Source organism: Solanum lycopersicum, chromosome 7 (genome assembly GCF_036512215.1).
Source record: "Solanum lycopersicum chromosome 7, SLM_r2.1".
NCBI lineage: Eukaryota > Viridiplantae > Streptophyta > Magnoliopsida > Solanales > Solanaceae > Solanum > Solanum lycopersicum.
Genome location: NC_090806.1, coordinates 28,671,582 through 28,743,670, shown reverse-complemented (window position 1 = coordinate 28,743,670; position 72,089 = coordinate 28,671,582). Strand labels below are relative to the sequence as shown.

General features: G+C 36.2%; 1 protein-coding gene and 1 long non-coding RNA gene across 7 annotated transcripts; both read left to right on the top strand.

Annotated features, from left to right (window-relative positions):
• The first annotated feature begins 37,457 nt into the window (after positions 1–37,457).
• On the top strand, positions 37,458–69,668 carry LOC101260447 (exocyst complex component SEC3A-like). Of its 6 annotated transcripts, none has more exons than XR_003247436.2 (25): positions 37,458–37,942; positions 38,045–38,115; positions 38,241–38,321; positions 38,392–38,459; positions 38,524–38,626; positions 40,578–40,726; positions 43,311–43,428; positions 50,035–50,139; positions 58,670–58,771; positions 58,857–58,994; positions 59,558–59,686; positions 59,774–59,854; positions 59,935–60,009; positions 64,178–64,351; positions 64,461–64,602; positions 64,679–64,743; positions 65,557–65,727; positions 65,812–65,891; positions 66,728–66,809; positions 67,158–67,255; positions 67,338–67,446; positions 67,566–67,634; positions 68,063–68,210; positions 69,005–69,070; positions 69,145–69,228. XR_003247436.2 is itself a non-coding variant. In XM_004242910.5 (25 exons), the coding sequence occupies exons 1-25, from the start codon at positions 37,765–37,767 to the stop codon at positions 69,427–69,429; spliced, it is 2,655 nt and encodes an 884-aa protein (XP_004242958.1). In that variant the 5' UTR covers positions 37,458–37,764; the 3' UTR covers positions 69,430–69,668. The 6 variants fall into 6 exon arrangements, 4 of the variants coding, with proteins under 4 accessions (XP_004242958.1, XP_010323449.1, XP_019070423.1 ...); XR_011210651.1 differs by having other exon boundaries at positions 69,142–69,228; XM_004242910.5 differs by lacking the exon at positions 68,063–68,210 and adding an exon at positions 69,319–69,668 and having other exon boundaries at positions 69,145–69,234.
• LOC138337167 (uncharacterized) lies at positions 52,921–57,901 on the top strand. The gene is made up of 2 exons (XR_011210652.1): positions 52,921–57,630; positions 57,740–57,901. It is a non-coding gene; the product is annotated as an uncharacterized lncRNA (long non-coding RNA).
• Positions 69,669–72,089: the final 2,421 nt, after the last annotated feature.

Here is a 72,089-nt window from a genome sequence, read left to right as displayed (position 1 = left end):
AGACATTACTTGCAGTGACAGGGTATACCGAGACCTATATTTATTGATTTGGAGCCTGCTATTGTAGATGAAGTGATGATAGGACATTCATGCAACTTTTCCATCTATGCAGAATACTTCCCTAAATAAGGAACCTATTTCTTAGGGATTGTTTAAAAGATATTCATTTTAGTAGCATAATTGTATTTCATCTTATCGGCATAAGTTGGCAAATACAATGTAGTATCATTTGTATAAGAATGTTTTTTTATACTGTGATAAGTTTACTTTTTCATCTAACTATGAAAATTTATATGGATAATGTTTGTTTTTATGTGAGTATTTGAACAGATTATTAATGTTATCTAGTCGTTAAAGTTAGAAAACAATTGCAGAAGGTAATTTGGTTTCTATATGCACTTATAATGAATGAATTTGTTGTTGTAACCAAAGTCTAGTAATGACTGGATTTTCAATTAGCAAAGGAAAATTTTGGTCTATAAAAAGAGCTACTACTAGAATTTTGGATGTAGTTAAAGTGTTTTTATCACGCCCCGAGTCTACGCCTTGGACGTGGTCGTCACCCAATGACCATTGCTTGTCTTGAGCAAACCCTTGACCTGACTTACTTATATCATCGGAAGATTTAACTCAATTATGAAATAAGAACATTCTTTATATAAATAACTAAACATGATAGTGTGGCCAAAATGATACTTACAATCTAATAGCAAAACATCTGCAATTCAAAGAAGAGACTCAAACTTACTATTTGACTGTCCATGAAGACTCTTAACATACTATGATGAATATTGGGATATACCCCACAACATTCTGAAATTTAAAGACTTGAAAGCATAAAAGGGATCCTTCAGAATGCAAGAAGTCCACCAGTGACTCTGTGTACTCAAACTTTATCAACGATGCGCTGGATGTTGATCCTGGTTACCTACATCTGCATCTTAAGACAATGCAGGACAACTGGCATCTATACATTGAACGTACGAGTATGCGATAGCAAACTCAACTTTACTTATATATGAAAATAATATAGTTATGTGGAGTTTCTCCAGCCAACAACCACCACTATGAGCCTAAGTGGCGGTACAACGTCTCGCCCACGTTGTCTGAACTATCCTATACTTTGTCGTCGCATAGGACATCCTTAAATTAGTAGATCCACTAGATTAACTTATGGGATCATCTAAAAAGTATGACCCGTTAATAATACCCATTATGGATACATAGTTTACGTGGAGACCTGAGTTAATATCAACTCTCATCCCCACATCGGTGCTCAATACTACTCCAAAATATACTTTAGCTCATGCTTTTAAAATGATCCTTTTCCTTTGGGTTACGATAGTTTTCTCAACCCTTTTTAGCTTTTAAAATCCCTCTTGGAATCAATGTCCCATTTTGTTGTTCAAAACTTTGTTGGGAAATCTTAGTTTTCTGTTAACCTAAATGTTAAAACATTTATAAAATTTATAGGGAATACGTAGTTCCCTTTATCATTTGAGAAATTAACTTAACATCTTTACTTTTTACTTGACTTGAAACTTTTGATCTTAATCAACTCTTTAAGGAATACCTAGTTCCCTTATATCTTTTGAAGAAAGACTTCAACTTTTACTCTTTCTTTAACTCGAAACTTGAGCCTTAAAACGAAGGTAAAACATTCAAATAAAACTCTTGGAAGCTTTAATAAACATTACTTTATCTTACTTCATCGCTTTAGACTTGATTTCTTAACTTCTTTGACTTTGATCCTAACATTCATTGAATTGAATTATGGATTAAATGATCATGATCTCATGTTTATGGATGATTTCATGATGTTTAGATGTACCTTAGAGTGTTGGAATCAACTAAGAAACATAGGTACATCACTTAGGAACTAGTAGGAAAAGATGGGGAAGAATTGGATCTCCAGGTGGCCCTGGTGATTCGAGAGGATCAGGGCACTAGAGCCAGACGGAAAGAGACCGTCCTGATAGGCTCTGGATGGAGCGGCACCCCAGGGCTTGTCAGACGGAACTTCCAAGTTTTGTTCTCTATTTTTCATCTTTAAACCTACTAAACTTCCATGGGTCTCAATCCAATAACTTAGAATCACTAATAACCTCAATAACTAATATATTAGACCCGAAAACAAGCTAGAAACACGAATCCAATAAACTAGAACATGCTACAACCCAACCAAAAAGAATTAGATAATTATTCATCAAGAAATTCAAAGTTCAACAATCATTCTACACTAAAATTGTTAAATTATATCAAATTGGTGTGTGGTTGGAAGACCCCAACACAGAAATATCTTACGTACCTTATAAGGATCACCCTCGACGAATTCCACTCAACGATCTTGGCATTCTTAAAGAGTTCTTGATCTTCCTCTTCTCTTATCTTTACTCCCGATCCCTAAGTGTATTCCACTTTTCTAAAGCTGAATAAAGTCTTGGTTTTACCCCTAATAAAACCTTAAAACAAATTAAGAAATAGTAGAATGAAAAGACTACTTTACCCTTACTAAAATCCATATTAGACTTTTCTCAGTCCAACAAACCAACATCCAAAAGGAATATCTCCCTCATACAACATAGAAAATGATAAAAATTGTAATTTTTGTAAACATCTTTCCAAGGGTTATCCATCCATATAAAGAACTGCCTTTAAATCGTCATCAGCTAGAAGTTATGGTCATTTGAAAATGACCATAACTCGCCTTTTAAACTAAGGAAATTTCTAGATTTTTACCTTTATTTTCGAAAGTGATTATTTTTGGTATCTTGGCTTATTCCAATCTATTTCGAGCTATGTGATGTTACATTTTTAACGACCAAATATTCCGGTTGTTAAAATTTAACAACTGGACTATTCGGTCATTAACTTTTAACAATGAAGCTTTTAACGACTGCAGCGACCAAAATTTTTTTTGCTATTATTGACTTATTATGCCTGGAATTGATCTTTTAGCGACCAGATTTTCTCTCATTAAAGGCTTTTTTCTTGTGGTGTATCAAATAAGAGAAAAGGATCAAATAGAACATATAAAGGATTTCTAAAACTTATGTTCAATTTATGCATTCATCACTTCCCTTAAAACAAATGTGCACACTCCCTATGCCATGTCTGCATTTATGATGTATTAATTCCATTTTAAATTATTTTATGAGGGTAACATAACCCTAGTAAAATTTTGGAGTATCTCTCATATTTTGGTCATAGTCTAGGGGGACATTTTTGCCTTATCCCAACTGATTGATAAAAATTAGATTAATTTTGAATTTTAATACATAGATTGTAGAATATATTTTCTTATTAATAACATATTACAATTATTTCAAAAATTATTGTTGCACGAAGTGCGAGTCCTTTTCTCTCCCTTATCCTCTCTTCCAAATTCATTTTGAGAATTGTCTAGGTGGAGGAATCTCTTTGTGCTTGCTAGTCCTTGTTCAAGATCAGACAGATCCCTTTAAAAATCCTTGTACTAACCCCCATATTCTTAAGTATGGGAATTGTGTCAGACCAATGCTACGAGCTTCCAAAATCCAATGGAATCTTCGTAAAGTCGATCATTACAAATGTTACGATTCATTCGATTGGCAGATCCAATCAATTCATAGCCTCTCGAGCACAACCCATATTCATGCAAGGATTGGTGATTGAGGTAGAAGTAGCATCCTCAGTAGTGGTTGCATATGCAGATGAAGAAGACTTGCATAAAGGCACGTATTAGTAGCAGAATGGAAAATTGACTTTTTAGATAAGGTTTCAAAAAGCAGTTTTTCCACTTGTGTGAATCACAGTTCAGTTCTCATATTAGCACACTAGGAATTGAAGATTGAGGATGATTTCCGACAAGTGCATATTTGTAAGCTATTAGCAGGATTTGGCGAGAAAGATATTAAATAAGTTTAAAGAGCATTTATTTAAGCTAAGCCCATTTAATCCTATTATCTTCAAGAGCTAAGTCATAAAGTATAATAGTACGTCGTCCTTTCATGAAATGGAACTTTCATGCATGAGCAAGAACTAGCATCAAAGTAGATCTGTACGACCAGCGCGATTGTTTCTATTTCATTTTCATTTCCAAACCCTTCTTAGAATGCACTCAGTGAGTAACTTATGGAATCTCAAATCTCTCTCGGCGCCAAGAATTCTTTATGTGTCAAGGTCAATTAGAGGTTAGGATTCCTTCTCCCTCACCTTTTAGCCTTCTAGACCCCTAAAAAAAAGAAAACTGAAATTAAAAAGAAAGAAATCTAGGAATGCACTAGTAAATTATTGTGAAATCACTGGAAATGAGAGAGATATGAGTGTCAATTATTTTGTCAGCATGCTTAAAGAGTGCTTTTAAAAAGATGTAGAAGGAGAGAATGCAGTTACAAACTCTCTTTCATATTCACCTTCCAAGGCATGACATAGATAGTAGACAGTCAGTTCTCTTACAGCCAGTTAGTGCGATTAATTAGGGAGAGAGTGCTAGTCTAACTGCCAATACGGGTATGCTAATAAATAAAGGATGTTCCAGTCGTATAATAAGAAAGTAGTTTGTCTATCGTACTAGTTGTTTCATTGAATGTGTTGATCTGCATTCTATATAAGGAGTTGATTTGCATCCTTATCTGGTAGTTAGCTAAGTGAGAAGCTGTGATCGAGAAAGCCACGCCCACTAGTGCCTTTACTCTACTAGTCCTAGTATTAGATACTAGATAGACAGGCCGGTCACCAGTGGCATAAGATCATTTTATGCTTGTCTAACTCAAGCTATATATAAGAAATCGCTTAAAATAGTCATGGAACACATGCAAGTCTAGATTGAAAGATAACGAAGACAATTTAAAGCAGAAAGAAAGTATGTGTTGACTTCGTGAAACCTTAGTAGGATGGTTCACTGGAGATGCACTTTGATCCGCTTTTCCATTTTTTCATTGTCTTTGCATCCAATAGTAGACTGCGCTATAGCTAAACCTACCATTTGTCTAAAGACGTGATGGCACGAGATATTCAATTTGAGAGTACCTTCTCATTGGGGCATGCACGGAACCTTGAGACTGAGAACTATCTGGTGCGGGAGTAATCCATCTAGATGAATGCTTGGTTGAGCATTCTATCGTGCCTAGTAATATAGGAATCCCTATTTCTTTGTTTTCAAATCTTATCGAATTGAAATTTTCAGATTTTCAATGCAATTGTTATCCGAATTTGGACCTCGTTTTCCCTCTTCAATCTTCCCTATTTCTCTCAATTTATATTGTCCTTCCTTTAATATTTTTGGGGATTTTTTTGGACACTAATTTATTACCCAAAATATTGAGCATTTTCATAAAAAGATATTACCTACACAAATATATATTAAGAGCTCAAAAAGGCTTAGGTTTTTTTCGTTGAAATTAATTGGAGCTCGACGGGATTGGGTGAAGTTTAGCTTGTGGTGTAGTCATTGCTCTTCTCTCTTAGTTTCAGTCTCGCCGTTCATAAAAGGTAAATGATTCTTATCTACATTACTTATTTATTCTCTTAGTGATGTAAATGCTTAAAATAATATATTTCCCATTGTTTTCTTTAGATTTCCTATTTTATCTATTATCGTGCTTGGATATTGATATAAGTTCCACCTCACATGCTACATCCCGAGGCATACCCTAGAAGATATGGTACTCTGGGAGTTCAACCGGCATACTTGACCTCTCAGAGGTCTCATACAAGCCCTTTTTTATCATTCATCGCATATACATAAACGAAAAGTAGTGCAGAATTAAATCTTTTCACAACGTGTGAATAGTCTTTGAAACCTGTTTCATATAAAAACCATTGTAAATACTAAGTCTCATGTCATCAAATATTATAATCAAAAATATACTTTTGACACGTCCCATACAATCGAAATATAGTACTAGTAAGTCTATTACAGTGCTTTAATAAAGAAACTCTAAAGACATCACGCCCTCGAGTCAAATGAGAACATACTTCAAACTTTCTTGAAAGATCCTATAATACAAGCTACGCTTCCAATAGCACCTTCACCTATGAATAACTTTAGAGATAGAGAAAAATCATGGAATTAGTATAAACACATGTACTAAGTATGGCTTAATGCATAAAAATCATGATAACGGACATTTCATTGAAATATGCTCTTTGTGATTAAAACATTATAATATATGCATAAGAACAACATTTAACACCTTAGAAACACATAAAATAACACATAAGCATTTTATTACATTTTAAGAAACCTTATAGTGAATTGTGTCAGTGTTACGGTGAATTTTTTTAACATTACAGTGAACTCCCTTGAGCATCCAACCTTCTCACTGAAAGTTATCCTAAGACTCACTTGAGTAAGACAAAGAGAGACCATCCATACACCCTCTATAAGTACACCTAAATGATCCTTGGGACTACCTATAATGAGATACATAAACATACAATATACCAAAATACATAACATATAATATGACATTCTCCTCACTAAGGTTATCAAAAGACTTAAGTAATTCTAGAAGAGAACACCTATACACCCTCTTCAAGATTACCTAAATAATACTTAAGACTTCCTAAGATTAGGTCATGTCTAAGGTATCAAACAACCTCCCTAAGTAGAGTTACTCTCAAGATTTCCCTAGATAAGATATGAAGATATCATCCTTTATGAACCCTCCACACTTTAACTAGAAAATCATTAGAGTTACTCTAGATTAGGTTTTCATTCATTAATATGCTTCCTAACATAAGTCCTTACTTCATTATTTCTTAAGATACATTCATCACATAAGAACATTCAAGTAATGGTCTTGGAGAAGACCTAGGGGCTCACTCACTAACATTTTCAAAGCCTATTGTGCAATATCTAGGTAGCGTATCATACCACCACCTAAACTTCATAGAACTTTTCAAACACTAGTAGGTATCCCATATGATGAGAATAGAAAATAACCGACATAGACCATGGTAGCAAAGCATGGAATCCGGAGTCGTTACCTACTCCAATGTAGGGTGTTCAACATGCCAATGGTAGAACTTGGACGCATCCCAGTATGCACATGGTTAAGGAATATGAAGGGTTTCTTTGAAGTCTAGCCTCATTCTTAAATAGAGCTACTTCCCTTACCATACTCACTCGGTGCTAGAGTTTTTTCTCATAGAGTAATTCACATAAAGGATCAGATCATATGTAGGGGTTCCATATCTAGTTCATAATCCAATCACATTCACCCTACCAAGGAGGTCCCCAAGCTTCCTTTCAATGGCGAAGAGGATAGCTTAATTACTTTCCTAAGGATGATTTCATGTCGTTCCATCCAACCAACCTTAAGTCCATCATTCACACAAGAAGGATACCATTACGGCTTTCATCTTCAAGGATATCATAACCACTCAACTAGGTTGAGGGCTTCATATAAGTTGACCTTCTCTCTATGTTCAAGGTCACGTATCATTCATACATAAAATACTAAGAGGCTTAAACATCCTAAGTTAATACATCTCATACATACATTTCATAGTATCAACTAAGGGACACAGGTCTACCAAACAAGACAAATTCATACTTCAACTTTTCTCATATAGCACATCACATAAGAAGCACGTAGGCATAACCAACATCATCTATAGGTAACCCTATATACTATCATAGACTCATATAGTCAAGTAGGAAGAATCATGCATTAACTCTAAGGCTACACACATAAGAACATAGCCATAGTCTAACATGATCACCTAACAACACCAATAGAAGAACACATACTTTTATTTCATCACAAGTAGATAGATATGATCATACTTCCTCCAATTAAACTACATCAATGATCATAATATATCAATTAGTGCCGACAAGGCCATGATCATCAGAATACATAAAGTAACGCTGACAAGGCCACATCATTCACAATAACACATACCACCACAACCATAAGTGAACCATACAAATCACATCATAATTCAAGATCTACATTACTTAAAATAAAGAGAATTAGGACAGCGTACCACCAATTCTTTCTCATCACTTTAATCCATAGCTAAATCATCCAATTCAATACCAAAAGACCCCTACCCATGGCAATGATTATCAATTAGATACATAAATCACAATACTCAATGAATCAAAGTCAATTTAATATAGATTTATCAATCTAAGACAATCTATCCGTCAATCCATTACAATTCTTACATCATTCATGTAATACTCCGAAAGTCTAAGACATGTTTTAGAGCCTAACATGAGTTTCAAAAGGTTTAGACACTGTTTTAAGATCATAAATAGTGTATATAAGTCATTTAGGAAGTTTAGAAATAAAAATATCAAGGAACGTCCATGACGTTCGGAAACTAGTTAAGTGAGGTGCTAGAATGCCTTAGCCTATTTTACTATGTTTTAGGAGTCGAAAATGATGAACTTTAGTGTAAAGGTGTCTAACATGTATTAGAGTTATTTCATAGTCTAAACGTCTACGTAAGACTCCCTAAGGACCAACCAAGGGCCTTTGAGGAAGACCTTTGTGCCTGGGGTCGAAGGCTGCCTAAGGCCGTGATCGCAGATGCTTGCCACAAATGGTTTGTGGTCCAATCAACGGGGCATCAATTTCCTCCTTCGATGGACACTTAGAATATTTTTCCAAGGGTGATATTTTACAAATCTCTGAACTAAGTGATAGACCAACAAGAAAGTTGGTCCCTTGGTTCGTCGATGGACAAAAAGGGCGTGGACTTCTACTGTCAATGGACACTTTTACAAATATTTGGAGGCCTGTTTTGACAAGCCTCAGACCAAAACGACGTATCAACATGACGGTTGATCCCTTAGTCGTCGCTTGTAAAATAGACCGTTTGTCGTGGTCTCGTCTGTGAGGGTCTGTGTTGGCGGCTCAATTTAAAGTGAGTTAATTAAATGGTTAGTTAATTATCAGGGGTTAAAGGAGGTCTAATTCAGTTGATTAACACCCTATATAAACAACCTAACCCAATTAGACTAACCTAACTATCATAATTCCCAAACCCAAATTCTCTTCCTTCTCTCTTCTTTCTCAATCCCAAGTTGAAGAACACCATAGAAGGCCAAATTCAAGGGGGTTCTAGGGATGAAATCATCAAAGTTTATCCATATTCTGCACAAAATACTAAGGTATGATATTCCTTTCACCTTTGGGACTTATTTCCCCAAAGGTTCCTTCAAAGTTATTTCCAAAGATGAGTTTGCATGTGGGTTTATTCAAATCTCAAAATCATCTTTCAATTGGATTTGTTTACGGGTTTTTTTATGTAATTGATTAGATTATGATTAATTATGACTATATTACACTACTTATTGATGGATTGGTCTAGTTTGTACTAGATGACCTTTTCCCCTTAACCCTAGGTAGTGATCTTGAGTTAAATTTTATACTATGGTTGCAAGTGGTTGGTTAGTGTGTGATTACTATCTTGTGTTGTTAGATTCTAATCATAAGTCTATTTTGATATATTTTAATCCTATCATGCTATTTCTTAAGTAACTGATCTAGGTTGTGAAGTAGACTATGAACTTGATCAAAGTCTCTAATTCTAGATTATAAACTAGTGATCAGTTGTTGTATAATGATTCAGTTGGCCTTGTTATCATATTGGTTACTATTATATAAAGATATTTCACCCATTTTTGGGTTGATTTTGAGGTTTGATGGTAAGACCTTGATGTTGTTTTATTAAGGAGACTTGGTAAGTCTTGTGATCACTATTCTCTATTTCAATTGTGGTTACTTGTGATTAAGTGATGATGTTGTATTGAATTATATCCTATATTAAGACTGATGGGGTTGGTATGATGTTGAATTGAAATGTCTTGACTATGGTTTGTCAGGTGTTGACTAAGATGTAAATGTTATAAGGATGGTGATAACTTACCAATGTGCCTTATCATGAATGAGTATGTAAATGTACTAACCTTGCTTATATGAATTGTAATGAATGGACAATAATGCAATTCTTATTGAGATATGTTGATGATGATTATATAAGGGATAGATCCTATGACCTAAACTAATCTATGATTGTTAGCAAAGGCTTAAAGTCATTCCAAAAGAGGACTCAAGCTTAGCACCAAGAGAACTTGACATTGGGAGGTGTTGACTTTCAATAGAGGAAGATTCACCCTATAGTTCCACATGAGGTGTTGACTCCGCTATTAGGTGTACTCACCTTATGGATTGTCATGAGAGGAGGCTCCAATTGCCAAGTGGCATGTAGAGAGTAAATAGCAATCTCTTAGTTCCTTAAACTACGTTGCCCTCACAGGAAGACTAGCTAGTGGATCCACCTAGAAAGCTAAGTTTATGTTTGGTTCTACTTTGTCCGGTATACCACCTTCTATCGTTGTAAGGTTTTACAACACTGGATTCAACACTTAGCTCTTGTGGTCTATGTCGATGAAGGCAAGTGTTCCATAAACTACAATGTAGTAATAAAAAACAAACAACCTAGGGTGACTGAAGTGGTTTGACTTAGTATAGGTAAGGGTATGGGACTCTACCTATACCTTGCATTAGTATACCTTGAAGGAAGCCTTCGGAGGTTTTTTTGTTGTATGTATATTCTTATAAATCTAAATGATGAAAATATGATGATCTTACATTTAAATGACACTATGTGATGTTGGTTACTCTTATGACATGTATTTGTTCTCTATTGCTAAAGCAGCATGATATCATGTACTCTTAGTGATATGTTATGTGGAGTTGGACATTGGTTATGGTTCTTGCTAGGTTGACTTGATTAAGTATGGTTTTGTGGATTTGCTTAGTAATTGCACAAGTGGACTTGATGAGGATCATGAGTAATAGTCTTGCTTTGTTATAATGTGATGAACTCTTATTCATGCTTGTGATGTTATGACTTGATGATAGAGTTATATTTTGTTATGGGTTCAAGTATGTTGATATGAATGTGACTTGATTAGACTTAGGGTGTTTTGGTCTTGTATAGTACATGGTATTGACTTTATGAATATATATCAATGACTTGTATTGGTTCTTGAATGTTCATAAGACTTTCCAAATATTAAAATAGCTTGTTTTAATGAAATGTCCCTTTTAGCATGATTTGATATTATACGTGTAGATGGTCTCACACTTAGTACATGTGATGACCTAACCCCATTTTCTCCATTTTCCCAAACATTTTAGCTTCCGGTCGTTGAATGGTTTTTGAGACAACTTTGAAGAAGACTTGCAATTTCTCAATCATCCAAGTTGGGTTGGTCCTCACTTTCCGAGGCCAATGCCAATATCAAGCTTATGAAGTTGTTTAAGTTTTAAGACTTCTATGCTCTTTCCTTTTCATTTGAGTACTAAAGATTGTGTAGCCTATATGTCGCTTTAAATTGATTTATGGGATATGCCCAATTGACATACTCTTGTTTTAGATTATGAGATGAGACACTCTTTTAAGATTATGTTATATCTTATATATCTATGTGTAATAAAAGTAGAAGAATCTTACTATACTAAGTGTCTATGTATACTCCATATGAATAATATATGTATGTAAAGGTCTATGTAAACCTCAATGTAGTAGTAATTAAAAGTTTCAAATTTTTCTACATTTTTAACCTATGAATGTAATGATGTAAGCTAAGAGGCTAGTCTTATCCTCAAAGAGGACGACGACGTCGGTTACGTCAAGAGGGTACTTCCGGGATGTGACAAACTTGGTATCAGAGCATGAGGTTGAATATATTTATAATCGAGGTCCCGCTCAACCACGATTATGTATATTCTCACTCATAATTGTGAAGCGTGCCACACTTATGAATAGGAAACTATATGATGCTTAAGAAACTTTCACTTTCTTGGAAATGAATACTCGAAGGAACGCCATGCGGCAGTTCCTCTATATTCCTTTATAATCTAATTCTTTCATTGTGATTATAGGAATGAATACTCGAAGGAACGCGACAGGAAGACTTGATAGAGAGATTGCCAATGCGGGAGTTCCTCCCCGTGATGATCAAGTCCCTCCTCTTGAAGAAGTTGCTAATGATGACCAAACTCTGGTAAATCCTCCACCTTTGACGGATGGTGACATAAGGGCTGACTTGCTCCAAATGGCCATCACTATTTAAACCCAAGCCATTACGGCACAATCTAATCGGGAGGTGGTACCCCTAGCTACCCTACATGTTGTCACCATGGCCACCCGTTTGAGGAATTTCACTAGGATGAATCCTCCTACTTTCTATGGATCTTAAGTTGAGGAAGACCCCCAATAGTTCATTGATTAAGTCTACAAGTTTCTTTATGCTATGGGGTTGACTACAAGTGAGAAAGCCGAGTTAGCCACGTATCAACTCAAAGATGTGGCCCAAACTTGATACGTTCAATGGAGAGACAATAGGACTTTAAGGAGTAGATCGGTGACTTGGGAGATCTTCAAGAAGGATTTTCTTGATAAGTTCTTTCCTAGGAAGAAGAGGGAAGCCAAGGTGGTGGAATTAATCAACCTTTGTCAAGGAGGTATGAGCGTACTTGAATACTCTTTGAAATTCACTAAATTGTCAAAGTATGCTCCTTTTTTGGTTTCCAATCCTAGGGATGAAATGAGCCTCTTTGTGATGGGGTTGTCGGATGACTTGAAGGAAGAATGTCATTCGGCTATGATACATGACAATATGAACATTTCTCGTCGCATTGTCCATGCTCAACAAGTGGAAGAAGGGCTAAGAGAAAGAGTAGGGATGCCCAAAGGGTAAGGTCTTTTGATGGTGGTTCTTCAAGGGGTAGGCTTGACATCCAAGACAAGCCTAGGTTCAAGAAGAGGTTCTCCAATCAAGTCCGTTCTAATTTCCCTAAATCTCGTGATAATAAGGTGTCTAAACCTAGGTCCCAAAGGGTTAATAGTGGAAACTCATCGAATGAGAAGCCTACTTGTGCCAAGTGCGGAAAGGGTCATTTTGGTGAATGCTTAGTTTGAACGGGAAATTGTTTTAGTTGTGGTAAAACTGGACACAAAGTTCGTGATTGCCCAAATTTGAAGGGGTAAGACAAGGCTAGTGATCAATATCAAGAAAGTGGTTCTAATGTTGATGCTCCAAAAAAGAACTGCTCTCATGCTCTTTGCTCTAGAGGTGAGCAAGAGACTTGTCCTGATGTGGTGATCGGTATGTTAAAAGTATTATCTATTGATGTATATGCTTTACTTAATCCCAGGCTACCTTGTCATTTGTTTCTCCTCTAGTAGCTAAAAAGTTTGAAATTTTGCCTTTCATGGTGTCTACCCCGATTGGTGAGTTGGTGATTGCAAAGAGGGTGTATAGAAATTTTACTATAATGTTTCCCTATTGAGTTACTTATGTTGAACTAGTAGAACTTGAAATGTATGATTTTGACGTCATTTTGGGTATGGATCGGTTGCATGCTTTCTTTGCCTCCATTGATTGTAGAACGAGGGTGGTGAAGTTTAACTTTCCAAATGAGCCTCTATTAGAGTGGAAGGGGGAAATTCTATTCCTAGAGGTCGTATCATCTCTGGTTTAAAAGCATGCAAAATAATCTCTAAAGGGTGTTTATACCATATAGTAAGAGTCAGAGATTTAGACTCAAAAATTCCTCCCATTGAGTCGTTCCTCGTAGAGAGGTATTTTTCAGAGGTCTTTCCTAATGATCTTCCCAGTATACCTCCCCAATGGGAAATTAATTTTGGTATCAATTTTCTATCGGATGGCTCTGGATGAATTGAATGAGTTGAAGGCTCAACTCAAAGACTTACTAGACAAAGGCTTCATTAGACCTAGTATTTCTCCATGGGGTGCTCTGGTATTGTTTGTGAAGAAGAAGGATGGGTCCCTTAGAATGTGTATCGATTACCATCAACTCAACAAAGTCACAATCAAGAACAAGTATTCTCTCCCTCGGATTGACGACTTCTTTGATCAACTCCAAGGGGCAAGTTACTTTTCTAAGATTGACTTGAGATCGGGATATTACCAACTTAGGGTGAGAGGTGAGGATATTCCCAAGATGACATTTTGAATAAGATATGGTCAGTATGAGTTCTTAGTAATGTCATTTGGTATCACTAATGCTCTGGCGTTAATGGACCTAATGAATAGGGTGTTTCGAAGTTACCTAGATTCATTTGTCATTGTCTTCATTGACGACATCTAGGTATATTTGAAGAAAAAGGGTGAACACGTGAATCATTTGAGAGTGGTGTTGCAAGTACTTAAAGAACACCAATTGTTTTCTAAGTATAGCAAATGTGAACTTTTGTTGAGTTCGGTAGCATTTCTTAGTCATATCATCTCTAGTGAAAGTGTAGAGGTTGATCGAAGGAAGACCGAAGCGGTGAAAAATTGGCCTACGCCTTTGGCTTCACGGATATTAGGAGTTTATTTGGTCTAGACGGTTATTATAGAAGGTTTTTCGACAGATTTGTGTCTCTTACTTCTCCCTTGACAACCCTGACCCAAAATAATGTGAAATTTGAGTGGTCGGAGGCATGCATAAAGAGATTCCAAATGTTGAAGGATAGACTTAGTACCAATGTAGTATTGACCCTATCGGAGGGTAATAAGAGCTTTGTGGGTTATTGTGATGCATCCCAAGTCGGTTTGGGGTGTGTTCTTATGAAACATGGAAAAGTTATAGTCTATGCTTCTAGGCAACTCAAAGTTCATGAGAAGAATTATCCGACTCATGACCTTGAGTTAGAGACTGTGCTATTTGCCTTGAAAATATGGAGGCATTATCTCTATGGGGTTTATGTTGATGTGTATACGGACCATAGAAGTCTTCAATATGTATTCACTCAAAAGGATTTGAATCTCCAGCAACGGATATGGTTAGAATTGTTGAAAGACTATGACATGAGTGTTCTCTATCACCCCGGCAAGGCTAATGTGGTAGTGGATGTTCTAAGTCGGTTGTCCATGGGAAGTGTGTCCCATGTGGAAGAATCCAAGAGAAACCTAGTGAAAGATGTTCATCGGTTGGATCGTTTAGGGATTCACATTGAAAGTTCTCCAAATTGTGTTGTGGTGGTACATCATTACTCCGAGTCATCTTAGTTGTTTGAGGTGAAGTATAAGCAACACCTTGATCTATTGTTGATGGAGTTGAAAGATTTGGTTCCTGGTAAGATGAATGAGTCATTCTCCCAAGCAAGGATGGTGTTCTTATGTACCAAGGAAGATTGTGTGTGCCGAATGTGGATGATATGAGGAGTAGGATCCTTGAGGAAGTTCATGGAGCCTATTACTCTATTCATCCAAGTTCTAAAAAGATGTACCATGAACTTAGGGAAGTGTTTTGGTGGGATGGCCTAAAAAGAGATATTGCGGAATTTGTTACAAAGTGTCCCAATTGTCAACAAGTGAAGGCCGAGCACCAAAAGCCGAGTGGTTTGTCACATCCGGGGAGCATCTCCTAAAAGTAACATAGCGTACTTGACCTGTAGAGGTCTTGTACAAGCCCATAGTTATCATTCATCGCATTAACATAATAAATTTAGCAGAAAATTTAAAACTTTTCATAGCACATCATATGCTAGAAAATTAACTTCATATAAATATAAAATATCATATTACATACTTAGACTTTAAGTCTTTTTGCCATATTAGACTCAACAACATTAGAGTACATCAGGGACACGACCCTTAAAACATAAGATATAACTATACAACATTTAATAAACTTTACAGTAAGACATGAGTAGGGAATCCTTGGATATTAAGGACCCCTTTCCTTGAGCTTGGAAATCACATATCAAGATCCTCAATCATAGACATCCTTTAAGTATCCATAACCTACACTTTGTGTAAAAAAGTAGAGAATAATGGAATTAGTACAAGAACGCACTAAGTATGGCAACCATGCAAAAACATGCATTTAAAAGGGACATTTTCTTGAAATCATACTTCATTCATTTTTGAGTAAATCTTCATAAAACCTTTAGACAATAGCATTTATATCATTCACATACTTAATATAAACATATTCAAAGGCCAAACATTACATAAGATCACATATAGAATTTATGACATTTTCAAGTCACATTACAGTGAGCTAATTTCCCGATTCCCAATAAGAGGTGTAGGTCTCCTATTGGGTGGTTTGATGTTTGTGAGTCTTCGCTTCTTGGTCCCAATTTTATTTATAAGACTTTGGAGAAAGTTCGTATCAAAAGGTACTGGTTGCAAACAGCCTATAGTCGGCAAAAGTCTTATATCGGTCGTAGGACAAGAGATCTAGAGTTTGAAAAAGGTGATAAAGTGTACTTAAAAATTTCGCCTATAAAATGGGTGGTTAGATTTGGCAAGAAAGGGAAGTTTCGTATGAGATCTTGCAAAGGGTTTGTAAGGTTGCTTATGAATTAAAACTCCCTAGTGAACTATCTTGGCTTCATCCGATTTTCCATTTTCTATGCTTAAGAAGTGTATCGGTGATCCCGAGTCTATTCTTCCTATTGAGTGTATTGGTGTGAAGGATAACCTCTCCTATGAGAAGGTTTTGATTGAAATCTTGATCGTCAAGTGAAAAGGTTGAGGAACAAAGAGGTGGCCTCCGTAAAAGTGTTATGGAGAAATCACCTAGTTGAGGGAGCAACATGGGAGGCCGAGACCGATATAAAGTCTCGTTATCCTAATATCTTTCCTAATGAAGGTTAGCTATTTTTACATATAATGAAAATAATGACTAAATTTGAAGTTGCTTTGATTTTTTGTGAAGTTTTGCAAAAACGTACATTTTTTGTGTCATTACATCATTAACATTACAATGAAATGTGCCTATTTAACTTGAAATTTGTCAATTTTGCTCTTTGGCTTATGTTGAGTTATGTTGTGCATTCTTATAGGGTAAGTCTTTAGGAAATGATGTTGAGCATGTTGGTAAGTTGAGTTTTGTCATAATTGACTCATATATGGTGTCTTGAGCTCATGTTGTTGTGAGAAGGAAATTCCTCATAATATGATTTTGAACCTAATGTGTGGTAATTGATGTTTTGAATTGCTATGTGTAAATTCCATGATTGATGTTGTAACTCGTGTTGTTATGTATTGTTTTTGCTTGGGGTTCTAGTCTTGAGTCTATTCCTTCCTTTCAAAATATTTTAGTGTCATTCGGGGACGAATGTTCCTAAGGTGGGATACTGTAACACTCTGAAAGTCTAAGAAATGTTCTAAAGCCTAAAATGAGTGTCAAAAGGTTTAGAAAATGTTTTAAGGTCATAAATAGTGTGCATAAGTCATTTAGAAAGTTTAGGGATCAAAACGTCAAAGAACGTCCATGACGTCCGGAAACTAGTTCAATGAGGTCCTAGCATGCCTTAGCCTATTTGACTAAGTTTTCGGAGTTGAAATTGATGAAGTTTGGTGGAAGGATGTATAACATGTATTATAGTTAGTTCATTGTTGAAACGTCCAGTACAATTCCCCAAGGACCAACCAAGGTCCCTTGAGGAGGACCCTTGTGCTTGGGCTCGAAGGTTTCCTAAGACCGTGTTTATAGATGGTTGCCACAAATAGTTCAGGGTCTAATTGACGGCTCATCGATTGCCTCCATCAATGGACAATTATAATATTTGGCCAAGGGTGATATTTGACAAATCCCTAAACTAAACGACGAACCAACAGGACGGTTGGTCCCTTGGTCCGTCGATGGACAACTGGGTTGTGGACTGCTTCTGTAGATGGACACTTAACCAAATCTTCGGAGGCCTGTTTTTATAAGCCTCATACCAAAACGACGGACTAACAGGACGGTTGGTCCCTATGGCCGTCATTTGACAAAAGGACTGTTTGTCATGGTCTCGTCTGTGAGGTTCTGTGTTGGCTAGTCGGTTAAGTGAGTTAAACTAATAAATGAAATGATAATTAAATTATTCAGGGGTTAAAGGAAGTCTAATTAATTTAATTTACACCCTATATAAATACCCTAACCCAATTAGACTAATCTAACTCTCATAATTCCCAAACCCAAATTTTCTTCCTTCTCTCTTCTTTCTCTGTCTCAACTTGAAGAACACTATGGAAGGCCAAATTCAAGGGGGTTAAACGACTTAAATCGTCAATGTTTTTCCATCAATCTTCATAAAATTCTAAGGCATGTGATTCCTTTCACCTTTGGGACTTCTTTCACCAAAGGGTTCCTTCAAAGTGATTTCCAAAAATGAGTTTTCATGTGGGTTTCTTCCCAATCTCAAAATTGATCTTTCAATTGGATTTGTGTACGATTTCTTTCGATGTTACAGATTATACTATGATGAATTATTACTATATTACACTACTTATTGATGGATTGGTCTAGTTTGTAGCAGATGACCTTTTCCTATTAAACCTAGGTTGTGATCATGAATTGAACTGTAGACTATTGTTGCAAGTGGTTGGGTTAGTGTGTGAATTACTATCCTATGTTGTTAGTATGCTAATCATGAGTATATTGTGATATATCGTAATCCTATCATGCTAGTTCTTGAGTAATTAATCTAGGTTGTGAAGTAGACTATGAACCTGATCTAAGTCTCTAATTCTAGACTATGAACTAGTGATAAGTTGTTGTATAATGATTCAATTGGCCTTGTCATCATATTGGTTACTATTGTATGAGGATATTACACCCATTGTTGGGTTAAGTTTGAGGGTTAATGGTAAAACCTTGATGTTGGCTTATGAAGGAGACTTGGTAAGTCTTGTGATCCCTATTCTCTATTTCAATTGTGGTTACTTGTGATTAAGTGATGATGTTGTATTTAATTATACCTTATATTAACATTGATAGGCTTGGTATGATGTTGAATTGAAATGTCTTGACTATGGTTTGTCAGGTGTTGACTAAGTTGTAAATGTTATAAGGATGGTGATAATTTACCAATGTGACTTATCATGAATGAGTATGTAAATGTACTAACCTCGCTTATATGAATTGTAATGAATGGACAATAATGCAATTCTTATTGAGCTATGTTGATGATGATTATATAAGGTATAGACCCTATGACCTAAACTAATTTATGATTGTTAATAAAGGCTTAAAGGCATTTCAAAAGAGGACTCTAGCTTAGCACCGAGAGAACTTGACATTGGGAGGTGTTGACTTTCCATAGAGGACGATTCACCCTATAGTTCCACATGAGATGTTGACTCCCCTATTCGGGGTATTCACCTTATGGATTCTCATGAGAGGAGGATCCAATTGCCAAGTGGCATGTAGAGAGTAAATAGCAATCTCTTATTTCCTTAAACTACGTTGCCCCCATAGGAAGACTAGCTAGTGGATCCACCTAGAAAGCTACGTTTATGGTTGGTTCTACTTTGTCCGGTATACCACCTTCCATCGGTGTAAGGTTTTACAACACGGGATTCCACACTTAGCTCTTGTGGTCAATGTCGGTAAAGACAAGTGTTCCATAAACTACAATGAAGTAATGAAGTACAAACCAACTAGGATGACTGAAGTGGTTTGACTTAGTATAGGTAAGGGTATGGGACTCTACCTATGCCTTGCATTAGTATACCTTGAAGGAAGCCTTCGGAGGTTGTTTTGTTGTATGTATATTCTTATAAATGTAAATGATGAAAATATGATGATCTTACATGTAAATGACACTATGTGATGTTGGTTACTCTTATGAACATGTATTTGTTCTCTATTGCTAAAGCAGCATGATATCATGTACTCTTAGTGATATGTTATGTGGAGTTGGACATTGGTTATGGATCTTGCTAGGTTGACTTGATTAAGTAAGGTTTTGTGGATTTGCTTAGTAATTGCACAAGTGGACTTGATGAGGATCATGAGTAATAGTCTTGCTTTGTTATAATGTGATGAACTCTTATTCATGCTTGTGATGTTATGACTTTATGATAGAGTTATATTTTATTATGGGTTCAAGTATGTTGATATGCATGTGACTTGATTAGACTTAGGGTGTTTTGGTCTTGTATAGTACATGGTATTGACTTGATGAATATATATCAATGACTTGTATTGGTTCTTGAATGTTCATAAGACTTTCTAAATATTAAAATAGCATGTTTTAATGAAATGTCCCTTTTTAGCATGATTTGATATTATACGTGTAGATGGTTTCATACTTAGTACATGTGATGACCTAACCCCATTTTCTCCCTTTTCCCAAACATTTTAGCTTCCGGTCGTTGAATGGTTTTTGAGACGACTTTGAAGAAGACTTGCAATTTCTCAATCATCCAAGTTGGGTTGGTCCTCACTTTCCTAGGGCAATGCCAATATCAAGCTTATGAAATTGTTTTAGTTTTAAGACTTCTATGTTCTTTCCTTTTCATTTGAGTACTAAAGATGATTATATAGCCTAAATGTGGCTTTATTACATTAATGTATGGGATATGCCCAATTGATATACTCTTGTGTTAGATTGTTATGAGATGAGACACTCTTTTAAGACTATGCTATATCTTATATATCTATGTGCAATAAAAGTATAAGTCTATGTAATCTTCCTATATGAAGGGTCTATGTATACTCGATATGAATATTATGTGTATGTAGAGGTTTATGTAAACCTTAATGTAGAAGTAATGAAAAGTTTTAAATTTTTCTGCATTTTTAACCTATAAATGTAATGATGTAAGCTAAGAGTCTAATCTTAGTCCTCAAAGAGGACGACGACGCCGGTTACGTCTAGGGGGTACTCCTCGAATGTGGCAATTCAAAAGCCCATAGAAAACTACACTAGAATTCATAAGCATTAATACAAGAACATCTCATCCAAAATATTGCCAATTTGAACAGATTATGTTTTGCATGGGTTCATCAAGAATTTAGTTTAGAATCACTTAATTAACATCAATTAAATCAAATATTAAATGATCCAAAATGTTTTATGCAATAACCCATGGCTAGATCATGAAATTGGACAAGTACATCTGTAGAAGACTTTAGAAAATCTCTTGGAAGTTGACTCCTTGATGAAGAGAGTTTCATGGATGAAGAAATTGTACCTCACTGATGTTAATCCACACAATTTATGAACAATCACCAATCAAATCTCCAATCCAAGCTCTTCCTTATGTTTTTGCTCCAATGGAGTTCTAGAGAATTTCTTAGAGATTTTGGCGTTTTGATTTGAAAGAATGAGTTCATCTAGGTGTTTAGGTCTTACATATCAACTTAAAATACCTAAAATACCCCTAAATAACCGTCCAAACCGTTATTTAGAGGTTGGGTGAATTTACCAATTCACCCTTGCATTTTACAGTAAATCTACAGGTGACACAGACCCATCGACGGAGCCCACAAACGGGGCGTCAGCCAGTAGACGGACCATCCTGGCTGGCCATCGTTTGGGACTGAGACTGGACATTGGGATCTTAATCTCCCTATGGTAAGTCTTGACCCATACCTTCCAACGACGTGGTGTCGACCAGCCTACTGGTCATCGATTGCCTCAGTTGATTGGGGATGGACTTGAAAGCCTTTGGCTCAAAGATGGGTCCTTCCTCAAGGACCCATGATTGGTCCTTGGGGATGTTTTCCCATATTTTTCCAACCCGAATATGATCCTATACGAGTTTAGGACTTCCCACACCAATTTCATTAAAAACGAGCACATAAAACTCCACGAAACATGTTAAGACATGCAAGGTCATTTCAAGGCAAACCTTTCGAACGTCATGGATGTTCTTGGACGTTTTGACCTTCAAACTTCATGAAACTTGACACACTACCTATAAACACTATAATAACTCATTTTCTTATTAGTTAAGAATTTCATATATGTGATGATATAGTAAATGTTACTTTTCATACTCACAATCAGTTTTGGACTTGTGTGGTGACATAGTAGGATGTTTACATGCCTAGATTAAGTAGCCGCAACTCATTTAATCATTGTAGTTTGGTTGGTTTATTTTGAATATAATTAGAACTAGTTACAACTTTAAAAACATGCATATTGTGACCATTTTGTCGGGTTATTTGTTAATTTCATTAGGGATAAACTGCTAAACATTTTGCTTGTGTTTGTTAAGTATTATGAATTATTCTTGCTCATGAGCCTTTCTTTTCTTCACTTAATGATTAGTGATATTTTTTCTTAATAAAGTTCAAAACCTGGCATGATTAGATATATCATATTTACATCCCCTAGTTGTACTCTCCAATAATCTATACAATAATAATATATTGTATCGATTTTGGAGTGTAAAACTAGGAGATACAAATATTTTCGTGCATATGATGGATCGAACATGGTTCTTATGTAATTTTATTTTTATGCATGTAAATACAATACAAGTCTAATGGACTTCATTCTTTTCCTGTTCTTGAGTATTCGAGTGAAAAGGGAAACTAAAAAACGAGTTCCAAAAGTAAAATATAGGTCTCGAAAAGATGAAAATAGATTGATATACAAGAATATCAACTCGTAATAAAAAAACATAAAACCTCAAGATATTTGATAAAAAGGATGCCAAACATCGAAGTTTCTAATAAAATCACGTGGATTCTTATAATTCATTGACTTTAGCACGAGAGTTTTTATAATTTATTTTTGTTACAAACTTCAGTAGAAAATTTAGCAGCTGCATCTTTCAACATGCCTCTTGCAAAATACATATTCGATAAAATTCAAGGATAGTTGGGTGTTCTTATACAAAATGTTGTCTAGGAGATCAACACTAGAGCAAGTAAGAAGGAAAAGCTAACTACTACATTAAGTTTTCAAGATACCCATAGTTAGTATGATTGTTTGGATACTCTGATCAGCAAGGCTAGGGGCTGTCAAGACCCTAATTTTCCTTATTCTTACATGGCTCTTTTGGTAATAATATCTGTTATTTACCAACAATAAAAGATTAGAAGTTTCTTCTCTACAAGATGACTTAAATCAAAATACAAGATCCCTTAAATAAAAATTCTTGTGGACTCTACAAAAACTAAAGTAATATCTCCCAAGCATGAGAAGAAAGATCAAAAGATATTTGTTTGACAAGTTCAAAAGCTTAAACTAGCATCCCTGATCTCCCAAGGAGATTTATGTACTATAGTGTTCAGCCTTTTGGATTTGTACTCCACCTTTTCTACATTGATATAAAGGAGCTCCTAGCCTCGTCCACTAATCCAGAATGAGAACAAGCAGTTAGGACATCAAAAAATGTTGCATGACCTATTTCATATCTATCTTGAATCATACAAGGAAAAAGATTGAGGCTTCTTTAATCGAACCATGACATGCTTATGCTACAATCATTCATTTCATGCTATTTTATCTTTTTTTTCATATTTCGGAAAAGTGAGAAAGCTTCATATATAAATTCACACCTAGAATAAGTTATGATTTTTTTATTTTTGGAGGGTATATGTTATATGTGTCACTGCTCCAAAGTTCTTTACTCTCAACATATTTGGAATGCTTAGTACACAGTTTTTCCAGAATAATTTGTCTCAAGCAAGTTGTAAGAAATAGTCTAGAAGACCTATGAAGGCTATTATTCAAATTTGGAACTTAAGTTGCACACAATAGATTTCTCAAATTTGCTAGGGTACTAAGAGAATGAACCAATAATTCATGAGACTATTGAAATGCATAGTGCATATGATCACTGGAAATTAATTTTGAATAAATTATCAAAGGCCAAAGTCATATGCGGCCACTCAAACTTGTCCCGATTATTCATTTAGACACCTCAACTAGACGTACTACCTATTGAACACTTCAACCATTCTGAATTTGAACCATTTGAACATTTTTTCGAGAATAAACAAAAAAAGAGGGTGTGTGAAATACACTCGCGCTGACATGTCAATTTGACCAATTAAATAATGACATGTGTTATTTTTTAATCCAAAAAATTATTTAAACATTATATTATAAAGTAAAAAAATTTAAGAAATTATTTTAAAGTAAAAAAAATGAAAAAAAAACAAAACTTAAACACCACTTCCCTGCCCCTTCAACCGGAACAAAAAATACATTTCCTCTAACTCCATTAATGGTGACCCTCCCCTCCCCTCCTTGTACAGTTCCATCTTTAACCCAACAATTTTTTTTTTCATCAGCTTTTTATTAATTATAACTTTTTACTTCATCTCGTTTTTTAGGTAGAGAAAGATGGGCAAAAAAATCTCTCCGAAAAAATTTATAAATGAAACAAAATGTTAAGAATTTTAAAACCATTAGAATGGTGGGGGAAGAAGATAAACACTAAGACTAAGAATTTTGAAATCATTAGAATGGTGGGGGAAGAAGATAACCATTGGTGTATGGGTATGGGGGTTGGGTTTGGGTTGATAGGAATAGTGAAGAAGAAGAACTGTTCTTCTTCTTTTTTGTTAATTTTTTTTTAAAAAAATTAACTTAGGGGTATAAAGGGTATAAATTAAGAAAAAAAAAGAAAAATACTATTTTTAATAAATTCACGCGCTCAAGAAAAGTGAATTACACGTTTTTGCCATGTCAACATTTTGTGTCTAATAGGAATGACTTTTGAACAAATAAAGTGTTCAATTGGCACAAGGATTAGTTGAGGTGTCTAAATGAATTATGCGGACAACTTCGAGTGGTTGGAGATGACTTAGGCCAATTATCAAAAACAAGGTTTGCTTCTGATTACCTGCTTGCACCCATATACTTGTTCAAGAGGATGATATAAACTAATGAATTACCTAAGACATGGTGTAACCTATGGAGAGAAACCAAATCTACCATCTCAACGACCCAGCTACTCTGTTCAGTACTCAAATTTTCTACAACCCATAAGTAAACAAAAAAGATATTACCCCGTAAAAAAAACCCTTTTTTGTAGGTAGGTTCAACACAAAGAACTGAAAAACTAACTCTAGTAAAGGAATTCAGTTAGGTTTAGGCCACGGTTAAGCTCTCTGTCTTTTGTATATTACTACTGGTATCTGCTTTTGATGTACTCAGATAATTTAAGATTTCTAAACGAATTGATGAGTATTACAGAAATAAGGATCTCTCTATTGTTCTCACTTTCAGTTCCTGAAGGTCTTAATTAGATGAATCTTCTTGCAGGTAGTCAATAATGAAATTCTCAATAGGCAGGTGTACATACATCTGCCCAAGAGATACCATCACATATTTAAAAGGATTTCTTCTGAAAATAAAGGAACTCAGTGACGAGAAAAAACTTACCTTGATGAGAAGAATAGTCTAAGAATATGTAGTCTAAGAAATGAGCAAGCTTGATGAGATATAAGTCATGAGTAGTAACGAGAAAAGACTGAAGTTCTTCTTTTAACACATGCTACTATTGAATAAATATAAAACTTTATGCAATCTTCTAATTTCCTCTTAAATATATAATAAAAGAAGATTATGTAATACTTAACATTAATGTAGAGCATCATCTAAAAACATAAAGGACCTAAATAGTACTTCATCATCCAATATCAGTAGGAAGTAGCTAAAGTAGCAGCAAACCAACATGTGTTAGCAACAACTAAGTCGACAATACTCGAGGTGTCATAATACTTTTCTCATATGTGAAAGCAAGCAAACAACATGTTGTAAACTTTATTTTTTTTTAAAAAAACATCATATTGGAGGCACTAAGCAGAAGCTACAGAACTGAGGCTAGTGGAAACAATACAAGTTACAATACCCCAACAAATGGACACACTACACAATAGATAGGAAAAATAGTAAACAATCTAATAAAGAGTGAGAAAAACAATGAAGAAACCATAGCATAGTTCAAGAACTTTCATTTACGTTACAAAACACTAATTCTCATTATCATGACAAGACATTCCATGGGAATGGCAATGGCTGCTCTTTGTGGATTCGATCTCACAGTAAATTATGGATCACTGAGTCATTATTTGATTGGTTATTAACTACTCATTACCGAGCTTCAACTTCCCTGCTTAGTTCCCACCCTGAAGGTGTAGACATTAGCAAATAAGGAACTCAATAATTAACATTTTACTATTGTAAGTAATGAACCTCCATGAGAATAGTGTGACTGTTCAAATCTACAAACCAAATAGGGCACAACTTGACCTAGCTACCCACCTCAAGCTTAAGAAAGCGCAAATATTAATGTACTGAAGCCAAACCTCTATTGTAAAAAAATTCATCTTAGCTAACTCAACCTCAAATGCTAACACACTAAGGTCTGTACAACCTATAAAAAGAGATAGTAACATATTCCCTCACCAATATGAGACATTCTAACACCCATGATATGCTCAAAAGACTTGCAAGAACAATCTACGCCCCAATTACTATCTCTTTAATAAATTAACCCAACCTTACCTGATCTTCATAGATCGAGCTCAAAAAAATCACAAAACAATACAAAGTTATAATAGATATCAAAGAATGTTTGCCCCCAGAGTGAGTATTGTATCTCAATGCTTGCTCAATGAATGATAAAATAAGACACTATTGCACATGGGGAGGTTTCAAATTCTATCTTAGCACATTGTCACTTTCTGTCATTTTTACAAGACTTACAACTGATACTAATATACTTCCCTAAACTAAAAATCCACCAAATGTGGTCCTCCGCACCTATGCTATTCCAACCAATAGATAATGTCTTTAGATTTTGTGGCCATTAACCAACTCAATTTCTTAAAATATGTATGCTTCATCTAGCAAACTTACGACAAAATAGAAGTATACAATTACGATGTGATAGTTATTGACAGGTCGTGTATCGATTGAGACAAATCGGCTTACATGGGTCAGTATCTAATACTACACGATTATAAATATTACACTAATCAATATTTTAACCAGTTCTTGAATATTACCTGCCTTACTTCAACCTGATAGTGTAGCAATTTTCATAATATTGTCAGTGTATTTAGTTAATATCAACAACGAATCTATTACCCTATACAAGATTCAAGGGTTCAATTGAAAAGATGCAAGAATCTATTTTCTCTATTATTTTAGGCTCTTCTAAGGATGACAAATAAAGAAAAAGTAATTGAAATTATACATTCGATGTTACAAGGGCAGTACACGAAGAAGGATCTAATCCGAAGGGAATACTAATAACATTGTAGTACTTTTTAATCCTCATTCTTCAAATATATATATATATATATACACACCACACACACACACAAAACAATATCTAATGTTTCATGTTTCATTCCTAAAATAGGTAGTTGATAAAACAACAATGTGCATGCAAACATAAATATTTTACCATCTGTTAATGGATGCTGTTCGATCATTATAAAAGTATTTACGAGCAAGCTTATAGTTTCATGGAACTTCGGTGACAATTTCTATTTCTATTTCATGGCACACGTCACTGTAAAGATTAGACAAAATTGAAGTACATATTCATTATTTTATTGAGTTCAAGTTATTAGGTAAGAACTTATCTTCCTATTTCCTACTACTATACAAGTAAAAATACATCTGCTAATTGCCCCAACTTCGACTTCCAATCCATTCTAAATGAGATAAACATCAATTTTCTACAGTTATAATCATTATCTCAACATGTTTTATTTTCAATCAAAGACACTAACAGGAGTGCTCACATTCGTACGTACAACACAGATGCTTACAACTAATATACTTAAGTGCATGCACAATAAAAGAGGAAACAGAAATCGAGATAAAATCATACCATGCAAAATGAGAAATTGAGGGGAAAAATAATAGGACAAAACCAAGCATTTCAAAAAGCAATCCATAGTTATAGTAACAGAATTTTACCTTGATGATCTAGAAACTCCAAGATCACGAATTATATTAATAGCATAGGTCACAACAACTAGTAAGAAGAGAAGACTAATTTCGTTATTCTTCCATCAGACAAAAAAGACCTACATTACCTCTTCATAAGTTGGAATATAGAGATGTGATTTTCTCAATCTACTGATTTTCCTCTAACAAACATGCGAGAGATGCATAATTTGTTGGGTTATGGGTCTTTTTTCCCTTCCTATGTGGATAAATAAAAGCCCAATTTAGACCAATCCATTTTTGCCCATAGGCCCATTCTTATTAGGCAAATATAAGTCTATTTAGGTCTTATTTTCATATACACAGAGAGTTCTTTCAGCATCCAAAAAGAGAGAAAAAGAACAGTTTTTCGCAGTCAAAATTCAGCCCTAACAGCCAACTTCAAATTGCGATTTCCGCTTCGTTTCTTGTCCGATTGAGCTGATTTTTGGACAGCATATTATCTTCCTCTCAATCTTTGATTAGGAACTGACAGAGTTGGATTTGGTGGCCTGCAGCTTCAGTTTTGCTGTCGTGAATAGTAGCTGCGAAATTGGTGATTTTGCTCATTTAATTCTCTAGATTTGGTGCAATCTTATTTTGTTGTTGCTCGTTGTTTGGCACTTGTTTTGTGGCCAATTTTGGAGAACAATATTGTAAATCTTGGTGATTATAGTGGAGTTTTTGGTCCCGTGGTTTTTTACTCTTCACATCGAAGGGTTTTCCACGTAAATATTGGTGTCTTATGTGATTGATTTATTATTGTCTTGTTATATTTGTTTGGTTGAATTACTTGCTGCCTTACTATCATATTACTTGTGGTTGTTTGTCTTCTCTTGGTTCAAATCGAAAAGGGAAAGTATAGACTTGGGTATTCTTCCGCTGTTATCCTGTCAGGCATTCTTTGTTAGTGCCTTGTCTTTCCCAACAAAGTGGTATCAGAGCATTGGTTATTGTTGATTGTCGTTTTGAATGATGGAGGCAAATATGAGCAAAATGGTGTGTTTAAATGGTAGTAACTATCATATTTGGAAAGGCAAGATGAAAGATCTTCTATTTGTCAAGAAGATGCATTTACATGTGTTTGCTTCTAATAAGACTCAGTCTTTGAATGATGAAGAATGAGAATTTGAGCATCTACAGGTTTGTGGCTATATTAGACAATGGGTTGAAGATAATGTTAGAAATCATATTGTGAATGAGACACATGCCAAAAGTTTGTGGGACAAGCTCGAGACACTTTATGCTTCGAAGACTGGCAACAACAAGTTGTTCCTATTGAAACAATTAATGAATATCAGGTATAAAGAGGGCACTCCTATTTCTGATCATATTAATGATTTTCAGGGTGTTCTTGACCAGCTGCCCGGAATGGATGTAAAGTTTGATGATGAGATACAGGGACTTTGGCTTCTTAATACTCTGCCAGACTCTTGGGAAACTCTTCGAGTTTCTTTGACTAATTCTGCTCCCAATGGTGTTGTAACCATGGAATATACTAAGAGTGGTGTCTTGAATGAATAAATTAGAAGAAGATCTCAAGCCTCATCTTCTTCAGCTTCACACTCCGATGTTTTGGTTACTGAAGATAGGGGAGAAACAAGTCCAGAGGTCAGAATGATAGAGGTAAAAGTAGAAGCAAGTCAAAGTCTAAATACAAGAATATTACATGTGACTATTGCCACAAGAATGGGCATATCATGAAATATTGTTACAAGCACAAGAGAGATATGAGACAACAAAAGAGAGAAGGCGATAATGAAAATCGTGTTGCTGTTGTTGCTAATGATAATCTTATTGTTTCTTGTGATGCAAATGCCATTAATCTTGTTCGTGATGAGTCTAGCTGGTTTGTGGATTCTGGTGCTACTTCTCATGTCACGCCAAAGAAGGAATTATTTTCTTCTTATACTCCAGGTAATTTTGGAACGTTGAAAATGGGCAATATTCATGAAGTTGAAGTTATAGGCATTGGGACAGTTTGTTTGGAAAGTAACAATGGTTCCAAACTAGTTCTCAATAATGTCAAGCATGCTCCAGGTGTTCGCTTGAATTTGATTTCTGTGGGATATCTTGATGATGAGGGTTATGTTAATACACTTGGTGTTGGCCAGTGGAAGCTTACTAGAGGTTTGATGGTTGTGGCCCGTGGTGACAAGTTGTCTAACTTGTATGTATGTCAGGGCTCCATGTCCAGAGACTCAGTAAATTTGGTGGAGAATGATACTTCATTAGAGTTATGGCATAGAAGGCTGAGTCATATGAGCGAGAAGGGGATTGATAGTTTGGCTAAGAAAAATTTGCTTTCTGGAGTGAAACAAGAAAAGTTGAAGAAATGTGTTCATTGCTTAGCCGGTAAACAGAAAATAGTTTCTTTTCAGAGTCATCCGCCTTCAAGAAAGCTCGATTTGCTGGAGTTGGTGCATTCTGATTTGTGTGGTCCTTTTAAGGTAAGATCTCATGGTGGTGCACTTTACTTTGTGACTTTTATTGATGATCATTCTCGCAAACTCTGGGTATTTCCTTTGAAGTTCAAGGATCAAGTACTTGATGTGTTCAAGGGTTTTCAGGCCTTGGTTGAAAGACAAACAGGGAAGACATTGAAATGCATCCGCTCAGATAATGGTGGTGAGTATATTGGTCCTTTTGATAGATATTGTAGAGAGCAGGGTATTAGGCATCAGAAAACTCCTCCAAAGACTCCTCAGTTAAATGGTTTAGAAGAGAGGATGAACAGAACTCTAGTCGAGAGGGTTAGATGTATGCTTTCAGATGCTAAGCTGTCAGATTCCTTTTGGGAAGAAGCACTTAATACTGCTGCTTATGTTATCAATTTATCTCCTGTTGTTGCTTTAGATGGTGATGTCCCTGACAGAGTTTGGACTGGTAAGAATGTTTCTTATGATCATCTTAGAGTCTTTGGGTGTAAAGCCTTTGTACATGTTCCTAAGGATGAAAGGTCAAAGTTGGATGTTAAAACTAGGCAGTGTATCTTCATTGGTTATGGTCAAGATGAATTTGGCTATCGTTTCTATGATCCTGTTGAGAAGAAACTTGTTAGAGGCCGTGATGTTGTGTTCTTTCAAGACCAAACAATTGAAGATTTTGACAAAGCTGACAAGGCTGATTTTCAGAGTAGTGAGAGCTTAGTTGATGTTGATCCAGTTCCTTTAACTATTGCACCGGAAGAAAATCTTCATAATGATGAAAATCAAGTTGATAATGAAGATGGTGATCATGTTCAGAATGACCGGCATGATGTTGTTGATGCTCCAGTGCAAGATGATGTGGTTGTCCAACAACCAATTATAGATGCTCCAGAGAGTTCTCTCAGACGATCTAGTAGAGAGAGAATTCCTTCATCTCGTTATTCTCCCAATGAGTATGTACTCTTGACTGACGGGGGAGAACCTGAGAGTCTTGATGAGGCCATGGAAAGTGAAGAAAAAGAAAGATGGTTTGATGCTATGGAAGATGAGATTAAATCCTTGCATGATAATCATACCTTTGATTTGGTTAAGTTACCTAAATACAGAAAAGCTTTGAAAAACAGGTGGGTTTTTCGGGTGAAACACGAAGATGGTAATCCAGTTCCACGGTACAAAGCTAGATTAGTTGTCAAGGGATTTAATCAGAAAAAGGGAGTTGATTTTGATGAGATATTCTCTCCAATTGTGAAGATGTCATCCATTCGTGTGGTTTTAGGCTTGGCTGCAAGTCTAGATTTAGAGGTTGAGCAAATGGATGTTAAAACTGCTTTCCTCCATGGTGACTTAGATGAAGAAATTTATATGGAGCAACCGGAAGGTTTTGAAGTCAAGGGTAAAGAGAACTATGTTTGCAAATTGAAGAAGAGCTTGTATGGTTTGAAACAAGCTCCCAGGCAGTGGTAGAGGAAGTTTGGTTCTTTTATGAGTCAGCAGGGCTTTAAGAAGACTTCTTCAGACCATTGTGTTTTTGTGCAAAAGTTCTCTGATGGTGACTTTATTATTGTGTTGCTTTATGTTGATGATATGCTTGTTGTTGGTCATAATACTTGCAGGATTCAGAAGTTGAAGCAAGAGTTGAGTAAGTCTTTTGCTATGAAAGACTTAGGACCAGCAAGGCAGATTCTTGGCATGCAGATTGTCCGTGATAAAAAGGCCAAGAAATTGGTATTATCACAAGAGAAGTACATTCAGAAAGTACTTCGCAGATTCAGCATGGACAAAGCTAAGGTTGTCAGTACACCTTTAGCTATGCACTTCAAATTGAGCACGAAACAGTGTCCTTCTAGTGATGATGAGAAGGAAGATATGAAGAAAGTTCCTTATGCTTCAGCTGTTGCTAGTTTGATGTATGCGATGGTTTGTACAAGACCGGATATTGCTCACGCTGTTGGAGTTGTTAGCCGTTTTCTTTCTAATCCGGGAAGAGAACATTGGAATGCTGTGAAGTGGGTTATGAGATATCTCTGTGGCACTTCTAGTCTGAGTTTGTGTTTTGGTACAGGGAAGCCTATTCTTTGTGGTTATACTGATTCAGACATGGCTGGTGATGTTGATACTGGCAAGTCTACTTCAGGGTACTTGGTTACTTTTGTAGGGGGAGCTGTGTCTTGGCAATCTAGGTTGCAAAAATGTGTTGCTCTATCTACTACAGAAGCTGAGCTTATTGCTATCGTTGAAGCTTGTAAAGAATTGCTTTGGATGAAGAGATTCTTGGGGGAACTTGGTTGTGCTCAAGAGAGGTATGTGCTTTATTGTGACAGTCAAAGTGCTATACATCTTGGCAAGAATTCTACGTTCCATGGTCGGTCTAAACACATTGATGTGAGATACCATTGGATTCGAGATGTGTTGGATTCTAAGTTGCTTAAGCTTGAAAAGATTCATACAAATGACAATGGTTCCGATATGATGACTAAAGCTTTGCCAAGAGGGAAGTTTGAAGATTGTTGCATGGTCGCCGGGATGGCGGTCTCCTCCACATAGTCGTGAGGGGGAGAATTGTTGGGTTATGGGTCTTTTTTCCCTTCCTAAGTGGATAAATAAAACCCACCAATCCATTTTTGCCCATAGGCCATTCTTATTAGGCAAATATAAGCCTATTCAGGTCTTATTTTCATATACACAGAGAGTTCTTTCAGCAGCCAAAAAGAGAGAAAAAGAGCAGTTTTTCGCAGTCATAATTCAGCCCTAACAGCCAACTTCAAATTGCGATTCCCGCTTCGTTTCTTGTCCGATTGAGCTGATTTTTGGACAGCATATTATCTTCATCTCAATCTTTGATTAGGAACTAACAGAGTTGGATTTGGTGGCCTGCAGCTTCAGTTTTGATATCGTGAATAGTAGCTGCGAAATTGGTGATTTTGCTCCTTTAATTCTCTAGATTTGGTGCAATCTTATTTTGTTGTTGCTCATTGTTTGGCACTTGTTTTGTGGCCAATTTTGGAGAACAATATTGTAACTCTTGGTGATTATAGTGGAGTTCTTGGTCCCGTGGTTTTTTACCCTTCACATCAAAGAGTTTTCCATGTAAATATTGGTGTCTTGTGTGATTGGTTTATTATTGTCTTGTTATATTTGTTTGGTTGAATTACTTGCTGCCTTACTATCATATTGCTTGTGGTTGTTTATCTTCTCTTGGTTCAAATCGAAAAGGGAAAGTATAGACTTGGGTATTCTTCCGCTGTTATCCTGTCAGGCATTCTTTGTTAGTACCTTGTGTTTCCCAACACAATTGTGTGTCTCTACTTTGCTAATTTTAGTCTAACGAAATTGCGAGAAGCATCTATGTCCAATTTCCTCTAAGTCAAAGGTTTGCCGAACTCTCTAAGACTCTTACCATAAAGTGAAACTAGAAACATCGAACATCGCTCCATCAGACATGGAATATCAACTGTCGAAGTATTTTTTTTCATGAAGGGGAGGTGTGGGTGCACACACAGACGTGTGTGGTTAAGCAAATTGAAGAGGAAAATTATTAAGTATAGAAAAAATAAAGAGGCTATTATTTAACTTAATTAGCACCTTTAATTTATTAAGTTTTCTTTAACAACGGGATTCTAATCTTTTAACATCCGGATAGTATTCTATCACTACTATTTAATGAAAATTGATCTTCAACGATGGGAAAATATTGTGACTTTATTAATATACTTTTAACGACTGGAATGATATCCCCTCAGTAAGAATGGTCATTAAAAGTGATATTTCTTGTAATGTATATAGTATTATGTTTAAAGTGTATTGATATGCTTTTTGTGTTTAGGAGGTTTGTTGTTGTTTGTGAATTCTAAAGTTCCTTCGTGGCTAGAATTGTTGTACAAAACAACAGAACCCTTGCTAATAACTAATACTCACATCACCTAATCAATAAAATGTTTCGTTATCTTGTTAATAGTGACGGACACTCTGCTTTGATAATTCGGTTTCGATCGTCATCTATGATGGATCTGGATGGTTAGAGGTGCATAGAGGAAAGTGAATATCAATATTAACTCCAGGCCGCATTGTGTAGTGGTTAAAATAAAGGAATCGGTATGTAGGTGTAACGATATTATTTGTTACAAGTGTCCAATGAAAATCATAACAGGGTAGAGTGAAAACTTACGACTTTTGATGCGGAGTGAAATATTTCAAAGACAAGTCCAATATTGTAATGTGGTTACAGATGGATGATTAATATTTACCTAATTTAATTAAAAAGTTTAGTTGTGAGACTTGAGTTTTAAAATATTAACTTGTATCACAAGAGTAAGCATGACATACCTTTGTGTCTAATTCACAAGTTGAATTAATATTGGGAAATAATGTTGTGCTTGTGGATGATATAAACACAAAAATCTCCAGAGGTTGTGTTGTTTGAATTTTTTTTGGATGTTGAGAAGTTTCAAGGAAAATTTGACGTCTTTCACTACACCATTTTCGGCCTACAACAACACCACGTAAGTGTAGCCTAAACTAGCAAAAAGTGTGGCCTTTGATAAAAGGCTACACTTTTGGACATTCAGCAACACTTTTTAGGGGCTGCCCAAAAGAAGCGTAACCTTTGACATTAGGCAACACTTTTTAAATGTTGCCATCTTTGGCAACACTTATAAAGCGTAGCCAAATAGGTATAAGGGCACGCTTTGAAGACGTGCATTAGCAACACCTATTTTTTGTTAGACTACACTTAAAAGCGTTGCCTTTTCAGATTTATTGGTCACACTTAAAAAGTGTTGCCTTTTATTGGTCATCTATTGCAACACTTTCAAAGTGTAACTTTTTATCTACCTAGAGCAACACTTACAAAGTATAATTTCAACATTTATAAGCCTACATGTAGCACAAATATATATAATATATTTACATACATACAAGTGATCTAAAACACAAAATGAACTAATTAATCATCAAATTGAAGCTATATATTTTCAATAAACTTCGAGAAATATTTCATGTACAACCAAAAGATAGTATGTGTTGTGTACATACCCATACTTATACATCAATATTCTAATGTGTACACAATAAATCAAATATGTATTTAAACTTTTACAATAGTTCAAAAACTCTTCATCATCCACTTCAAATTTGATCACCTCCATTTTCCTACACAAATAAGATATTGTATTAGGGTTCAAACTTCATAAGACACAATATAAAATATTTGGTGTTATACAATAACCATGATGCACGCAAACAACGTTAACTACTTGAATATCAATTCCTCTAGTAAACAAATTTGTTCTATCAAGAAAGAACACAAAATTAAGAAATTTAACAATTAATCAATTTGAAATTTCAGCTGTAACGGAAAGCGTGACGGACCGTCGTAGCCATGACGGTCCGTCCTGCATGTTCGTCATGAAGATCAGAGAAGTAGCAGAAGAAACTTGTTCAGCTGTAACGGAAAGCGTGACGGACCGTCGTAGCCATGACGGTCCATCCTGCATGTTCGTCATGAAGATCAGAGAAGTAGCAGAAGAAACTTGCAAGTATCACAGTTCATGGGTATTACAAATAATAACATGATAATTGTTCAAGGAAAGATCAAGTATCACAGTTCCACAAACTTTTGGGACATAGAATTCACTAAAGGAAATCACAAAGTATCAAAAAAATGAGTTTACAATTAATAATGATGGAGTTGGATAATAATTCGATTAAATCCCATCACATACAAACACAATATAAAAGATCTAGTCATAGAGAACTCAAGACAGCATACATTAGGTCAACTTATCAAGAAAAATACAGATTATGTAGATGTAAGAAGAATCACAAAGTAGTACAAGTCTGCATAATTCTAATTAAAATACAAATGTAATAACACTTACTGGAACATGATAGCCACATCCAAGTAATCTTCTATCCAAAGTGGCATGAAACAAGTTAATACTAAATGCCGAGAAGGTGATATAAGTAGAACATGCTCTAACTTTACAAGGTACTTTATGTAGAATGGTTCAAATATAAGTAGATTTTCATAGATAAGGTTATCCTCAATGTCAATACCACGGCCCGTCATGACCACGACGGCCTCTCATGACTACGACGGCCCATCGCGAGGTCCACGATGGCTCGTCGTGACCACGACGTCCCGTCACGAGGTCCGTCGACCCAGCCGCGTTTTGACAGAATTCCTATAAACAAATTTTTGAAGCATTTTCTTTCAATTTTCAAAAGGAAATCTGATGGAATAGCAGTTTACCCAGAAATCTTTGAAGAAAATCGTCTTCTTCAGCTCTCCAATCTTGAACAAAGAAGCTGAGAGGAAAATCGTCTTCTTCAATTCATGTTCAGAGAAATCGCAGTGCTCTTCGATTCTTCTTCAACTCTCCAATTTTCTTCTTCGAGCCTTCTTCAGCTCTCCAATTTTCTTACGCTTGATGAAGTTTGTTTTAAGCTTCAGTTCTTCAATCTTCAGCTCTTCTCTTCAATCTTCAACGTCCTCTCTTCGATCTCCATCTTCTACTCTTCGATTTAATGTTTTGGAGAAGAAAAATTGTGTGTTTTTCATATAGGAAAGAACCTGCGTTGTGTTCTACTCTTCAACTTTGGCCAAAAATAATGGGAGGGGGAGTTGAAAATGTTGAAGGGAATCAAATATTTTAGTGAAATATTTGAAAATGTTGGAGGGAAACTATAGGCAACACTTCTATAGTGTTGTTTTTACAATTATAAAAATAGGACCCTTTAAAAGTGTGGCCATATATATACATAATTGTTGCCATTTATTTCATAATATGACAACGCTTATAAAGTGTAGTCTATATTATTAAATGGTACACTTTATAAGTGTTGCCAATATTATCGTTGCGAAAAGTTAAAAAATTAGGCTACATTTAAAAAGTGTTCCCAAAAATATTTTAGGCAACACTTTTCAAGCGTTGCTCAGATTTTAGGCCTAAAATGGTGTAGTGTTTCCAGTGAAAGCGTGGCATTTGTCCAGCGAAAGTGATGATAATTCCCATGCAAGATGTTTGTTGCGGGAGGGATGTGTAGTTATTTAAAAAAAATAATTAAAGGATAACTACGTAATCTTTTTATGTTTCAAGTGAAGGGTATTTGTATAATCTTTTTAAGTTTTAAGTTGAGGAAAATTTACGTAATTTAACATTGCTCTTTTGAATTTATGCTTTTAAGGTAGAGTCAATTCCCTAAATGAAATATAAATGATATTTTAAGGCAATTCTCTTAACTTGGGTTACTATTTGAGGAATTGACTCTTTATATATATATATATATATATATATATATATATATTATAGTATACTTATACCTACTGAACTTTAATAACATATAAATATAGTCATTTTTGTAAGTTCCTCTAATATCACATGAATGTGCTTTCTTTATATTTGAAGTAATTTCTTCTTTTATTGAATTAGGTTTATAAAATCAATATTCAATCATTTTTATACACTTGTAGTTTAAACGCAATTTTTGATATTATATGATGTATTTTGTAAGAATAAAGTAGCAACTTAAAAAGACGTGTAGGATTTTGGAAGTAAATAAGTGGGATGTAGAACATTAGTTTGTTAAAACTAATTGTAACAAACAAACTTGTCCACATTTTTCTCTTGGTGGAGTGCTTTTATTGAATTGAGGGTTTTATTGTTTAAGACATTTTGAAAGGATGGCGAAATCGAGCGCGGACGATGAGGAGCTACGAAGAGCTTGCGAGGCGGCTATTGAAGGCACAAAACAACAAGTTGTAATGTCGATCCGTGTTGCCAAAACCAGCGGCATCATAGGCATTGCCGGAAAATTGAGCCGTGGTGCTATGGCTAAACCCAGAGTTCTCGCAATCTCCAGTACGGCTTTTCATTTTTTTTGTTGTTCAACCAGCAGGATCATAGGCAGTCAGTGGGGGTTGTTACATGTAATTTTAGAGTTTAACAATGTGGTTTGTGCAGCAAAAGCTAAAGGCCAACGCACTAAAGCTTTTCTTCGTGTCTTAAAATATTCCAATGGTGGAGTACTTGAGGTAAATACTCTCTACTTTTTCACAATGTTCTAATTATGCATCATACATTTATTTGCTTCTGTATCTAAATATAGTTAGCCTCTTGTGAATTACCTCTCACAATAATGTTATGCATTCACATGTAGCCTGCAAAGTTGTACAAGCTTAAGCATCTTTCAAAGGTCGAGCTCGTAACTAATGATCCAAGTGGCTGTACATTCATGCTGGTAATACTCATACCTAAATTATTTTCCAACTCCACCTCCATCTAATATATGGACCTTATTCTTCATACAGGGTTTCGATAATCTCAGAAGTCAAAGTGTTACTCCACCTCAGTGGACAATGCGTAACGTTGACGATAGGTATTTCTTTAATAATCACTCTCTATTTTATCTGTATAATCACTTTTCTTTTAACTAATTGTAGGAACCGCCTTTTGCTTTGCATCCTAAACATCTGTAAGGATATCCTTGGTCGTCTCCCCAAGGTTGTTGGCATAGATGTGGTAGAGATGGCTCTTTGGGCAAAGGTACGTATAAAAGTTCCACCCAGTATCTTCCAACATATAGCCTAGGCCCTCACTTGAAACTTGGCTTGCTTCATTTAGTTACTCCATGTCATAAGGATTTCTTTAGTTTGTTTCTCTCTGTATATTATTCTATTAGGCTTGCATAAAATCATCCTTATTGATGATAACTCTTTTATCAGATGTTCTTGTAAGGTACATCTCAAAAATGCCCAACAGAATTGTTTTATTTTGGAGCATGAGATTGCAATGTGGAGCATTACATCTCATCTTCATGGGATGACAGCTGTTAACAGTTATCCAATTCGAGAAATGTGTGCTTTTGTTCATTTGCCGAATTCTTTGTTTTCAATCAAGTTGGGATGTGTTTGATATGAAGGAAATATTTTCGTCGAAAACAAATCGTTTTCTTTTTGCTTATTTTCTGTGTTTTGTAAGTAAAAAAAACAATATTATCTCGAACACATTTATATATAACCTAGCCAAATACTGTAAGTGGTTATAATAGGGTAGGGATGAGGGGCTAGTGGTGGTGGCGCTCTGGGGAGGAGACAATTAGTATGAATACCACCTATGAAGCTTGTTTTCCCTACTTCTGCGAGGAGGTCATTTCCCTTAATTTTTTAGGAACTTGTTTTCTAGAGAAAATATTTTTTCAAAAATTTTGATCTACCAAAGATATGAGGATTGAAGAAATATTTTCCTCCATACCAAACTCACCCTTATTCTACGCATACCAACTCCTTTTCAAATTAAAAAAAAGAATATTTATTTTGTGATATTCTGTACGGTAGCCTAATTTGGTATATTAGAAAAATAGTTTTTTTTCTTTGTCAAAAAAAATAGTTTTCTTTGTCAAAAAAAAAATAGTTTTCTTGCTAAGCATTAATTTCTTTATGATGTAAATTATTTTAGAATTAATTGTTATGCAATATATAATACACAGAAGCTAAGTATATGTTTGCCGATACATTGAACTACTAGCAATTGCTTCTCCTAGACATGACTCCCAAGAAATGAAATAGACCCACCAAAATCTCTTCTTTCTGGGGTCCTTCTGATCACCGGGAATCACCATCTCCAACCTTCTCATTCCTAAGCCTTCCTCTAATCTAATGGAGGACCGTATGTACTTTGCGATAGGTTTTAAGTCCTTTGACCTCAAAAGAATTAAAGGAGTGCCAGGGGAATAGTACAAATGGCCTGAGAGGAGCAGAAATACCATCACTTGAGCTTTTTTTAAGAAGGTATTTTATGTGTAAACAAGATGCATGATTCAATGGGCATGTATTCCTTCATTGCAAAACAACTGCCAATTGTGGAATATATTCTTATGCATTCTTGGTTTGTGCTGGGTAGTACCAAAAACCACAAAGGAGTTGCTGAATAGCTGGAAAGAGATAGGGAGAAATGAATCTGGAGAAGACTTGTGGGAATTAATCCCAACATGCACATGCATTTGGTGGGCTTTGTGGAAAGAAAGAAATGCAAGATGCTTTTGAAAGAGAAACAACATTCATAAGATGAGAATGAATTGCCTCAATCTTCTTTATTTTTGGTGTAAACAAGATATGCTGGGGGATATAGAACTTTTTTTTGATTTCATAGGAAACTTGTAATCTCTCTATTAATCTTGCTTAAGGATCCAGAGTCGTTTGTGAATGTTTCTTATAAAATATGCAGTTGGAAACACTCTACTGGTTAAGGAAGGAAACTAGTGTAAAACAACTAGTCATTCATTATTATAAATGAAGTGTTGTCACTTGTTTCTCTAGTTAGAATGTCTTTGCAGGTCATATGCACATTCACTATTTAATTTGAACATAAACACTTACTTCTTTTTTTTTTGACATTAGAGATAGTTACTCATTGCAATGATTACATGATATGTTTCTAAACAGGAACTAAAATAAAAGCGATTGCTTGATGCATTTTATGTAATTCTAATTTATAGGAAAATACTCCAGCAATTACCAAGCAACAGGCTAATCCTCAAGATGGGCCGGTCACTTCTGTAGCAGAAGAAGGTGAGATGACAGTAACTGTTGAAAGAGAACTGGTATCTCAAGCAGAGGAAGAGGACATGGAGGCTCTGTTAGGCACGTATGTGACCTCTTTCCCACTTCTCTTGACATTGCATTGTGCTGATTTTTGCTCGAAATCTAAACTTCTTATGTCTGCTGTACTTAAGTTGACCTCTTGCCACGACTTTATCATGTCATGGAGGGAGCTGACTAGCTAAGTTGCTCCAACTCTCCAACGTTGTTGCCACGCCCATGTCGGATCCTCCAAAAATATACTACTTTTGGAGGATCTGACACGCACCTGTCGACATCTTTGAAGAGTCTGAGCAACATAGTTGGCTACTTGCTAAGTATTCTCACTTCTTTTTCTTTAAAAAAACTCATATTCTCATCCATGATAGAATTAGGGGGGTGTAGGTAGGAGTGTTACCTACTTCAAAAGATAGATTCCTTGCTTTTAGATGAGTAGAATTACAAAACATACAGTTTTAAGTGGAATAATGATTGAAACCTGTCTTGAAGTACTCTGAATACAAATAACTCTCTACCTTGTTTTGTATCTAGTGCCCACCAGTTTCCTAATGGTTTACAAGTAGCAATCCCATGTCTAATCACTTTATTAATTAATAAAGTTTATGGTAGGTTCAGTTTTGTCTTGAGATAATTAGGAAACAAATCCTGAAGAGCAGAGACGAGTACAAACAGCTAAAGTTTTGATTAGAGTTGTTACAAAGTGTGCATATGACCATGAATGCAAGACTTCAGAGTTGTAAAATTAGTGTGTAATCTTGTGGTTACAATTGATCTGTCTATGTTAACTTCTTGCTGAATTTACAAATGAACATACTAATTCAAATGCCAGTACAATTTCTGAATTTTTGTGTCTACAGTGAACCTGCATTTTGGTTGTTCTAACCTGCAAGCTGCTTTACTACTGAGCTTATCTTGCATCGGTCAAGTTAGTTGCTGATAGAATATACCTAGCAATGCCTTGAACTCTCCACGCTATGGAGAATTGAAGAATCATCTACTTTTATATATTTAAAAGGGAAAAGGGTCTCATATATTTAACTATCATTTAGAGCTGATATATTCCTCCCGATAAAAGTGACTCATATATACCCATTATGTTACACAAATGACTCACTAAGTTTGTTTTTTTAAAATTTTTTTATAAAAAAAGATATTCATGGAAGGGGTATATTTGATCCTTCTCACACATATTTTTTGGCTTATTGGATTCAACGACCAATTTTGATTTATTATTTTGATGGTCAAATTTATTTTCCACCAACTTTTTTGTGAAATTTAGGGAAAATGTAGAAGTACCTCCCCATACTATGACCGAAATCTTAGAGACACATCTTAACTAAAGTAGGTCCTATTACCCCCCTGAACTCATTGTCTTTTTGTAATTTTGTACACCTTTTTGTCTTACCTGACATCCAAATCTGTCCCACACGCCTCAACTGAGTGGAGTCGCGAATGTGCCACATAAGCCAAAGGGTGTACAATATTATATATTAAATGAGTTAAGGGGGTAATATGACCTTAATTTAGTTAGGGTGTGTCTCTGAGATTTCGGTCATAGCCTAGGGGTTTACTTGTTCCTTCTCCCTAAAATTTATCATATGTCCCAAATTTTTATATAGATATAAAAAATAAATTACAACATATTCAAAAAAATTGGTTTTGAACTTCTTTTTTCATACTTTTTCTCCTTTTTCTTTCTCACTTCTTTCTTTCTATTTCTCTTATTTTTATACTAAAACGTCAAAGAAAAAAAATAAAAGAAGAATATAAACTGAAATAATGATGCCTAAAGAAGTTAAAAAAAATCATGTGTGAGAAGGGTGTACATGACCCACTTATGTAACAGTTGGGGTATAGGTGATCCATTTTTATAATGGTAGTAGTATATATGAGCTACTTTTGTATTGAGTTAGATATCAACTTTTAATGACAAAGTTGAAGGGTATTTCAGATCTTAAACCCTATTTAAAATACCTCTTCATCTATTATATGTTTACAGAACCATATACTTCAAGTCTAGTTAGGATTTTCTTGCAACCTTGATTAGTCATCTAATGTTGAGTTTTATATTACACAATTGGGGTTTAAAGAATCAATTAAAACATTCTAAATAACCGTGTTCGCTATCATTGTTTTTCTTAGTTGGAGAATCACTATTAGCAGACACTTGTTTGGTAAGGAGGAACTTGTTTTCTTGGAAAATAAGTGGGTTTCTTTCTTAATTTGTAATGTTTGGTAGGTCAGTAAAAGAAATATTTTCTCAAGAGTATTTATATGTTATCTGGCAACACACTATGGGGGCGGGATGTTGTGGGGAGTGGAGGCTTTGGGGTGGCAGGGGTTGGGATGGTTAAGGAGAGGGAAGGGGTGGGGGTGTTGGGGTGGGTATAATGAATCCATATTTTTAAGGAACTTGTTTTTCTAGGGAAAATATTTTGACCAACCAAACATGGAAAAATTGCAAAACATGTTCTGGGATGTTTTTTTCATGCCAAACACACTCTGTACTGTGTTTTCCCTGCTTTAAAGTTTCCTACTAAGTTGTGTTGCTGTTTTTTTATCGACAACCCTTTGTTTCACCCTTGCACTATTTTGGTTGATTTACTGATTATGGTTTTCAAATTCAACAGTTATGTAATGGGTATTGGTGAAGCTGAGGCATTCTCTGAGCGGTTGAAACGAGAACTTCAAGCTTTGGAAGCTGCTAATGTGCATGCCATTTTGGAGAATGAGCCATTAATAGATGAGGTGACCCATTTATTTTTGTGAAGAGTTCTTATTGCTTTGATGCCAGTGGCAGAGAAGAGTTTGGTTTCTATTTCAGGAGTTGCTACAGTTCTCCTCTGTATGACAATTGATAACCTTTTACTTTGATTAGACTTTTGGCTTGTTCTTTATGAATTTCTTCTCTGCCAAGAGCAATAGAAGGCAAAGTTTGTCTTGTTCTCTGTTACATAGATTCAACTTACTACCATTTCCCCGATATGTATGCTCTCACACTTGATTATGTGTAACATTTATATCTTGCCTTTGGTAAGATGAGGTGACCATTCCATATTTTTTTTATGAAATAAGGAGAATGTTACTAAAAAAGCATCAAGCAGATGCACATATTACAAAAGAAAGAAATATCACCTCCTATAAAGGCAAAAAAAAGCTATCTAAACAGCTAACAACAGAGATCTATGGAGCTGATAAATTCTAGGTAAGAATCGACAGTAAATACAGGAGAGAGATTAACCCTACCAAAAAGAGTAATCAAGCATCTTGTTTTGAAGGTAGAGATGGGAGTTGGGTGCCATCAAAACATCTTTTGTTCCACTCCGTCCATAAGCACCACAAAACACAGGCTGGAACCAAAGACCAGATCTGCTTGATGGACTTGCCAACTTTGCAAGAACTCCAACACACAAAACCCTCTCTCAATGATCTTGGCATGACCTAAGTGAGTCCAAAAAGTGAGAAGTACATGTTCCATGGGCCTGTCGCAACTGTGCAATGAAGGAACAAGTGATTAATAGATTCTAAGTTGCACAAGCACATGTAGCATTTGTTGACTATTTGGAATTTCCTCCTAATGAGGTTATTCTGAGTCAAGCAAGAGTCTCTTAAGAGTAATTCACCTGAAACAAATAACTTTAGGTGGCAACTTAGTTCTCCAGATTAATTTCCATGGCCATTGATTAATTAAGGTCTTCTTGGAGTTTTGTTGAAGGTAGCATGCTTTAACTGAGTAGGATATGTCCCTGCTATGTCTCCAGATAAGTTTGTCCCTGTGTTAACTGTTGATTGCACCAGTCTGAATGGTGGCCATAAGGCTAAAAACCTCTTCCAACTCCCAGTCCTTAAGATTTTTGCTTAGGATCAGATTCCACACATTGTCTTCCCTGCATTTAGAGATTGTTGAGTATCCTGAACTTAGAGATGGTTGAGTCTGGATGAGATGCAATCTGGAAAATGCTAGGAAAAACATTCGTTAGAGGAGTGTCTCCTAGCCAAATATCTTTCCAAAACCGAATATGTTTCCCATTTCCCACCATAAGTAAGGAGAATATTTCCCACAGGTTCGTTATATCTCTCCAGATCCCCGTACCATAAGAGGTACTAACTTTATTAGAGCGCCAAAGACTATCACTACCATACTTTGCTTGGATCACTTCCTTCCACAAGCCAGCCGACTCTTGATTGTATCTCTAGTGCCACTTCAATAGCATACACTTGTTATGTAAGGCCAAGTCTTTTATCCCCAATCCTCCATATTGTTTTGGCAAATCGACTTTGGCCGATTTAACAAGGTGAATTTGTGGTCCTTGTTGTTGCCTTCCCAAAGAAATCTCTCCTGATTTTGTCAAGTCGTTGTTTCACCTAAGCTGAAATAAGGAGTAAGGATATAAAATAGGTGGGAATGTTGTCCAATACACTATTGATGAGTGTTAATCTTCTCCCTAGAGAGAGGTATTGTTGTTGCTAAGAAGCTAACCTTCTCTCAAACTTTTCCACAATCACATTCCAAACTTGAGATGATCTATTCATGGCACCCAAAAGCATACCTAAGTAGGTGGTGGGAAAGGAGCCAGTAGGCAACACATGATATCTGCCATATGTTCCAGATCAGGGACCTCATTTACCTGGTATATAGTGCTCTTGGACATGTTGATGTGGAGACCTGACAATGCTTCAAAGAGCATAAGGGTGAGACTAAGATATTGGACTTGAGATTTCTTAGCTCTACATAAAACAAAGGTGTCATTAGCAAATAAAAGATGTGAGATCGAGACTGGTAGACCATAACGATTGCCCACCTCAAAGCCTTCTATCCATTGAAGTTGTTTAGCCTTCTCCAACATCCTACTCAAACCCTCCGTAGCAAAAATAAAAAGGAAGGGTGATAAGGGATCCCCTTTTGCCTGATGCCTCTACCGGGAGAGGAAAAACCCACAAGACTTCTGTTCACTAGTACAGAGTACTTTATTGTGGGGAAGCTATACTTGATCCACCTAATCCATCTCTCTCCAAACCCCATTTGCCTTAGGATCGAAATAAGGAAGGACCAACTCAGTTTATAACAATTTCTCAATATCAAGTTTAAAAAGCAGACCCGGAGTACCACTTTTTTGCTTCTAATCTAAACTTCATTGGCAATAAGTGTTGCATTAGTGATTTGCGTTCCTTGAACAAAAGCATTCTGAAAACCAGAGACTAGATTCCCAATCACCTTCTTTAGCCTTTCTGAGAGCACTTTGGCCAAAATTTTGTACACACTACCAATAAGACTGATTGGCCCAAAATCCTTATGTTCTATTGCACCTTTATTATTAATGACAAGTGCAATAAAAGAGGCATTAAAAGATTTCACCATGTGGCAATTGTTGTGAAAGTGATTGAGCGCACACAAAATATCTTACTTGATAATTCCCCATCACTTCTGATAAATCCCAATAGAGAAGCCATCTGGCCCTGAACTTTTGTCTGGGGCACATAAGTTGATTGCATTCAATATTTCTTCATCTACAAAAGCCCGCTCCAAAGCAGTCTTTTCTTCAGAACTCAAACTGCCCTTGCCCTCAAAAGAAGCAGCAGGCCTCCATGATTCGTCTTCAGAGTATAGCTCTTGGTAGAAGTCAAGAATTGCCTCTTTCACCTGCTCCTTTCCTTCAATGAGGTCATCTCCTACCTGTAGTCTGTCAATGTGGTTGTATCTCCTGTGGGAGTTGGCTATTCTTTGAAAGTATTTTCTATTCCTATTCCCCTTTTTTAGCCAGACACCACAATTTTTGTCTCTAAGAGGTTTCCTCCGCGTTTGCTAATTGTTGAATCTCTAATTTTGATTGCAAAATTTTGTTCTTTTCAACTTGAGACTTGACCCTTCCTTCAGTTGCTTGTTCTGTCAGCAGAAGATCATCCAGGCTTTACTGATTTTGGAATTTAGCTTACCAAAGAGCTCCTTGTTCTAGGTAACGAGGTCTTTTTTCAAAAATTTAATTTCTGGGAGAGTATAAAGTCTGGAGAGTCATTTACTATATAACCTTGCCACCAATTTTTTACCATATCATGAAAACCTTCATACTGCAGCTACATGTTCTCGAATTTGAAGTAGTAAGGATTAGAAGTCCAATCACCACTCTCTAGGGCTAAGGGACTGTGGTCGGGGAGAACCCTTGGTAGGCCCACCTGCTTCACAACTCCAAAGAATTCATTCCATTCAGTGGAAATTAAGAACTTATCAATTCTGGAAGCCTGCAGAAAGTCCTCTCCTCTTGTCCATGTATAAGTTGCACCATGTAAGGGGAGATCAATAAGACCCATGTCTTCAATAAATTCAGAGAAGTCCTTTATGTCCTGGGAGCTCCCTTTACAATTGTGCCTCTCACGTTCCTATCTACATACATTAATGTCACCACCTGCAAACCCTCCCACATGGTCGAACGAGTATGCTGCCCTTACTAAGAGTAAGCTTTTCCATTTTCTTTAGTCCCACAAAATAATAATGCCACCCCTGGTACCACTTGCTTCAAATTCAACGCATTGGACCCATCTTGATCCCCAAATATCTCTTGCTATTGCCACAGAACAACACTCAGTTTTGTTTCCTGTAAATACAAGATATCAAGCTTCCATTTTTGAATAAGTAGCTTGATGGTGCTTCTTTTGCTTATATCATTAAGCCCCTTTTTATTCCAACTGATAATTTTTGCTATCATTTTGAGAAAGCGTTATGGTACCTGCCCCTGCTTGACCCTTCTCCATTCTCATAATTACTTGTCCACTGCAACTTCTTGGTCACAATCTCACCCTTTTCCTTTGATCTTTTCTTCTGTTGCTCTTTCCCCTTTGATTTCTTCAACTGTAACTTCCTCTTTTGTTGCATTCGCAGTATCATATTGTAGATTTCGTTCTTAAACCCCTCTGAATTGACCCCAAACGCTTTACAAGCTTTGGTCATCACTATCTTGGTCCAATGAGAGGTTTCGATAATTGTCGGGTGTGAAATAACCTGTTCCTCCAAGCTGTCATCAGACCAGGATAGTGACAAAGTGTTGCTACTAATTGGGGAAGAGAAACCTGAATCTTAAGAACACCCACTAGAGAAATCAGAGTTGATAGGAGGAAGAGAGAGAAGACATAGAGGTCGCAGGCATTCGGCTTTGTCGGCTTCGTCTCTCTCGCACTCCTCAAGAGAATCAGTTTGCGTTTGGGAAGCCAACAATGGTTTTTGAGATAACTTAGCATTCGACTGACGTTCAGAAAGCTTTTGTGTCTCTGCCACTATAGATTGGGCTTGGGTTGGGCAAATTGCCTTTCACTCCTTTAACATCTCCTTTTTATTGAGATGCAAGTTCCCCTTTTTCCTCCTTGAATAATAAAGATGGTCTGAAATATTTTGCTGCAACTGGGCCTTTGCCTTAAGTTGGCCCAAGTTGTCTTAGAATTTTTAGGCCCAACCCTAGGGTCCTCAGCTGATTTGAGATTTGAATCAATAGGCTGCTCATTCTTCGAAACATAAACTTGGTCTGAAGTCGTCTGCTGCAACTAGGTCTTTGCTTTAAGTCGGCCCAAGGTTGTCTTAGATTTTTTGGGCCCAGCCCTAGGGGCATCAACAGATTTCAAATTTGAATTGATATACTGCTCAGTTTTTGAGACACAAACTTGTTTGGACCGGTGGTTAAAACCCTGTTCCTTAGAACCATAGGCAATTGAGATTTTTGAGAAGGCATCGGTAATAATGGATATTTCATAAATTTTCCCGCCTACTCTCAAATCAATTTTGTGTGGAGGTTCTCGTGCTACTGCTGGAATACAAATCCGAGCGCAGTGAATATGATTTCTCTTCTTCGTGTCCTCATCTGCACCGATATAACCACCACAACAATCCCTGATAAATTTCAGAGACTTTTCCGACCATGCGTGAAGCGGGATGCAAAATGCAAGAAGCCCTAATCTACCTCTGATTTGCTACTAACTCTTCTTTAGAGACCACCACTCTAGTGATAATCTTCTCCAATTCCAAAACCATTCCCCCATTATTATCCTCTTCGCTTCTTGCCTAGATGGAAACTCGAACATCATCTGGTTATGTGTTCATAACCGTCCATTTCTAGATATTTGCAGCATCCATTAAAGATTTCCCTGGGGTGACAAACTTTTGGAGAGCTGGGTTAACTGGATCACCCAAAGATCTGATAATTTTGTCGGCTAAATCACTCCACCCTACATTGTAATCCATCTCCGGGATGATAATAGCTGATTTTCTTTGGCCCCTCGATGTTTTTACTCGAAGAAATCTCCCATAAGAGTTGAGCCACTGTAAAGATGTCAGGGAAATGATCTTTGAGGCTCATACCACCCAATCATTTATCAAACCAGAAATTGGTTTTTCTGCCATTTTGTACATTTAAAGTTAACTGATTACTGAGAAGGGCCAAAATATTGGGATGGATTTCCAAAAGGCTAATTCCATAGGTGGTATTACCCCTTTGGTTACCCATTTATTTAGCTCCTCATACTTGTGGTTGATCACCCTATACCATAGTGCTTGGTCCTCCTTATGGTACCTCCATAACCATTTCAGCTTAAGAGCTTTGCTATGGTTTTTGAGATTCTTGATACTGAATCCACCTTGCATCTTACTTATGATGATGTTCTTCCTCTTGACTAAGTGAAAGCCTTTTCTTTCCTTATTTCCTTGCCACAAGAAATTTCTTCTAATTTTGTCCAACCTCTGAACTACTGACTGGGGAATATGGAAGATAGATAACATATATGTAGGTAGAGCATCCAGAACAGAGTTTATCAGTGTTAATCTACCTCCCAAGGAGAGGTATTGTGATCTCCATCTGGCTAGTTTCTTTTCACATTTCTCCACTATTGGGTTCCAAATGTCTATGGCTCCAGAGTTTGCCCCCAAAGGCATGCCCAATTATACTGATGGCAGAGTACCTTCACTCCTCCCAAATATAACTGCATACTCATCTTAAAATGACTTCGTCGATCTTAATCTTACTGACAAACCGACTACTAAACTCCTTGAACAAGAACTACCTAAAAGAACCTTCACTAATATCATTTATTTCAAAAGACTTATCACTGGAAATGAAAAGGCACACCCTGTAACCCATACTAAGAGATCGTATGATTAAATTTCACCACAAAGTAAATAGTTTTGTCCACCATGGTAAAAAAGAAGCTAATTTCAGTAGGAGTTGCTGGAAAAAGATCAAACAAAGTAAGAGAGAGAACCTAGGACAGGTTCCCCTTGGGAGATGTGCCTTTGCCTTAGGTAAGATGAGGCGACCATTCCATTTTTTTAATAAAGATAAATGTATGCTTCTGTGCCTAAATTTTTTGTCCTACCAGGTCTTGCATGGGCTTGAATCGGCCACTAACTGTGTTGAAGATATGGATGAGTGGTTGGGCATCTTTAATGTAAAACTTAGACACATGAGAGAAGACATAGAATCGGTAAGAATTTCTGCATGGCAAATTGTTTATTTTATTTTTAATCTTTCTTTTTTTTTTATTAATATTTTTTATGGCGCGTCTATTTGATCTTACTAGAAATGTTTATTTTCTTTCCCTAGTTAATTGATTCATTTATTTAATTAGCAAATCACTTGAATGTGAAACTTAACTTTGAATCATAGTTCTTTCCCTTGTTTGTGAATCCACCACAAAAATTTGCTTGTAGTTCCTTTGCAGAATTCATGGATTAGTAACTAAAAATCAAAAAGGAATATGAATCCCTTCTTGATTCAAAGAGAAATCACTTATTCTAAATCTAAGTAACTTATTATGCTAAAAAGTTACTTCAGTAACTGAAAAAGAATTTCAACACTCCTCCTTTGCTTTAATTATTGCAATTTAAAAAATGCTCCACCTCAATTTCTACTTTGGCGGTAGATGCTGCATTATTTTCATTGTTTTTGAACTTGCAAAATTTCTTCTTTTGATTTTGTGCTTAAAAACACCCTCAATAATCTTGTCTTCTTTATAAGCTCTTTTGAAAGTGCTTTCTTTTCTGTACCATATTACTTGCAAGGAGTTGTTGCAAAAACTTTTCTTTCATCACGATATCCCTTATAACACAGGTTTCAAAATATGATTTCATTCTCACCGATTGAATTTGCTAGTTTCAATCAGTGAAAATTTTTGGGGCATTCAAAGAGAGATTGTTGATTGCCATAGTTGAGAAGTGGGTCAAAAACTGATATTTGTTAAATGTAATTGAATGGAAGATCTTATCTTATTCCAGTAGGTGAGCACTGAATAAATAGAATAGATTAAGATCAAAATTCTGTCATAGAACGTGAGAGGTCTTACCAACTCGATGAATAAAGCTCTTGTTAAGTCATGTTTAAACAAATGGTAAGCATATGTGATCTGCCTTCAGGAAACAAGAATTAATCAGGAGTGTAAAGGAAATGGCATATCAACTGTGGTCGTCTGGGATGGATGCAATGTGGATTTATAAAAGCGGAGGAAGCAAAGGCGGTTTACTGATTATGTGGGACAACAAAGTGTGGAAGGGATCAAAGGTTGAGAAACACAACTTCTCAATCACTTCTAGATTAGACTCAGTTCTTAACTCTTTTTGCTGGTTCTTTATTGGAAGAAGTAGAAGCTATAAAGTTTTTTTTTTTGAAACTGGTAACATTGTATTCCTCAGCATTAAGGGCCATGCTGGCCACCTCCAAAAGTGTTAGTTACATAGAAAGACCAACAAAACAAAGATTACTTACAAACCTCCTATGAAATCCACTAGTTGAATTTCTTCTTCTATGTTCATTTCTTTACACCAAAAACCTAAAGTGGTAATTACTTTCCACTTAATCTTCTCTATAGTGCATTCTTTCCTTACGAAAATTCTCTGATTTCTCTCCTTCGAAAAGCTCCACCAGATACAAGCAGGTACGGTTCTCCACCACCTCCTCTGGCTTTTACTACCTCCCCACTCTGACCCAACAAATTAGTAGGTCTGCTGTATGTTCTGGCATAACCCAATTTAGACTCGTTATATTGGTAAATAGAGCCCATACTTGTGTTGTTACTTTGCAGTGGAGATTCAGATGATTGTTGGTTTCTAGGGCCTCTTTACAAAGATAACATCTTGAGGCAATAATTTTTCCCCTCTGAGAAGTTTATCATATGTCAGGCAAGCTTTCATAGTTACCAACCACGTGAAACACTTCACCTTAGTAGGGGCTACACTCTTCCATATAGCACTCCATGGCCTTGGTTTCTTCCCCGCAATGGTGGCTAGATCCCTCTTATACATTTTGTTCACAAAGAATTGACCATCAGTATGATGCCTCCATAACAATTTATCTGTTTCCAGATTTGTGCCAGGCAAATCTCCAATCAAAGCTAGCATATCTGTTACCCACTCTATTTCCCAATCATTAAGAAATCTCCTAAAGAGCAAATTCCATCCTTGTGGGGACCAAACCTCTTGTAACTTGCTGTCAGGATTCAGGCAAATGGAAAACAACCTAGGGAATAAATTTTTCAAGGACCCTTGACCAGTCCAGTCTTCCATCCAGAACAGAGCCTTATTTCGTCGACCAACCTTTATCCTTACATTGTCTCTGAAAGCCAGCCATAGGCTTCTTATAGTCCTCCATACTCCCACACCATATGTTTCTGTCACTTCCTCTGAACACCATTGATCTTCCTGACCATACTTGTGTTGAACGAGTTCCTTCCATAGAGCTTGATCTTCCAAATTGTATCTCCACAACCATTTGGTGAGTAAGCTGTTGTTGTGCACCTTTAGGTTTCTTACTCCCAAACCCCCATATCTTTTGCACTGTTGAACCACCATCCATTTAACTAAGTTGTAGCTCTTCTCAATCTTGTTACCCTGCCAAAGGAAGTTTCTCCTCAATGAGTCTATATCTTTGACTACCTTGCTGGGAATCGGAAAAAGTGACATCACATATGTTGGCAAAGAGTCTAAAACAGAATTAATCAAAGTGACTTTTCCCCCAAGGATAGATATTGAGATTTCCAAAGTGCCTGTCTCCCCTCTGATTTTTCTAGTACATCATCCCAGATGCTAACTACCTTATGCTTAGCACCCAATGGCATACCGAGATAAACGGTAGGCAACCTCTCTATCTTGCACTTCAATATATTGGCCAAAGCTTGAATCTGTTGGACCTCTTTAATAAGAAAAATGCTACTTTACCTCCAATTCACCTTAAGTCCAGAGCATGCCTCAAAAATTACCAGGAATAATTTTGATGTGACAGAGTTGTTCCTGCTTCTCAAAAAATTATTGTGTCATCCAAATACAGTAAATGAGTCATATCCATCACCTCATTACTCCTGATTTTGATTGTGAAACTAATCCAGTTGTTTAGAGAAGCTCTCCTCATCAAACTGTCCAACCCTTCCATGGCAATGATAAACAGGAAAGGGGACAAAGGGTCTCCTTGTCTAAGACCTCTTTCCGCAAGAAAAAAACCTACAGATTCTCCATTAACCAAATGGAGAACCTCGTGGTTTTAATACAAAACTCAATCCACTTGAGCCATGTAGGGACAAAACCCATTTGCCTAAGAGTGTTGATCAGGAAATCCCAATTAAGATTTTTCAATATTCAGTTTGCACATTACCCCTGGCACATCTCCTCTAATCCTAGTATCAATACATTCACTAGCAATTAAAGCAGCATCCATTATTTGTCTCCCTTTAATGAAAGCCATTTTATTTTTGTTGACTAGCTTGTCTATCACCTTCTTCAGCCTTTCTACCAACAGTTTGACAATTATTTTATAAACCCCAGTAATGAGACTATTGCTCTGAAGTCTTTTAGATCATTTGCCCCCACCTTCTTAGGAATTACAGCTACAAAGGTAGCATTGAAACTCTTCTCAAAACTTTGGTGACAGTGAAAGTGTTTGGAAGGTTTGCATCAGATCTTCCTTTATAGTTTCCCAGAATGCGTGAAAGAAGGCCATGGTATAACCATCAGGTCAATGTGCTTTATCACAAGCGCACAATCTTATCCCTTCTAGCACCTCATCCTCACTGAATTCTCTAGATAACCAGCTCTGCTCATCCATTTTATTCTCTGTACGTTAAGAATATTTAGTGAGGGTTACCAGTTTTCTACCTCCTTATACAAATGGTGGTAAAAATCCAGAATAGAGTTCTTGATTTCCGCCGGCTCAGAGGATAACTCTCTATTAATCTTTAATGACTCAATTGTGTTGATTCTCTTGTGAGTTGTTGCCATTCTGTGGAAATGTTTTCTATTTTTATCGCCATTCTTGATTCACTGAATTCTGGACCTCTTTCTCCAAAAAATTTCTTTATTTTTTGCCACCTCCTCGTATTCCATGCCCAAGTGTACCTTTAGAAGCTGTTCAGCACCAGTAAGAGATCTAGTCTCTTGAGTAACTTCCATGTCCCTTATCTGACTCAAAATTTTCTCCTTCCTTGCCTTCCACTTCCCCCTATTCTCTCTGCTCCATTAATTTAATTTTGTTTTAAGCAACCTCAACTTAGTAGCTAGTTTGTAGTCTGGTCTTCCTAGCACTTCAAAGGAGCTCCACCATTCTTGAACTTTACTTTTGAAACCCTCTAAATTAAGCCACCACTTTTCAAACTTGAATTAAGATTTCCTGAAGGCCTTATCCCCACAAGTTAAGACGATGGGATTATGGTCAGACCCCAAGCTACGCAGAGTACATTGCCTAATTTGAAGGAACATTTCATCCCATGGGAACGAGTATAAAAATCTGTCTATCCTGGAGTCATTCCTATGATTTGCCCCTCCTCTCCAAGTGTATGAGCCCCCAAATAAAGGGGGGTCAATCAGCTCCAATTCGTTGATACAACTGGACAGATCTATCATGGCTCTAGAAAGCCTGATACAGTTGGTTTTCTCCGAAGGAAATCTAGTAGTATTGAAATCCCCACATACTACCCAAGGCCCTTCACAGAGACTCCTCATAGCTCCTAATTCTTCCCACAACTTCATCCTTTCATTTCTATCACAAGATGCATAGACTGCTCTGAGAAACCAAGTTAGTTCTTGATTAACTCCATATAATTTACAAGTAATTGATTGATTTCCATATTCCACCATCTCCCCTTTCCATGATCTTTTGTCCCACATAACTAAAATTCCACTCTTGCTTCCAATCTCTTCCAGCTCCCCCTATCCACCTATTCCCCCCTAATTGTTGTATATAATCCCCCACTACCCCATTTAGCTTTGTCTCCATCAAAATTATAATATCTACCCCCTCCTGTTGTAAATGGGTTGGCTAGCCCAACTAATTTGATTGGGGTTTCACTTGACCTGCAGCAGTGGGGCCCCCATATGCATGTCCCATCACATCCACAAGATCATTTCCCTCTCTCCTTAGCTCAATTCTCTGTGAAGTCAACATCTGCTTTATGTCATCAGCAGCTTTTTGTACATGGCTGCTGGACCCCACAACACTCCTTAAATGCATATCATTATCCACATGATCCTTTCTCTCTCTCCTTTGCCCTGAAACCTGGGAAGTCAACATTTGCTTTATGGAGTTAGCAACTTTATCCCTTTCCTTTTCTAGCCTAGGACTGACTTCTTGGCTTTCAAGCTCAACCACCTCAGATCTGTGAAATCTTGCTGGAGCTTCAACCCAAATTGTAAGGGAAAAAATCAAACCACCATCTTGAATTTCAACTTCCATGGGAATATTTTCAATGGGACCTTTCCCTTTGATTCAAGCCCATCGCAGATGATTTTTTTTGAGGACTAAAAAAAAAAAAAATGGTGGTTTTCTCGTGGTTTCTTCTTCTGTCGCGAGCCATCCCCCACATTTATCTCCTATCTCTTTCATAATATTTTCAGACCATAGTTGGAGAGGTAGACCAAGTACTCGAATCCAAAACCATTGAAAGGTGGTGTGGGCTGGATAAGCCCCAGATGTCGGAGACCACCAGTCAAACTCAAGTTTATTCCCCGTCTCTTCCAATTACCAAGAAGAATGTGTTCTGCATCTTTCCTCGACTGGAATTCGAACAGGAGTTGAATGCCATTCTTGTCGAAAACCTGAATATTGTGAACTCCTTTCCATGTTTGTTGGATCCACCTTCTCACATCATTTCTTGTTGGGATCTCGTTGCAATCTGGAAAGCTTCCTACTAGGCATCTCTGTAAAAGATCTTTTCCATCTTGGTGTGAAGAAGCTGCCATAATGCCTTGTACCTTGGAGATAGTTGGTTCCTGCACCATCCATCTGTTCTTGTACAGAGCATCCTTATAGCTGTCTTCTCCCCTCTTTGAAGGATGATTTATCTCCCCTACTGCTGGAGTACCAGCTTGCATTGAAGACCTCCTATTAATGAAGCTTTCAGTCCGGCTGACAAGTCCCAACCACCCCTCATTGTCCTTGTTTTCTGGGATAATAATAATAGACCTCATTTGGCCATTGATCGTAATGATGGACAAAAAATGACCAAACTTGTTGAACTTCAAAGAGAACAAGATATTAGTTGAAACATTTCTGCCTCTCCATGTCTTGAACATTTTACCCCTGACTTCTGATGCTTCTAGCAACCTTCTGCATAGCCAACCCAGAGCCCCTTTGCTCAAAGTCATCCTCCTGGGGTAGTGCCTAGAGTTTTCCACCCATTCAAACCATGTATCAGAATACATTTTAGTCTCTGTAATGTCAAAAGATATCCCACCTAGTCTAAAGTAAGTATGATTTCCCATGGTGAAAAAAAAGGCTTTCAAAGAAATGAAGGATAGGGAAAGATTCCGGTGGTTGAGGACCACCAGCTATAAAGTCAATATGTGACGATCACTGGGTCACGGGTGGGGGGTGGGGTGAGTGGGGGGGGGGGGGCGACTTTGTTTAGGCATATTCTAGTTGGATAGAGGAGCTAGAACTTAAAGATCCTACTTCGATGGGTAGGAGTTAAACTTGTTTTAGGGGGATTACTCACCAAAGTGCTGCTAGGTTGGACAGTTTTTTGTATTTTATGGAATGGGAGGAGAACTTCAAAAGCATCAGACTGAGAATCCTTCCAAGAGTAGCTTCTGATCCATGTATCATTCTTGAATGTGGAGACTGGGAAGTGGGAACAGAGACAACCTTATTTCAAATTCGAAGAGTAGCTTCTGATCCATCTTTACATACACGATGAGCCTATTTCCTATTCCTAAAAGCATAGAAAAAAGAATCAATAGATTGAGAAGACCGTTCCTATGGAAAGGGAATAAGCAGAAGAGAGGCTACAATATGGTAAAAAAATGGGATATTTTTACCCTTGAGATAAAGGGGGTCTTGGACTGAAGAACCTCAGCAAAGAGAACAATTGTCTTCTATAAAAGTGGTTATGGAGATTCTGCACAGAAGATGGGGCCTTATGGAGAAGGCACATAGCAGGAAAGTATGGCTTACTTAGCTACTGAATAGCTGAAGAAGTCATGAGCACATTTGGTCGTAGTGTCTGGATCAGGAGACTTTGGCCTAACTTTATCAACAACATCTCCATTGGTGTTGGTAATGGTCTGAAAAATGCTTTCTGAAATGAAGTTTTGGTAGGGGAGAGCAGCTTGAGAAACTTATTCCCCCAATTATACTCTTTGAGCTTGTAGAAAAATGATACTCTTCAAGTGTGGAGCCAGCAGGGATGAAACCTACTCTTCAGGAGAGCAATAAATGGCTGGGAAATCAGACGAGTAGCAAGCCTTCTGGGAACGTTAAACACTTGCCCTGGTATTTCTATGAGCCCAGAGAAGCCAATCTGGAAACTACATAGCAAAGCCACTTCATCGTCAAGTCATGTTACTGGAATATCGATTCCAAACAAATGGCAACAGACACAGGGCCTTGGAAGGAAATCATGGAAGGTAGAAGTCCACTAAAGGTGACTTGTTTCTCATGGCTAGTGTGCAGGAAAGCCCGCCTCACACATGAGGCACTGCAGAGAAGTGGATGGCAGGTATGTTCTAGATGTTTTATGTGTGAGTGGGAAACATAAGTCAAAAGTAATTTGTTTATGCATTGCAACACTGCCACAAGCCTATGCCATAATTTCTTGTGCTTTTTAGGAGTTAGCTGGGTGATGCCTAAGACAACCTTGGAGTTGATGAATCAATGGTCAGGAATTGGCAACAGAGAGAGATATGAAGATTGGTGGAAGACAATATCAGCTTGTATATGGTGGAACTTAAGGAGAGAAAGGAGTATATGGTGGAACTTAAGGAGAGAAAGGAATGATAGGTGCTTTGAAGATCAGAGAGTCAACTTACTGAAGATAAGGATGAAGTGTATAAGCCTGCTATTTTTCTTGTGTAAACAAGAGTTCATAGGGAAGGCAGTATTTTAGGTAGATTTCATAGGAAACTTGTAAATGTACCCAAATGGGGGTGTGCCCACCACTCAGTGGATTGTAAGTTTCTAATTCATCATTCATTGAATGATGAATTGTATATGTGAATACAAAGTTACTCTATCTCAAAAAAAAAGTGTTGAAAATAGCCTCGACAGGCTAAAAATATCTCCGACGGGTTCAAAATGGGTTGAAAATAGCTCTTTCTAAGAACTCACATATTCCATAAAATCAGTGAGACTCAATACCACAGTTGGCACTTTTTGAAAAGATGGTGCAACAAATAAGGGTTGAAACGTTCAATAATTTTATTAAGCACAGAGAGCTTTAAATAGACCATTTGAAAATATAATCAACAGAAAATCTGCATAACAAAAATTGGAAACACTAATAATCTCAACAACTAAAACAACCTAATGGAAATTTAAAATTCAAATTCATCCCAAATCTAACTGATTTATTATGCTAAAACCTGCTGCAGGCTGAAAGCAAACTTCAACAGCTTTAGACCACATTCAAAAGTCTTCCTTTTTTTCTTAGAGTTTGTGCCAAGTCAAACGGTACAATATAATTGGGATGGAGGAAGTAAGTTCTATATGCATGTAGACCTCTTTTCCTAATGCAATACTGGTTCTTTCACAATTTGCAGATAGAAACCCGCAACAACAAGCTGGAAATGCAATCAGTAAACAACAAGGCATTGATTGAGGAACTTGATAGGCTTCTTGAAAGACTCCGTATCCCTTCTGAGGTGTTTCTCTATCTTTCTTGGAGCTAGGTCATGGTGACATCTTATAATTTTAATTTTCTTCACATCTTGATATTTGGTTTTGTAGTATGTAACGTGTTTAACGGATGGTTCATTTGAAGAGGCAAGAATGCCTCAGAACATTGAGGCATGTGAGTGGCTAACTAATGCTCTACATGGTCTTGAATCACCTAAATTGGATCCTAGCTACTCAAACATGAGAGCTGTATGTTCACTTGCTTATTCCTTTCTGTCCTTTTCTTTTTGCTTCATTTTTGTTATTGTGCTTCAAAATAAAGTACAGAGATAAGGTTAATGTAGGTATGGATGCATATGTTAACTTAAGTAAAAATTTGCTCATTCAGGGCTTGGATGACTGGTTCCTATGAAGTGGTTTGAGTAAATACATTGTTTTGAATTATTGGGAAAACCACAGTTGGACCTGGCCTGGTATAAGAATGATTGAGTTATTGCAAAATACAGAGTCATAGCGTCTAGATATTACTGGATTCAAGTTCCTGCTTGTTTTTTATGGGCCAATGTTCTATACTGAAAGTGGATAAGAAAAAGTAGAAATCAAACTTTCCTATCTTTAAATTATGTGCTTCTTACTGAATGAAGTGAAACCAAGTTGTCCTGTCTGTGCTATTCTAGCACTCGTCGGATAGGCATTGGCCGCATTGCGTCATCTCTGCATTTGAACACAGAAAGTTACTTATATCAAAATCAATACATTACTTGTAAAAGATGCAGAAACTTTTAGCTGTGAAATCCCTGAATCTTTTACAGGTGAAAGAAAAACGAGCAGAAGTTGACAAGTTGAAAACGATGTTTGTTCGAAGAGCATCTGAATTCTTGAGAAACTATTTTTCCAGTTTGGTGGATTTTATGATGAGTGATAAGAGTTATTTTTCTCAGGTATATAGATCAGTTTTACTTGAACTAATTGTCGTGAGTTTCCCAAAAATAGTTATTTAAAGACTGCTAATAATATAAATTAAACAGCGTGGGCAATTGAAAAGGCCTGACCATGCTGATCTCCGATACAAGTGCCGGACATATGCTCGTCTGTTGCAGCATTTGAAGGTCAGATTGATTCAACTTGTCGAGTTTTAGCATTGTTTAATACTGTCTGGTGTCTTTCTCTCAATCCTTTGCATTTGCAGAGTCTTGACAAAAATTGCTTGGGCCCTTTAAGAAAAGCTTATTGTACCTCCCTCAACTTGCTTTTGCGCCGGGAGGTCAGAAAGCTATTATCTTAATTTGTCTTTTAGTTCTCTTATTGTGCTTTTATTTCTTGTTTTGCTTCTTTACGTTGAGTAGGTTACTTAAATCCCTATTATGTTCACTGGCCATTATTTGCACTTTTAAGCTGGTAGATATCTGTTTTCTTCATCTCCAAACTCTCAAACGCTTGTATCACCTGTTTGTCTATAGCAGCTTTCCCATCAAAGAATTGCTGGTTGAACCTGCTTTTAAGATGAACTTGTCTGCTTTAAGAAGCACATTTTGTTGGGACGTTTAGCTGGGCGAATCATTAAGACCATTGCAGTAGCATCTTAGAAAGAATTCAGAGAGCAAGCTGTTCAGTTTGAACAATAACAAGCTGTAAAGGGTAGCTGTGGAGACACACAGAGAGAGGAAAGGCAACAAAGGTATTAAATTGGAGTAGCAGCACTGGAAAGAAGAAGAATGTAAATCAGATGTAAGGGAACTGAGAAATTATACAAAGAAGAACAAGGGTACTGCAATATTGTCAGTTCAAAGACATTCCTTCATGATCTAGGAGTGTGATAGTTCTTTTCAAGAACAAGAGATCTTTGCTGCCAAGCAACTTGTAGTTCGAGTGTAAATGAATGAATTTGGTAATGCCTTTTATGCTAGAAAATTCACTCAAGGAACTAAAGATAATTGGACCACATAACTCTTGGGGTAAATTCCTGAAACTTACTATATGTAGGGTGCTGATTCAGGGCTTGGCATAGGTTTATTGTCTAGTGAAACCTGAAACAAATATTTGCATTTTATTTAGTTCATGCATAGGAATAAGACTTTATAGTGTGCCGTAAAACCTTGTTTCACTTTTAGCTCGAACCACTGTAGGAGTAAATCTTAATTCACATATGAAAAAGGTTTTCTCATATTTTCCCTGTCTGTTCTAGGACCATTACAAGTTGTATCTATTAGAATTGGAATAAGTATATACAATCCTACTTAGAATAGGAATCCTAGTTGGAAAAGGAGTTTAATGTAGTGTCTATGAAGAGGGTCTCAGTGTAATAATGTAGACACACAATTCAATCATATTCTTCTCTAATATCTCTCACATGGTATCAGAGCAATGGTGAGAAAATTAAATAAGCCGTCAGTGTCCAATTTTCCGGTGACCTAAGTTGTGTGAATAAAAATTTTGTGCTTGTGTTTTTCAAAAACAATTTCCAAGCAATTTCTTTTTTTTTCCAGTGGGATCAACTCTAAATTTTGAGGCTTACCGTATACATATTTCTTGATTATGGTCGATTTTCTGGCGATCAAATCCTTTCAAATTCCACAATATGTCGTTCGGGATTGATATTTTTGGGCTCCAAAAATATAGGAAGTTCAAGTGCTATGATCACATCAGAACTATTAATGTGAAGCTCAAACTATTTAGCTTGGCTTTCTTCGGTAAAGTTGTTGTGCAAGGTCAAGGCATCCATGATCACTTAACCAACAAAGCTTTTGTGGTAGATGAAAAGGCAAAGGCTAGTGAAACAGATGATAGAGCCAAAGCACAATGGGAGATGTTGATGCTCAATTATGTCTCCTATGACGATCTATCGATTCCAAGTTAATGCTTTTGGTTAGCTCATCCCAGACATGTTATTCAGTTTGGCATGGAGGCATTCGAAACGTTGATGCTAGTTACTACGAATGTGGACAAACAACAAGAGCATAAACAAACATTGTTTCTAGTTCTTACACTTGTTGGACTTCCTCCTTACCATGATTTAGTGCGTGCTCAGATTTTAGCTAGTCCTTCAATACCAACCGTTGATGAATTATTCTCTCGTCTACTTCATCTAGCCATACCTCCCAATCACCAAGTAGTTTCATCACCTACCATTGACTCCTCTATTCGGGCATCTCAAACCATAGACAAACGAACATATCAGATTGTGAATCGTGTAAACTTGGGAAACACATTAGTGCTACATTTTACATTAGTACCGAGGGTTGTTCATATTCTATTTTTTCATTAGTTCATTATGATCTTTGGGGTCCTAGTAGAGTTAGTCCACTGTTAGGGTTTTGTTATTTCGTTATTCTCATTGATGACTATTCAAGCTGCACTTTGGTTTTCTTAATGAAAGATCCTTCTGAGTTTTTCTTTTATATTCAAAAGTTCCTTTGCTCAAATACAAAGTTAGTTTGGTGTTTCTATTCGTACTTTTCATAGTGATAATGCCTTGGAATTTTTATGACTCACTAAGGCATTTTTCACTAAACATCTTATCTGTACACTCCTCTGCAAAATGGTGTATCAGAAAGAAAGAATAGGTATCTGATTGAGCCGCTTGCACTCTCCTCATTGAATCTCATGTTCCGCTGCGTTTTTATGGTGATGCAACCCTTTCATTAGAATCAGGTTCCACATTCCATACCGTTTCCTCACTTACGTCTATACTCAATTCCACTCGTGTGTTTGGCTTAGCTCCCGGTAAAGATAAGTTAGCTCCTCGTGGTCTCAAATGTGTCTTTCTTGGTTAATGGTTGCTAGCAAGTTCAAAAAAGGGTACATTGCTATTCACCTAATCTTCGTCGATACCTTATGTTCGCTGATGTCACATTCTTTAAATCTCAAACCTTATTATACATCTTGTGATCATTTTGATGTCTTTGAGCTCTTACCCAAACCTATACCAACTTTTGCAAAATTTACGGTCACTTCTACATCTCTAGTGGTAGTGCCACCACTCCTAAATTATCAGCATCGTCCACCCAACGCTAGTTTCAAATGATTCATCTCATGCACTAGACTCTGCTCCTACTGCGGACTTTCCTCCTACTAGTCAACTGATTTCATTTCATAAAGGTATACGATCCACTAGAAATGCTAACCCGCATTATATACTTTCTTGAGTTTTCATCACCCCATTATGCCTTTGTATCATCTTTGTCCTCTATTTCCATTCCTAAAGGTACATGTGAAACACTTTCTCATTCCGGATGGAGACAGGCTATGATTGATGAGATATCGGCTTTACATATGAGTGGTACTTTGGAGCTTGTCTCCCTTCTTACAGGTAAATCTTAAATTTACTATTTGTTGTCGTTGGGTTTATGCAGTCAAAATTGGTCCAGATGGTTAGGTTGATCGACTTAAGGTTCGCCTTGTTGCCAAAGGGTATACTCAGATATTTGGACTCAAATATAGTGATAATTTCGCTCCCGTAGCTAAAATAACATTCGTCCATATTTTTTTTCTATAATTGTTGTTTGTCATTGTCCTCTTCATCAGTTGGAGAATAAAAATGTATTTCTACATGGTGATCTTAGTTAAGAAGTCTATATGGAGCAACCACCAGGTTTTATTGCTCGGGGAGGAGTCTAGTAACCTTGTATGTCAATTGTGTAAGTCACTCTATGGCCTGAAACAATCTCCTTGATACTAATTTGGAAAATTTAGCACAATAATTTAAGAGCTCGGCATGACTCGTAGTGGAGCTGATCATTCTGTGTTTTATCGTCAATCTGCGGCAAATAAGTGTATTGTTTTGGTTGTGTATGTTGATATTGTTATCACTGGCAATAATCAAAGATGGTATCACTAATTTGAAACAACATCTCTTTAAGCGTTTCCAAATTAATGACCATGGTTATTTTCTAGGTATTGAGGTTGCTCAGTCTTGATTAGGTATTGTTATTTCTCAATGCAAATGCAAGTACGTCTTAGACATTCTTGAGGAGAGAGGAATGGTGGGATGTAGATCCATTGACACTCTTATGGATCCAAATGTTGCCATGGTGCTACATAAATAAAATATGAAAAAGTACTCACTACTGAAAAGATACAGGGTGACCCAACTTTTGCTAACATAATCATTGACCAGACGGGCAACATATACTTGTAACAGCCAACCGCTGGCTATGAAAGCTCTTTGATTTTCTACCAGTATCGTAGAAACTCTGATACCATGTGGAAATATTGGAAAAAAAATATTATTGAATCGTCGCCACTAACCATTATTACTGAATATATCTAGGACACTACAATAGACTCCTTTTCAACCTAGGACACTACAATACAATCCTATTCTAAGTAGGACACTATATACTATTCCTATCACTATTACTAATTATATTCTAAGTAGGATTGTATATACCTATTACTATTCTAACAATTCTTATGTTTGCTATTTTTTGCAGGCTCGTGAGTTTGCAAATGAGCTTCGTTCCAGTACAAAGGCATCCAAAAATCCTATTGTATGGTTTGAAGGTTTGACAGGTTTGAATCAGAGCGTGAATAATGCAGACACGTCTGCAGCCTCTGAGGCATATGCTAAAATGCTCACAATATTCATCCCACTCCTTGTAGATGAGGTTTTCGTCTAGTTCTTTTTTTCCTTGTATATATGCGTATGAAAGTCTCTGTTGCTTTCTCTACCCAAAGTGTATCAATCATTTTTTTTTCTAAATTTCCAAATCCCAGAGTTCTTTCTTTGCACACTTTATGTGCTTTGAAGTTCCAACACTGCTTCCACCAGAAGGTGTTGCCAATGGAAACAAAGCTGGAGATGATAAGGATGATGATTTATGCATCATGGATATAGATGAGAATGACAATAAATCTGGTAATTTTTCGTGGTTTCTGCTCTTGTCTTGTCCTGCTTGGAATTTATCAAGGACCACCATCTTGCTATTTTGCAGGACAGAATTCCGCAGATATAGAGGCACTAAATGAATCGCTACATGATTTACTTGATGGAATCCAAGTAATGTTACAGTTTTCCCTTACAATAGTCTTGTTTTCTAATAACGATAGTTTTTGTTAATGCCGATTATTCTTTCTTGTTTAATTTTTCCTGTTTGGTGCAAAGAGGACATTCCTTAGTGCATAATTTGTTTGAGTTTTGAGACGCTTAATATACACTATATCCGATTCTTTGTATACTCAAACATCAGTGCTATTGAAATAGTAAAGAGAAAATGACACAGTAGGTCAGGTTAATAGAGTGAGGAAGACCTCTCAAGTTTCACTTAATCTGGATGCTGAATAAAGACTACATCAGAGTCTTGTCTGTGTTTAGTTCTACTATTCATCCGGTATTCATTCTATGATATCTGTATCTTCTCATTACTGTGGTGTTGATAAACTATCGGGTGGATTATATCTATGTTACTATTAATTCCATGCCTTTGTACCTGATCTTACCTCTATGCTGTACCACTGCTTCCTTATGTGCCACAGAGAAGCAGGCCCTTGAGTAAACCAAGTCCGCTGATCTTTTGTTGCATTGTCTAACATAATGTTTTGTCCTTGTCACGATGAATTAGCACTGGACTATTTTGTCAGTTTTATATGTTCTTTTGGTACTCGTATTTTTTTCAGCCCCCTCTCTTATTTTCTCATACATTGTGGTTTGAAATTTATGATTGCCACAATAGCGTGGTTCTTTTTCATGGGCATAATTGTTGATTGGATTGTCGTTTCAATTAACTAAAGATCTTTCAAATTTTTCTGACGAAACAAAACTATAAAAAGAATATCACTGATAATATTATCTTTACCTGTTTATGTGCTTCAGGAAGACTTCTTTGCTGTGGTTGATTGGGCAGGCAAGATTGATCCTATGTGCTGCATATCAATGCATGGAATCACAGAGCGTTATATTCCTGGTCAGAAGGCTGATGCAGCAGGGTTTGTGCGTATCTTGCTTGATGACTTGGAATCAAGAATTTCAATGCAGTTCAGCCGTGTGAGCTACTGTATCCCTCATAACCATCTATATTTTGCAGTTCATAAGGGATGAAATTTTCTCAGTTTTCCCTAAACTTTGCAGTTTGTGGAGGAGACATGCCATCAAATTGAAAGAAATGAGCGAAATGTTAGACAGTTGGGAGTTTTATCATTCATACCAAGGTAAACTGAGTTTCATGTTATGTGTTTTTATACTTCCATAGTTCTTTGGATTAGATTTACTGTCATAATGGTTCAAATGATGTTTGTATGTAGATAGAGCTGGAAGTGCATAGTTATTGTTAATGGAAGTAAGTCGAGATTGTCAAATTAAACTTCAGCCGCTAAACTAAGAGCTTTCTACTTTTATCTGTCCTCCCGTTTCTAGTGTATCTAATTAGTGCGACAGGTTTAGATATGCTAGTATGCTACATTATAAACCCATTTCCCGTATTTACTTCATTGGGAGATTAGTCTCACTATGAATGGTATATTGTAAAGTTTTTTCATGAAGATATTATTTCTTCCCCTCCCCAGTATGGAAATCAATAGTTGATTGATTTTCTACGGCTCTTTTACGTATACATGGAAATAGTTCCTCCAAATTTGAATGGAAGTTTTGCCTGCCTGTGTTATTCTATTATTTTCTGCTGATTTCTCTTTATCACATAGGAGCAAGAGTATACCATTTTATATTTTTATTCCCCCAATTGAATAGTGCTTGAAATTTTCATTAGTATCTACAAGATGTGGTTTTCTGCCTTGTCGCTGTTACCTCTTTGTTACAGTTGATTAGCTCCATTATTGCTTTTATGCTGTGAGCTTATTGTAGGTCTGAGCCTTGTGAAAATCCCTTCAATGACTCTTTGAATAACCTTATTTACAACTACAGGCAGTAAGCCTTTCAGTAATTCAGCCCCAAAATCAGAATTTGTACTTATTTTGTCTCAGAATGCTTCTCGTATTTATTTCGGCCTAACTTGTCAATCATTTCATTGGGTGAATGATTTCTCATCTAGATTTGCCACCCTTGCAACCCGTATGGAGCAGTACATTCAAGGACAATCAAGGGATTTGGTTGATCAGGCATACACAAAGTTTGTGAGTGCTTCTGTCTTGCACTTGTTTTCTTGATGCATTACAACGACCATTAAGATGTGAAATGAACAGTTGAAAATGTTAGAATGACATAATATATGTTACTGGTTCTCTTGTTTAACCATTTTTTTCCGGATGAGAGTATTGTGATAGGTAATACAGTAATTTATACTGTTTAAATATACAATAATAGAAAATAAAAGTAAGCTGAAGTGTGAATTGGGAAATACTTGCAGAACTCTTTTTTCTTTCAAGGTGCAGTGAGTTTAATTTCTTAATTTTTGGTGGTTAGTTATATATGTTCTCTTATGTATGTTGTACTTTGTGGCTCGATTGTTCAATACTTGGCAGGTCACTATAATGTTTGTTACTTTGGACAAAATTGCTCAAACAGACCTGAAATATCAAGATATCATGCTTTTAGAAAACTATGCATCATTTCAAAATAGGTATTGTTCAGTTTTGGGTTCAGATATATTTTTTATTGTATCACAAAAGCTGCTCCTAGTGCTGATTGAAACAGTTGTGCAGTCTGTATGACTTGGCTAATGTCGTGCCAACCTTAGCAAAATTCTATCACCAAGCAAGTGAATCTTATGAACAGGCTTGCACACGCCACATCAACACAATTATCTACTATGTAAGTTATCCTATTTCATGCTTCATGGTTGTGTAATATTTCCTAACTATTCTTTTGCATTCTTATTACTTTATTTACTCTCTCTGATGAGATACCTTAGAACTTGTGCTTTCTCCCAGCAATTTGAGCGACTCTTTCAATTTGCTCGAAGAATCGAGGATTTGATGTACACGATTACACCAGAAGAGGTTCGTTCCTTTTTCTTTTGAACACCTCAGGCTATTGATAATTGCAGACTGCCCATCACTCCAGAGTATCTTAATTTTCCTTATACGAGGATGGTGTCTTGACAATGCTCTGATACTAGATAAGTTGCTAATTTGTGCCAGTACATGATTTCTTTCAAAATCATGGAAAATTGTGTAGTCTTAAATGTTTGTTTGATTCATTTTACTTCTGTTGAACTTCTCCGTACAGCAACCAAAAGAATCTATGACCAAAATAAAACTCTGGATTGAAATTATTACTTTTGTTTGGAAATTTGAACATTTGGATGAATTGCATGTGAGAAATGATGCAACCACATTCGTTTTCGGTTTAAAATGTTTTCGGTTTTTAATTCCATGTCTTCTTTTTTTGGTCTTTTTCTCTCTTTTCCATTTTGGTGGGAAGACAGGTTGAACCTTGCAGGTCAACTTATCTTTTTAATTGTGTCATGCAATTCTCTCTTACTGAACTTTGAAGCTGGATGCAACTGGTGTCTCAGAACTACCGAAAAGACGAATGACTTGGATCAGATAAGAATAAGTGACTGGCCTTAACTGGTAATTCTAGTAGTCTCTCAGTACTAATCAAATGAAAAAAATGGGTATATCTGTCATTTGATTGATGTGAAAGTTCAGTTCAAGCACAGAAGGAATAAATGGCAAAGGTATATGTGAGTGCCTTAATGACAGTACAGAAGATACTCAGTATATCTTATAGAAGATGATCTGATGCCAAATGTTCCAGTTAGACTTGTTCCTTGTTTAAGGTTTTAAGTTCCGCTGCCGCCTGTCTTGGAAGTACATATAGGCTTGAAGTAATGACCAAACAACGTTTATGATTTTTACCATCACTTTAGCCTCTTTGTAAGAACCGAGTGACTCGATGTTGCATCCTTTTTGTTCCTTAGCTGTGCATCGAACCTTTAGGTTAAACCCAATTGACTATGACTTAGCCTTTTAGGACATCTGGTTGCCAGTATTGAGGTAAATAATCCTGGTATACAAATCAGTATTGATTTGTATGAAGTTTTGTTGCTATTTTAGCTTCGTATAAATAATACCAGTATAGTTTGGCTGCTATTTATATTGAGTTATATGAATTCAATAGCCCTGCAAAAGTCCAAGGATATTATTGTAAACAAAATTTTGTACAGTTTTACACCAAACACAAGTTTAAGTTATACATTATTTATCGAATATTTAGTACAATGAACGATCCACTAAATAAAAATAATTCCCACCTGCCTAATCCTTGCATTACCAGTTTCAAGACTAGAATACCTTGTTTGTTAACCAAACACCCCTATATTTCCTTATCATATTGTGCTAATGAAATGTGGCATCTTTATTAGATTCCATTCCAGATTGGATTGTCAAAAGCGGATCTAAGGAAGGTGGTGAAATACAGTTTATCTGGGGTAAGTCAAGTCAATGAATTGACGTAGTAGATTTGGTTTTTTTTGTTAAAGAGTGATAAATTTTGGTTTAGCAGGTGGATAAGTCGATCAGCACGATGTATAAGAGGTTGCAGAAGAACTTAGCGTCAGAGGAGTTGTTGCCTTCTCTATGGGATAAATGCAAGGTATATTAGTCTAATAGTTTCATGCTGCTGCATCTGTGAGCACCATTGTAGTACTTGTGTGTTGATTTTATGATAAATTTGCAGAAGGAGTTCCTGGAGAAGTATGAGAGTTTTGTCCAACTTATAAATAAGGTTTACCCGACGGAGAGCATCCCTTCCATCTCAGAAATGCGGGGGCTTTTGGCATCCATGTAAACAAGGCAGAACCTCACTCTAGTTTTGCTTCTTTTTCTTCTGCTGACTCCTCCTAATATTCTTTATATTTTTCATCATCATTTCCCTTTCATTAACTAAGGCTTCATCTTTTCACCAATTTGGGATTAAATATACATATCGGATCCTTGAGTAATTAGTTTACAGAAAATATTCTCATGTTTTATTTTAAGCCAAAAGTATTATCATACTCTTAAGAAAATAAATTATCCTTTTCATTATTTCCTAACAATTTTTAAAAGCAACTATGAATTCCATTAAATATCCAAAACATGTATCAACAATTTTAACAAATTATTAATGCAAAATGAATGCATAAAAAATACTTCGACATTCACCACTCTATCTGGCCTCTCACTGTATACAAAAATAAATGTATAGATTGTATTTGTGTTTGTATAAATCGAGATACAAATGTATATATAAATTATACATATACATATTTCTCTGTCTTATATCCTTGTAACTATATAAATAAAAATATTTCTCTTAATTTTATTTGTCTTTCACTTTTTCTTTCTCGTATTATACAAATGCAAATTATACAAATTACAATGTATAATTTGTGTTTGTATAAAGTGAAAAGAGATTTGATATACAAATACAATTCTTCTAACTCGATTCAATTTTATATGAATTTAAATTTTACGTAGATATACAAAGAATATACAAATATACAAACACAATTTTCATAGACAAACACCCGATTTATACAAATTGGTGTGATTTATACTAATTAGATGCTTGCGATTTTACATAGTCATATACTACCTGCGATTTTAGATAAATATAATGCTTCATAGAATTTTTTTTTGCTATGGAGTGCAAATAGATATAATGTAGCTATAAAACGCTACTATACTAATCATGCAAAATATATACTAAAATGATTTCTTGATAGTGTGCATTGTATTTTAGAAAGGAATTTTACTTCAATAATATATTTTATTAATAAACATTTTAATATTATTTTATATTTATTATTTGTAACACAACTTTAACTTTAATAGTCATGTGATATTCGATACCATATATATATATATATATATATATATATATATATATATATATATATATATATATATATATATATGGCATCGAAAAAGAAAAAGTCATTTCGGTGAAAAAGCTACTAATTTATTCTTTGATATCATCAGAGAATATACTTCTACTCTAATGGTATTATATAGTGATTCGGTGAAAAATACTACCAGTTACTCCTTGAAACCATTAGGTCATATATATACCTTCCAGTATCAAGTGTGTGTGCGTGTTATACACATAAACATACATACATATACATACTACCTTAAAAGCATAAACTTCCAAACTTGAATGTTAAATTACTATAGTACCCCAATTAAAAATAATCAATTTATTTTATTTATTAATTTAATAATATTAAAAGTAAATATCTTTTCACATTAAATGGTTGTGATTTTTTAAAAGGGTTGTAACTTTTTCGATGAGTTTTGACTTTTCCAAAGGGTTGTGATTTTTCAAAAAGTTGTGTCTTTTCTAAAAAGTTGTGCTGTTTCCGATGAGTTGTGCATTTTTAGAAAGGTTGCAACTTTTATGATAAGACACAATTAACACCTATTCATACTACTATTGTTAGCTATAAATAGAGGGTTTCCTCTAACTTTTAAACTACAATTTTTTAAAAAAAAGGTTTCTACTTTTTTTCTTCAAAAGTCTCAAGGTTTATTTGGAACAATTGTGTAACGTCCCTCACAATGAGCTAAGTTAAGCTTGAGCGTAACACTTTTGTCATGATGTTTTAAAGTCATAAAATGGTTAATAATAGTGTTCTTAGGCAATATATGAAATTTTGAAGTGCTTGGAGGTCAAACGTCCAAGAACGTCCAAGATGTTCGGAAACTAGTGGAAGTTGAACTAGTGTGTCGTAGTGTTTTGTAGTGATGTTCTAGAGGATGGTTTGATGGTGAAATTCAGTACTGAGAGTTCCTACGTGTAGCTTGACATTCAAAGGGTAAACAAGTCTGGGAACGATGCCTCGGGGACCATGAAAAGGGTCCCTGAGAAGGACCCAAACACGGGCCAACGAAGCTGCCAATTAGCCAAAATTTGGGATGCTGCTGCGCGACGCACTGCTGTCCCGCATTAGGCAAAATTCTTGCCCTGCGACGCGGAACTTTCACGAACCTTTATGTCCAAGAATTTCTGAAAAATAATATTTGGAAGTGTCTCTGCGACGCGTAGTAAAGTCCCAAATTTCGTTGCGTCGTTTTTAAGTCAAATTTAAGCTGGTTAATTCATCCTATAAATATAGGGGTCTTTTGGGTAACTCAGGGATATATTATGTACGGTTATTAGATCTACTCGTTTACACGCGCGCCAATGTTTTTCAAGAGAGTTCATCATACAATCAGAAAATAGATCTTGTTGAGAAATCGATGTCTTACTCCATAACTTTGAGGGAACCATAGCGTGACAAAGGGTTCGGTCCAATTTGGACGCCCATTTGATCTTAGTAAAAGGTGCTTTAGATGCACGTGGTCCCAAGTTAATGCCAGATAAAAAGGATTTCGGTTATAGTTTTCCACGCGCTCTACGTCTGGAAGATCTGCTAATCCCTATTTAAACCCCTAACTTCACCAATTAAAGCAAAAAGAAAAACC

Coding starts and splice junctions, on each gene's coding strand:
- LOC101260447 (XM_010325147.4), top strand. CDS start 37,765: ATGGCGAAATCGAGCGCGGACGATGAGGAGCTACGAAGAGCTTGCGAG. Junction 38,322..38,391: donor GTGGCTGTACATTCATGCTG/GTAATACTCATA, acceptor TTCTTCATACAG/GGTTTCGATAATCTCAGAAG. Junction 67,635..69,004: donor ACACGATTACACCAGAAGAG/GTTCGTTCCTTT, acceptor CATCTTTATTAG/ATTCCATTCCAGATTGGATT.